Genomic DNA, 60,948 nt, shown 5'->3' with positions numbered 1-60,948 from the left:
CAGTTCCAAGAATTTTTTCTTAATTAAATTAAAAACGAAGGCTTGTCCATGGTAAAGGAACAAAAAGCACCCAGCCCCAACCAAGCGCTTCTTGGTGCCAGGCCCAGACATGAAGTGCCACCGTCAACACACACTAATCCTCTCCCATCCACCTCCAATGTACCTTCTGTCACAGATGTCTGAGCTCTAGACTCCCTTTTGCTCCAAACCAAAGCCATCGCTTGTGTGTGCTTCCGTAGGATGGGCCATAACTCATAGCACATAGTTCTTTTAACCTTGTGCTTTGTTCTTTTATCGGTGCGTCCTAGGGCTCTTCTCATGTCAACCCACAGGAGTTTTCCTCACTCTCTTTTATTGGTTTGTTTGCTTAGCTTTGGTGTGGGGGATGAAATCCAGGGCTTCATACAGGTTAAGTGCCTGTTCTACCACACAACTATGTTCCAAGCTCCTCCTCACTTTTAACTGCAGCACAGATTCAATTTGAGTAATGTTCATAAAAGTGCTTTACATATTGCCTGGCATATGGGGAATGGTCACGAAATGTTCTTTATTTCACCAAGGTTCTCAGCATCTCCAACATAATAAAATATCCCATAACACTGTGATTGTAAGCCCCAACACACACACACACACACACACACACAGCAGCTCTCGATGGTTTTAAATAGATCATAAATTTAATGTTACTGTCTCCAAATTATTTCTGTAGATTCTCTTTCCAGCTCCCTTCACACCCTCTTTTATTTTCTTTGAATGTACGCAGTTCTCCCACACACTCTGCTTGCTGGCTTTTGCCTGACAGGCCCTCTCCTGCCTCCTCCCACTGTCCTCTGGTGCATTTCCCTTTCCCAGACTTCCCCCGGGAAGCTTTTCTAAACTTCCCTCCCCCAGAGAAGCCCTCTAGCCCTGGGCCACACCCCTATCTGTTTTGCTCACTTATATCACATCACTTCTTGACAACTAGCTCAGTCTTTGGAAGGCAATGTGTCTTAGACTGCTTGGTGGGGGAAGAACCAGGTATGGTAGCACAGACCCAGCACTTGAGCAGTGAAGTTAACAGGATCAAGAGTTCAAGGCCAGCCTTGGCTAAAACTAGACCAGGTTCTTCAAAAGGGTGGTGATGGTGGTGGGACAGAATGATGTCTATTCTCTCCAGTAACAGACACTGCTGTAATAGGGGGGGGGGGGGGAAGATAAATCTCCTTTAAAAAAATTGGTAAATTGGTTTTGTGATACAAGGTTTCTCTATGTAGCCTTGGCTAGCCTGCCTCTATCTCTGAAGTGCTAACATTCAAAATATGAGCCATCAGGTCCAGCTTTTTTCCTGTGTGTGTGTGTGTGTGTGTGTGTTTGTGTGTGTGTGTGTGTGTGTGTGTGTGTGTGTGTGTACACCATCTACCTTACCTGTCATTTCTCAGGAGTTTGCTTTTTTTTTTGAAACAAAGTCTCTTCTTTTGAAAGAAAGCCACCTTGTTTTTTGAAACAAAGTCTTTTATTTTGAAACAAAGTTACTGTGTTTTTTGAAACAAAGTCCCTTATTGGGCTAGCGCTTGACAAGGAAGTTACTTGGTCAGCCAGTCTCCTCCTCCCCAGAGAGAATGAGAGAAAAGTCTTATTCTTACTAGCCACATGATGCATGTCATCTTTCTCAGACTGGATTCCTCCATCTGTGATCTCTAAAATGGGAATGATGATATCCATGATGAATGTGGAATGAAGACTGAAAGTGTTGTAGCAATGTAAAACACTGTTGTCTCTTCTCCAACTGTAACAACTCCTTCCCAGATTCAAACCACTCTGCCAGACTCTTCTCCCCTGCTGGTGCTGTATTTGTTTCTGGTGTAGTTGTTCCTTGCCTTCTGCTTTCCATCTGCCTTGGTGGGCACTCTCTTCCTAAAGTCCCTTCTCAGTGTCCACCTCACCTTTCTCCTCCCACTAGCAGCTCTTCACAGCTTTGTTGGAACCACCTCACAGACTTTTGTAAGCTCCATTTCCTCTGCTTCTCTGAAGTCCCTCCTTCATGCCTCTCATGCCCCCCTGGGACAGGGAGCAGCATGGGTGTGGCCCCAACTACCAAACCCAGGTTTCAAAGATGCTCACAAAAGTGTTCTGAGATGGTAGATAAAAGGGTGCCAGATGTTATCTCGGTGCCAGGAGGGGATCCAGGAGGGGAGTTGAGAGGCCTAGGCAGGTCCTGAGGCCAATGTTTACTTCCAGAGATGCAACTTAAGATTGGGCAGGGCTGGAGGGGTGAGTTGGGGGATCTCTGGAGGCTCGGTACTAGAGGAAGTCAAAGGGAGAGGCTCCTGCACTAATTGCCAGGCTGGCTGCCAACAGCATGCCTGTGATACTTTGGTGACAAGTCATCAGGGAAGTGGAAGGAAAGAGGGAGGGAGAGTTGGTTCTTTGGGCCAAGACCCAGAAGTACATAGATAGGCTTGCTCTCAGCTCAAGAGGCTTGTCTAGGTTACTCTCCGGGTTGCCAGCTCTTTCTCCAGCCAGCCTTCTCTGCTTCATGTTTCTTTCATGTTTCTGACTCACAGCCCAGGTCCCTGTTGTTTGAGTCATTATATCCCCGGGAGTCAGGAGTCAAGGTTTAACATTATGGGAGCAGTACTACTGTCTGCTGTGTCCCTAAGGTTGATGTTGACTCTGATCTTGTGCAAATGAGCTTCCTATTCTGCCTGACTTCCAGGTTTCTTACAATAAAGGATATGCTTAGACTCTTGTGAACCAGGTTGGAGAGCAGAAAAAATTTTTAAAACACCTGAAAATTATAAATGGCTAGTGTTAATAAGGACTATTTTGGTTTCACTACTACCCATAATGCCATGTGCTTAATGGTTTCTGTCTCAGCTTCTCAGTTATAATGACAGAGGTGTGTGCCATTATGTCTAGTTTAATCTTTTTTTTTTCTTTTTGGTTTTTTGGATTTGGTTTTTTCAAGACGTGGCTTCTCTGTGTAGCTCTGGCTGTCCTGGAACTCACTCTGTAGACCAGGCTGGCCTCAAACTCAGAAATCTGCCTACCTCTGCCTCCCAGAGTGCTGGGATTACAGGCCTACACCACCACCACCAGGCTCTAGTTTAATCTTTAACTCTTTTTTTAAAAAAACATTGATTGTTAAAGAATTTTATGTGTATATGTGCCTGCTAGTCTGTGTGTGTACCATGTTAGTTAAGGTGCCCATAGAGCTGTTGAATCTTCTGGAACTTGGCTTACAGGTAGTTGTGAGCCACCCATTCTGGGTTCTGGGAACTGAACCCCATTTTCTCAGCCTCTGAGACACCTCTTTAGCCCCTTAACATTTGACTCTTCATCTTCATTCACAGTCTTCCTCACCTAAGCTGCTGATAGCTACATCCTCTCTGATCCCAGGCCAACCCATTTCTTCTCAACTCCTCATCTGCTCTCACACCACATCCAATCCAATTGGCAATGGTGCCACTGCCACCAGTGCAGTTGGCTCCATCCCATCACCCCAACCCCATTAAAGAAAGTCCTTACAGTGGTGCCAAGGCCCTGCCTCAGGTCACCTCGTTAACATTCCCTCGGCTGTAGCCCTGTGATCTGTGTGCTGCATCCTAATGCCTCAGCACCTTCTTCTTCAGAGCTGTTCCCTCCATCCTGAAAAGCTTCCTACAGGTGAGCAATTAACTCCTCCCCCTGTCCTCATCCAAGCTTTGTTTATTACCTACTGAAATTGTAATTAAGGTGCCATGCCCAGTATTCCTTGTTCTCCTTCCCAGGAAGGAAGATACAGATTGGTCATTATCATTCCTAATTCAAAAAAATCTAAAATTGCAAACACTCTCAAATTTGAAACTGTCTGAGTGCTGATATAACTTGTCAAGCGCAAAAAAATTTATGTGATGGATTTGTAAAGCGAATGCTCAGGAACTGGAAGAGCAGAGCAGGTGAGGCCACAGTAAAGAATTTTCCACAGGAAGGACACAGTACTCACACACAGATGTCTGACAGAAACTGGAATTCCTACCACTTATCTCCTCTACATCCAGATAGCTAAAGTTCATGAAGAGCTTTCAGTCATAAGTGTTTCAGTCATAGCATTGGTGTGGATACAAACTTAAGAACTCATCTCTTTTGGAGTATGCCTTTAATTCCAGTACTCGAGAGGCAGAGACAGATCGATCTCTGTCTAGAACAATAACTATGTTCCAGGTAATATTTCCAGAACACCTATATTCACATCTTCATTATCCGGAACTCAAATTGAGCTAGACGCCTTATTTCTTATTTCCATACTTCAGTCCTTTTTTAGTTGAAGAAATTAAAATTACAACACTTCACTTCTCAGAAGTTCTTTGAGGCTAGAACTCCTGGATGTAAATTAAAGTTATCCCAAATATCTGAACTTGTATGAGTTTGAGAAGCAAAAGTACAGAAGAGGTCATTGTCCTTCAGAGGAAGATGGACACGTCCCAGTAGACATGAGAGGTTGGTGGCAGGGCAGGGGGGGACAGTGTGTTATGCTAGAGTACCTGAAAATTCTGACTGATGGGGATTGATCATGAAGTGTCCCTTAAGATGCTTAGGATCTAGTTGTGACTTCATGACTTTGAATCTTTCATACCTTTCAATGTTTTTATCATCATCTAGTTCCCTGAGGTAAATCTCTCACTCTTTAGAATGCCCACTGGGCTTCTGCTTCCTACCCTGAGCCTGACTTGATACAGCTCACATCACTGTGTACTTGATCTCATGTGTGATTGTTTAATAGCCAGTGCTTGTTTCTTCTTTTATGACTGTGGTTGAACCCAGAGCCTTATACATATTTGACAAGTAGCTGTGTCACTGGGCTACATCTCCAGCCCTGGTGAGGGTCCCTATTGCTGCTGGGGCATCAAGTCCAATGTCTCTGCGCATGGACTTCTTTGCTCCTTTTGTTTCCTGTGATTCCTGGATTCCAACACTGGGCATATCATATGTTATGAATATCTGAAACAGCTGCCAATGAGACAGAAAGAAACCTACTTCTTCACTCCCAAGGGATGAAAATTAGAAAGGTTTTCCCATTTATGTATCTGTTATCTTATGATCTCTAATGATCGGGAGCCAGATTAAATCAGCTACATGTGGTATATTTAGAGACCTTGGGCAGGTGCTAAATAAATAAATAAATAAATAAATAAATAAAACTTGTTTATTTGGAAGATGATGAGGTGAGTATGAAAGAGAGATGTCCACCTGTGTGTAAATGCCATGGAAAACCCAGGATTAGAAAAGAAACAAAGAGGCTAGAGAACGATGAACTTCTAGATACAGAAGACCTAGGTCAGATAATTTCTCCACTTAAGGCTCAGAACAAAGCAAAGTTCTTATCCTGACCCTAAGATACTGCTTCTGGTATCTTTCCTATCCCATGTTGAACCTTCTCAGTCAGTTACAAGGCTACTACCAAGGTGACTCTTCCCCAGATCTTCTCCCTATGGGTCCCTCTCATCAGTCAGAGCTCAGCTCAAATGTCAGCCGAGCTCCAACTATTATCCCATTAAAGCTACTTCGTGCCTCCTCCAGTTAATTCCTGGTATATTAGCCTCTTTATATTCCTCAAAGCAGTTATAATCTATAATTATCTTGCTAATTTACCTGTTTACTTGCTTATTATTAGTTTCTGCCAATACAATTTAAATTGCCCAAGGACAGGAAACCTGCTCTGACTTCTCCTTTGTACCCCCATCTCCTCCGACAGTGCTAGGAATACACTTTAAAAAGTGGTTCTTGAAAGATGCAGTGTGACGAGTGCATGAATTGTCAACTTTTTATGGAATACTGCTAAGAGGCTGTGAAAAATGGAAGGGCTGTAAAACACTGAAGAGAGAGGGGAATGGAGAGCAAATATTTAGAGGTTGGATAAAGGAGCATTCATGATACCAACAGGGAAGTTATTGGCAGGAAGGGAGTAAATGAGAATCCAGGATAATGAACACCCGACTCTCAGGGGAACTTCTCAAAAGAAGAAGGGAAGGTTTGTAAAGAGGGACAGAAAAGAAAGGAAAGGAGAGAGAGAATGTGCCCTTCAATGCACGCCCCTCAACCCTCCACCCTTCTGAAGCTACACATCAGTCAGGAGAGAGTCTACTCTGAGCCCTTACAACAGTTGCTCCAGAGAACTTCCAAGTATACAAAAGAATACTGAATGCTGCACATTCTTTTCTTTAAAATGAACAGTTACTGAGGTGTCATTGAAGGAAGAAAGACCACCATGAACAAGAGCTGAGAAAGGATTGTAGCACTGGCCTGTTTTGATTCTTTTTCTCATGGGTCTTCTTTTACCACCTTCAGTAGAGAAATTCTTTGCTCAGTTCCCCCCCCCCCCCCACACACACACACACTGTCCTCTCACATCAACTCAGCCCTTCTATTTACAGGTCATTTCCTCCAGGAGAATTTTCTGAAATCACTTCCTCCTGTCCTCTAATCTGTCTATGGAAAGAACTCTCAATCCACCCCTCATCCCAGTATACTTGGGGATGGAGACACTTTATCTGTCTTATTACACTCCCTAATTTAGTAATGATAGATTTGGGGTGGTCATGAATATACTTTACCTGCCTTATCTCACTTTCTAAGGGCAGGGACTATGACTGTTCTATGATCATTCTCCCAAACACCTCTTCATGCCTACCTCCCCTCCTTGAAGGCTTAAACACTTAGACATTTTTTTAAAAAGATGAGCTGTTACTGATACAGAGGAAAGACAGACTGAGGGATAAACAAAAGGGGTGAAGAAAAGAGCAGGAAGGAGAAAGAAAAAGAGAGGGCCTATCTGACTTGGAACACTCCTCAGTAGCAAGCAGAGGTACTGTGCTGTATCACGGCATCATAAGCAGGCATCCTGAAAGAGGTGGGAACAGTTGTGTAGGAGGCACCTGTTTTAAGGAGAGGTGGGATTCTGTTACAGTCAACTGGAGTAAGCCAAACCAAGCCAACACACACACACACACACACACACACACACACACACACACTCAACTCTCTGCTTATGGTCATAGAATGAACTCTGGGGAGGATCAGAGGATCTTTAATAAGGTAAACTCATTAGGGCATCTAGAGAGAGAGAGAGAAGGTCTTGAGAAGTAAAATGTTCCTGGCAGAGTCCAGGTCCAAATGCCTTTTCCTTTACCCATGTCCTAGAACCATCGGGTATGAACATTTGGAAACCAGGCTGTGAAGGTTGAGAAAGTCCGCACCACCTGGCTACAGTAGGAAAGTAACAGCTAGTTGTGTGTTTCTGCAACAGAATGAGCTCCAGTTCTTCTAGCACCCAAGCATTCTCCAGCACCATCCCTGGCACCTGGCATTGAGGAAGGATTAGTAATTGATAAGAGTGTCTTTGTCTGGCACTTAGATGGGATGAGAAGTCATTCAAAGGAGGATCTTCTCACTTTGCCCAATCAGCAATGAGTAATCCTCCAGGGGGTGACGCACGCCTTTAATCCCAGCACTTGGAAGGCAGAGGCAGGCCTTCCTCAGATTTCTGAGTTCGAGGCCAGCCTGGTTTACAGAGTGAGTTCCAGGACAGCCAGGGTTACACAGAGAAACCCTGTCTCAAAACAAAACAAAACAAACAAAAAAAAAACCCCAAAACAAACAAACAAAAAGATGAGTAATCCAACACTGAGCAGAGAGAGGCATTGAGATACTGTGCTGGGCATTGGGCCAAGTGTGTGTCAGACAGTTGTGAACATGAAGAATACATCCCTGCTCCTGTGGGACTTGCCATCTGTTGGATAGAAGTAAAAATGGGTAAATAGAGTATTGGAGACCAAGATAAAAATGATGAAGATGGGCTGGTGAGGTGGCTCAGCGGTTAAGAGCACTGACTGCCCTTCCGAAGGTCCCGAGTTCAAATCCCAGCAATCACATGGTGGCTCACAACCATCCTAACAAGATCTGATGCCCTCTTCTGGAGTGTCTGAAGACAGCTTCAGTGTACTTACATATAATAATAAATAAAATAAATAAATCTTTAAAAAAATAATGAAGATAAAAATTTAAAAAGATAATTAATTTCTTTGAGAAAAATGACTTGAAATATATGTGGTATTAAGGCTGGAGATACAGTTCAGTGGGTAAGAGAGCTTACTGCTCTTGTAACAGCTAAGGTTTGGTTCTCAGCATCCACACCAAGTGCCTATAACTCTAGATCCAGGGGATTGGACAGCCTCTGACTTCTGTACATCCATGATTATGTGCACATATATTCATGCAGGCACACACATCTACAGATTAATTTAAAAATAAATAAGTAAATGCTAATAGATAAAGCCTTCTCTGAGGCTGGAGATATAGCTCAATAATAAATTACTTACCTGCTGGGTGGTGATGTCGCACACCTTTAATCCCAGCACTTGGGAGGCAGAGGCAGGCGGATTTCTGAGTTCGAGGCCAGCCTGGTCTACAGAGAAAGTTCCAGGACAGTCAGGGCTACACAGAGAAACCCTGTCTCGAATAAACAAACAAACAAACAAACAAAATTACTTCCCCAGCAAGTGTGAGACCGTGGCATTCATCCCTAATACTGGAAAGCAAGATTCTTCTCCGACTATGTTGTCTTTGCATTGAGACCTGAATGAGAAGATGGGGAGGGATATTAGAAGCTTTCTCTAAAGTGAAGGAACAGTAAATGCTGAGACTGTTCATCTAGATCCGCCTTGGAACATTCAAGGAACAGGAAACTGAAAATCACTGCAACCAGAGCAGAAGAAACAAAACAGGAGGGATGGGTCTACTGCAGACTCCTGATGCAAGACCTCATGCAAGAGCTCGAACGCTGCTGACGTCTGTCACTCACTCACGTCCAGAGGTTTTGGTTCATTGGTTGGACGTGTCACCCAGGGAATCAGAAACTTAAGCTTCCTTGGTGTTTCAGTGTCCAAATAAAGCACTGTCAAGATAAGACCTTGAGAGCCACAGCAAGGCACTTGGACTGAAGGGACTCAGAGTGTTTCTCTGATACTCCAGGCCCACATCCAGAAAGACCTCTGTTAAGAGCTGTTGAAGGTAGAGTCAATATAATGAAATAATCCATCTGAACATAGTGTCACATGCCTTTAAAGTCCCATTTAGGAGGCAGCAGCAAGCTGGGTCTCTGTGAGTTCGAGGCCAGCTTGCTTTACATACTAAGTTCTGGGACAGCTAGACCCTGTTTTACAAAAAAAGAAAAAGAAGAGGAGGAGAGGAGGAGAGGAAGAGGGGGAAGAAGAGGACAAGGAGACAAAGGAGGACTAACAAGGCAGTGAAGAAAAGCAGAAAAATCCAGATATCAGAATAAAACAGATGTACATGGTGTAGTATGGTGTTACATACCTGTGATCCTAGCATTCAACTATGCTGTGGTAAGAAGATTTCAAGTTTGAGGCTAATATGGGCTACATAGCAAATTTAGGTCAGCCTGGGGCTACATAGAAAGACTATGTCTCAAACAAAATAAAGTTAACAATAACAAACACACAAATACAGACCCCAAAGGCAAGAGACAAGAAGAAGGGACTAGTGTGTATGTGTGTGTGTGTGTGTAAAATTTCTTATAGCTTCTGCAATAAACATACCACAATGTTTAGTGTTTTTTGACACACATGATTGTTTTGTTTGTTATTGCACTGCTGGGGATCTAACCCAGAGCCTTGTGCATTCACAGAAAGCCCTACACCATTGAGTCACATCCCTAGCTCATCTTTTTTAATTAAAATTGTGTGTGTGTGTGTGTAAATATATGCCACATGTGTGGGTGCCCAGAAGATCTTAAGTTACACCTGCTTGTGAGTCATCTGATGTGGGCTCTGGCCCTAATTCAGGTCCCTTGGAGGAGTAGCAGACACCTTTAACTGTGCAACCATCTTTCCAGCCCTCACATTTCTGTCTTTTAATTCTTTAGTCCATCAGTCTGTAAAGGGTCTCACTGGGATAAAATTAAGGTCTCAGCAGGACATGGCTCCTAATGGATCATTGAGTAGATAATCCCTTCTCTTAGTTGTTGCTGTTTCTTTGCATCATGGTGTCCTTCCTCAACTGTCAACGCCAGCAATGTAAGGGGGCTGGAGAGACGGTTTATGTGTCACTGTTAGGGTTACTACTGCTGTGGTGAAACACCGTGACCGAACTACATGAGGAGGAAAGGGTTTATTTGCCCATACTTCCATATAACAGTTTATCATCAAAAGCAGTGAGGACAAGAACTCAAGCAGGATAGGAACCTGGAGGCAAGAGCAGATGCAGAGGCTGCGGAGGAGTGCTGCTTCCTGGCTTGCGTCTCCAGCTTCTTTCACCTAATTTCCTATAGAACTCAGCACCACCAGCCCACCTCCCTCACATGGCCGCCTCCCCCTCATGGCCTCTAATCATGAAAATGCCCTACAGCTGAATCTTTTTTTTTTTTTTTTTTTTTTTTTGAGACAGGCTTTCTCTGTGTAGCCCTGGCTATCCTGGAACTCACTCTGTAGACCAGGCTGGCCTTGAACTCAGAAATCTGCCTGCCTCTGCCTCCCAAGTGCTGGGATTAAAGGTGTGCGCCATCACCACCACTGCCCGGTCCCCCTACAGCTGAATCTTATGCTGGCATTTTCTCAGCTGATGTTCCCTCTGCTCCAGCAATTTTAGCTTGTGTCAAGCTGACATAAAACTAGCCAGCACAGAGTACTTGCTGCAGAGGACCTGAGTTAGGTTCCCAGCACCCACACTGGGTGACTCACAACTGCTTTTGAGTCCAGCTTCAGGAGATATGATAACCTCTTCTGATGACCTTCCCCTGTATGCTTTCATACAGACACATCATATATATACCAGCAATGTCAGTCTGAGAACTTCTTGTGCTACTAGCTCTCTTGTTGCCTCCTCTGTTCTTACTCTCCTCTTTTAAGAATGCTTGCTTGTAATTACAGTGGATGATGCACCTAGGTACTCTGAACTAGTCTCCCTACTTTAAGCTCAACCGATTATCAAACATAGTACAATCTCAAATTAACTCTGTTTACAAGTAAGGCAACGTCTTCTTCAGTTTCTAGGATGAAATGTCTTGTGTGGCATGGTACCATTCTACCTGCATAGAAATGCATCTTTTTCCGAAACAGATTTAGATCTTTTTTTTTTTTTAAGCTGGAATTGTGAAAAAAAAAATTTTTTTTTGCACGAGAGAGTTTCATATGCAGCCCAAGTTGGTGTAGAACTCATGGCAATTCTTTGGCCTCATGCTCCTGAGTTCTGGGACAGCAAGCATGCACCATCATACCCAGCCTCATATTTTCCTGGTGCATTCTGATGTTGAACTGGGAGGTTTGTGTTTGTGGAGTACCTCTCTGGTAACTGTGGGGGAGGGGGAAGAAGGGTGCCTGGAGGGCCCAATAAAGTGCTGCTGCTCTGTAACGCCCCGATGCTTTGTTTTGTTATTATCATCAACAATAAAACAATGACAAGGTCTCTCTCTGGGTGTTTTGGTTGGATATGCTCATCTGTCCCTCAACCACCTCCTGATGTTCGATGTTATGAGAGTTCTAAGATATGTTTGAAATGCCGGTACTGTATGAGTGTATCCATCTATAGGCTTGTGCACACTGGAGTTGGACACCAATGATCATGATACATATGCAACACATGTGTGTGGTCACATGTGAGGACAAACAGGGCTTCTTCAGAAATTCCCAAATGTATCCAGGCAGAAAGGCTTGCAAAAGAGAAAGGGGAGCTAGGAAGAGGAGAGAACGGGAAGAAAGAGAGGAGAGAAGGAAGAGATGGCGATAGAGGTGAAAGAGAGGTATAAGGAAGATCAGGAATGAGGGCAGAAGGGAGCTCCCAGGATCTACCATTTAAATTTAAAATAAACAAACAGTTAAGTTGATTCCGGTGATGATCTGGGTCTCCGGGCTTCTGAGAACAGTTAAAATAAATAGGTAATCATCAGGTACAAAGAAAAGGGGAACAAGAAAGTTGAAAATAAGAACACAAAGGAAAAGCATAGAGAAAACGGAAACGAGAGAGAGAGAGAGAGAGAGAGAGAGAGAGAGAGAGAGAGAGAGAGAGAGAGAGAGAGAATGAGGATACAGAGCCTGAACTTGAGAGGCAAGAATGTGTAGGCGCCTGCTTCTAGCTCTTCTCCAGAAGCCTGCATGTCCCCAGACCTTAATAGGCAAGGGAGGAAGATGGAAGGCAGAGAGGCGCCAGGAGTGACAACCACACGCCAACACTCAGAGGCCTGCCAAAGCCACACAGTCCAGGACCCAAGCTTCCGGGCCCCCAACCCCCAGATGTAGGTGTGCCAGCCACCTGGGATGACTCATGCCCTGGCAATGTGGGCACGCATGCCAAGAGTGAGCCTGGGCATCCTGCCCACCAAAAGCACACCACAGGCCAAGGGGGGAGATTCGCGTTCTTCAGGGACTCACTCACGGGGGGGCTACCAAACCAAACAGTGCTACCTTGCCCACAGTGTGTGCCCTGGTGCTCACCTCCTAAGTTCTAGAACCTAGGTGTCTCAGTCTCCACACCCTGCTCCCCCAAACCCTACTAGGGAAGCGGGAGAACCAGATGAGGCATTACGCAAGGTCTGCTGTTTACCTCCTGCACAGGGCCTCCTCCCTCCCTATAAAACCTGACGTGGTGAGGAGACGCTCTGAGTCCAATCTGGGTAACCGAGGCAGCCTGAAAGAAGAGTAGATAGGAGGTGCGAATTGAATGAGGGAGGCGCAGCGAGGGGCGTCAAGTCAGTACGCAGCGGGCGTGGTCCGCCACTTGCGAGCTCGGGGGCGGTTGCGGACTAGGGTGCGTCGGGACCCCTGCTTTCCATGGAGGCTCCCGAGCTGGGCCCGGGGTTGGTGGAGCGTCTGGAGCAGCTGGCGACGTGTCCGCTGTGCGGGGGCCCCTTCGAGGACCCAGTCCTGCTGGCGTGCGAGCACAGCTTCTGCCGTGCGTGCTTGGCGCGCTGCTGGGGGGCCCCGGCGGCGCCAGGCTCGGAGGAGGCGCCCCCTTCCTGTCCGTGCTGTGGCCAGCCGTGCCCCAGACGCAGCCTGAGGTCCAACGTGCGACTGGCAGTGGAGGTGCGCATCAGCCGCGGGCTGCGTGAGAAACTGGCAGAGCCCGGGGCTCGGGCTGGGAGGCGACGCGGCGGCCGCATCCCTACCATGGGTTGCCTGGATCCCCACGGAGAGGTAAGGCCTTCTGGGGTTCTGGTTATTGGTGAATAAGAGGTTTGTGGGTGTCCTAGCAAAGGTGGGAGCCATGCTTTTCGCTCTGAAGCCCTAATGGAATAAGGTAGCAGACAGCTTGGCACCAAGAAAGCGGAGGCAGGAGGATTGCTCAAGTTCAGTTTGGTAGACATAATGAGTTCTAGTACAGAAATGGCTACATAGAAAAGAGAAAGGAATTTTAAATAAGAATTTTAAGAAGGGGAGGGCGAGAGAGGGGGAGGGAGAAAGACTGGCCAAGTCTTGAGTGAGCAGTTTTGGAAAGGGAGGTAGGACAGGCTGGAAGGAGTTGACACTCGGTCGGTCGGTCGGTCAGGGGAGGAGGCTGGATAGAGTCCTGTCAGAGCTGGAGGGAAGAGGTTGTAGATGCAGAAACTTGCTAGTGGCAGTCAGTTAGAAGGCTGAGCCCCCAAGAGATCTCAAAAGCTTCCTGCAAAGCTGGGGTGGGGACCAGAAAGGGGAGTTGGGTGCAGACAACCAGGTTAGGGAAAGGAGCAGCCCAGGGAGGGTGGAGATAGGACCGAATCACTGGAGCCAAGGTTGACACTGGGTGCAGAAAAGTGGAGGGGTGAGAAATTAGGAGACGTGTGTGTGTGTGTGTGTGTGTGTGTGTGTGTGTGTGTGTGTGAAATCCAAATGCCTCAAGTGAGGCAGGGGTTCCCCTAACAAGCCCTAACCAAATTGTGGGTTGTTATTGTTCTTAGCTCCTCCCAGATCCCCAGGCACGGGCGGAAACAGGTGGAGGCTAGGTCCGGGTGAACAGCTGGCAGGCCTCTCCACGTTGCAGCCATAGCTATAAAGTTTTCCACTAGGCCCTCCCTGAGACCCTTAGACATCAACCACTCCTATTCCTTTACAGTACTTCAAAACCATCCATCTGGGTTTCCCCCCTTAGCAGCCCTCCTGCTCTGGGTCTGGTTTCTGCCCTTTTGAAGGCTTCACAGACCTAAATTAGTCTAGGTGTAATTGCAGTCCTCTCTTCTTCCTGCCACACTGGCCTTCCTGGCCATCTTCTGTGGGCATCAGAAAAGAGGGGTGGAGGAAACCCAATGTTTGGAGGGGGGAGAACCCAGCGCCCTCTTCCGGCTGCCATGGCTCTCTGCGAGTTCAGGGGCCAGAGGGTACAGAGACAATAAAACAAAGAGCCCAGTAAACGCCACTGGGCCTTTGAGACAAGAAGGAAAGCAGCTTTATTGTTGGGCTTTTATATAACAACTCTTAGCTCAAGGAATATGGGTGTGTGTCCCCTTTTTGTGGTGATGGGATGAACATTTATCTGGAATACACTCCGGAAACTAAAGAAGGATAGCACTATTAAAAGAGAGCGTGGGCCCGGGGAGACTAAACAAGAGGTGAGAAGTAGTCATGTTGAGGCTGGGAAGGATGGAGAGGGCATATAACAGTCTGGATGAAGCTAGGAGCGTGAGGAGAAAGTGATTTTGGAGTAGGCAGAAGTAAAAGGTGCGAAAGAAGAGGGGAGAAATGGAGAGAAAAATGGAAGCCGGGCAGTGGTGGTGCATGCCTTTGATCCCAGCACTTGGAAGGCAGAGGCAGACGGATCTCTGAGTTTGAGGCCAGCCTGGTCTGCAGAGTGAGTTCCAGGACGGCCAGGGCTACACAGAGAAACCCTGTCTCAAAAAACCAAAAGAAAGAAAGAGAGAAAGAAAGAAAGAAAGAAAGAAAGAAAGAAAGAAAGAAAGAAAGAAGAAAATAAGAAAGAAAAAAGAAAGAAAAAAGAAAAAAGAAAGAAAAAAGAAAAAAGAAAGAAAAGAAAAATGGAGCAGAGCAGGCAGGGTGTTGCGGGGGCCAGAGTGGGGGAGGAGATGGGGGAGATAGTTTTAGGGAGCTCACCTGAGGTGGAGGGGAGGATGTCCCACAGTATGAACTCACATCCATGTTTTCTTCTGCCCATACCAGGATATGAGGAAGACATGGAGACGGTGAGTTCCATTTTTGTTTGTTTCTTCCATCCCACTACCTACAGTCAGTCATAGATAGCCATGACCTTCTCTCCAGGCCCGTATCTTTACCTCCAGTTAGCAACGGGCTTTCTGACGTATAGCCTCTCCTGTTTCTGTGAAAAGTGAGTGGGTTAGGAGTAGGGATCATCAGAAGCAGCATCAAAAGACAGAGATGCTAATAACATCCTGATCCTTCCTTCATCTCTCCAGATTCGATGTCCCAGCACCCAAGTCATCTAACTCAGAGGAGGATCTCCCTGAAGATTACCCGGTGGTAAAAAACATGCTTCACAGGCTGACAGGTGAGGAGGGGAGGGTGTGGATCATAATCTATGCTCTGTTTGCTTCCTCTCAGCTCTCGAAAATGCTCAAGTCCACTTTGGTATCAGTTTTGACTTCCTACGGCCGAAAAAATTAAGCGCCACAAATAGGTGACTTGAACAACCACCATCCACACTTCAAAATCTAGAGATAGAAGTCTGAGGGCTAAGGACTTAAAAATCTGGTCCATGCTCTCTCTTGGCTTCTGGAAGCCTCAGCACTTCTTGGTCCACAGATGGTCTTACCTGGGCTTCCTTCTAGGTACCAGTCTCTGTGTGCAAGTGTCTCCTCTCCCTTTTAAGGCAGAAGTCATACTGCATCAGGGCCCACTGTAATAATCTCATTTTTTTTTTTTACCTGATTACCTTTGTGAAAAATTGCCCCCCCCAATAAGGTAAAATCAGAAAATTGGGGAACAAAATTGACACCTCACCCCTTTTAAAAAGTGTCTTTCTATGTATCCCAGGCTGCCGTGGACCTCTAGTCCCTCTGTCTTTGCCTCTAATGTGTGAGGCTATGCATATGTAACTCCACGTCTGGACAGGAGGCACAGTGTACCCTGGAACAATATCCTTAATTCCTCAGATCTCAGCCACATCCCCTTATGCTTTTATGTACCTCTAGACAGTACAAGAGCACCCCCAGGAATCCCTGCTTCCACCCCTCCCACTCCTGGAAAGGGGGCAGTACCCCAGCATCTCCTCTACCCCTTCTGTATGCATTCCCAAGGTAGCTCTCCAGATGTTCCACCCCTTAGTTACCCCTTCATCTCACTTAATCCAAATTGCTTCAAGCTCCTAACCCTGAAGTATTTCCTTAAAGCACCCCATACCGACAAGGCCAGTGACTCTTTCTGGTCCCTTAGGCAATCTCTGTATCTCTTCTGACCACACCTCCTATAGAAATGGGCCTGTCCTGTGAAGGTGAAATGGCAGGTTTTACTGGATACCTTGGATTCCTCCCTTTGCCCTTCCTTTAGTCACTCTGCTCCCTATTAGGTATCAGTCTCACTCAGGATATCAGTCTCTCTATATAGTCTTGCTGACCTGGCTCCCATTCCCCACCCAGATCCTGAAGAAGATTCAAGGTCTTTTGTTTTGTGCTGTTAACACAGGGTCTTACTATGTAGTCCTGACTGGCCTGGAACTTGCTATACAGGCTGGCCTCGAACTCACAGAGTTCTGCCCTCTTTACCTTCCAAGTGCTGGGATTAAAGCCACCACAGTCGGCTTGCAGATTCAAGTATTAGTCCTCATTCTCCCTAGAAGTTCCATCAGCCACTCTTCCTCCACCAACACCACAAACCATCCTCCCCTCAGGTCTCCATGCTGGGTTCCTTATCCAGCATAGTCCTTGTCCAAGTCCAGTTCCACGAAGTGGCTCTGTGCCTTAGTGTCTTCCGATCCCGGTCGCCTTTTGAGCTGCGAAGGGATTCAAGCACCTTAGGGGTCTCCCAAGTTCCCTCAATACTTCTCCACCCTTCTCTCTCCAGACTTAAAAAACGTCTCATGTGATGTTCCCCCTGTCTCCTCTTCTGCAGCTGACCTGACGCTCGACCCTCGCACTGCACACCGTGATTTGCTCATCTCCTCTGACTACCGCGGTGTGAGTCTGGCTCCACCCGGAACGCCTGAGCCTCTGGACAGCCCAGCGCGCTTCGATCAGCTCCCGGCCGTGCTGGGTGCGCAGGGCTTCGCGTCAGGCCGCCACTGCTGGGAGGTGGAGACCGCGGAAAGCGCGTCCTTCAGAGACTCTACAGCGGTGGACGAGAACGCGGGAGAGAGCTGCTACGCCGTGGGCGCTGCGGGGGAGTCCGTGACGCGCAAAGGCCTCATCAAGCTGTGCCCATCGGAGGCTATATGGGCCGTGGAGGGCCGCGGCGGCCGCTTGTGGGCGCTCACCGCCCCGGAGCCCACTCTACTAGGTGGCGCCAGGCCCCCGCCGCAGCGCATTCGCGTGGACTTGGACTGGGAGCGGGGTCGTGTGGCCTTTTATGACGGCCGCTCATTGGACTTGCTCTTCGCCTTCCAGGCGCCTGGCCCGCTCGGGGAGCGTGTCTTCCCTCTGCTCTGTACTTGTGACCCCCGTGCCCCGCTGCGTATCTTGCCAGGAGAAGCCTGAGCCTCAGGTCTCTAGCTAGTAGTCCGGATGGCCTCGAGGCTACTTCTGTCCCGTGCAGAAATCCCTATTTCCGTGACCTTGTCTGTGCACCTATCGGAGCAGGAGTATTAATAAGTACCCTTTGCTCACTTTCTCTCAAAGCAAACCCTCAACTGGCTTATACATTTGTGCCTTTAAGCCAGTCTAGTCCTGAGTCTCCATGACCTAAGACCTTTTTCTTGAGTCCTCTTTCTGTACCATTCCAGGCCAGGCTAGAGAAAGAGGCTCTGTTTGTACCACCAGTGTTGGGCAAGTCCTAATTTACCTCCAATCCCAAAAGGCTCAGGGCATGATCCACAGCAGGAAGGCTGGAGCTTCCTGCGCCTGTCCACTCTGATTCATCTCAAAAGAAAAAAAGTTCCTAAAACAAGACATTTAACTCATAGCCTAAGCTGCTCAGCTCAGACCTGAAACCTAAAACAAATTTTGGGATATGTATGCAAGCCAGTCTATACCCTCTATTTATGACTGTTTCCTATGCTTGTGGCCTTTTCCCATTGAACACCCTCTTGGGAACTTTATCTTGTACATAAAAGAACTATGGTGCTACCTCCCTTCTCAACCCAGGAGCAACTCAGGCAACCCAAACATTCTGTATAGTCTCCATCCTTTCCTTGTGTATAAATGGGTCTGTATTTAACACGTTGTGCAATGTTGGGTTATTTATTTTGTGCATCTGTGGCAATAAATGAGATCTAAGTGGCGCCATGGGTTTTGCTGATCTCTGTACTGTGCACAGCTAGAGGCCTAGAGGTCAATACCCAGATCCCAGCACCAGTTGGGGAGGGCTGAGAGAGAGCAGGACACCTGGGCTGGCAGACACCAAAGCCTAGGAAGGAAAGGGTAGGCGTGGACTGCAGGGGCCTGCCCCTCGCCTCTTTGCTTTCTCCCTCTTTCCTTTTAGGGACCCAAGCCCCTAGGACACCAGTGCTGAAGCTCAAAGATCAAAGGCTGAGAAAATCATTGACTCTAAGTCAGTGGTCTCAGCCAGCTTTGTCAGAAACGTTATATTCAGGACATGACTATTTTTTGGTTCCACTTCCCATCAGAGGTGTGAATGACAAAGACCTCTCCTAACTCCTTTGGAGAGCCAAAGGGGTAAGAGGAGTGGAGGGGCCAGGGAGACCTATGGCCTCCACACCTTACATCCCACAGGCAAGAACTAAGATTTAGGAAAACTGCGTCAGTGGAAGAACCATAAGCCAGGATTAACTCGCAGAGCTGGGGTACAAGATTGCCTGGAATCTGATTGGGGCCCTGGCAGTGAAAGCTGGGACCGTTGAAAACCCAGCTGAAGTGCTTGGGACTCAAGCTGAGGGTGCAGGTGGCCAAGATAACTGGATCCCAGGACAGGTAGTTTGGCAGTGAGAACAAAAGGGACAGACTGGGACCGAGATGCCTGGATCCCAGGCATGGGGGCAAACTGTAGGGAAGAAGGGGCTGGGAGAACCCAGAAGCCTGGGTTCTGGAACAGCAGCAAGTCAGAATTCCAGGATTTGTATCCACCCTCCTCTTCCTCTTCTCTATCAGGCAGGAGAGGGAAGAAGGGAGCAGGAGAAGGGACCAGGCCATGGGTTGAGTCCCCATGTCAGATGGATACATTTGGGGCCAGGCAGACACATGAATGGTGAGAGGGATTTAGTGCTGCATAGGTCCTGGAGGGGGCTGAGAGGGATCAGGGGGCTGTGGAGGAGTGGTTGGGGTGGGTCCTGGGGTTGTAGGACGCCGTCCTTTGCGGTGACCCCGTACACAGTGTGTATGACCACAGCCTTCCTCTTCATCCTCATCACTCTCGGTGGAGCTCTCACCAAAGGCCCGGGGTTTCTCATAAATACAGCAGCCTGAACGGGGAGGGAGGACGCCGGGTAAGGATGAAGAGCACAGTGTTCAGTCAGTTTCATTTCCACCACATCTGCGTGAAAACCCTCTCTCCCACTTTCTGGAATCCAGCTGCCTGGGCCTCCTCCCCTGGGAACTCAGGTACCCATGCCTCTTGTCTCTTCAGAGTCAGAGGCACCTGCCTCCCATTCTGCCATGGCTTGCCCCCACTCCCACTCCTTGGTACCACATAATTTTGCCCACACCCATTTTCCTTTCCAACCAAGTACCCCAGAGAGCTGTAAAGCATCAGAGAGATAGAGGCCAGGGAGGCTGGACAGCCCACACTCACATTTCGAAGAGCGGCGCCCCATATGCTCATTGTCCACAGTGTCACTCGACCACTCCACCTTCTTCTCTGGCTTCCGTTTCCGAAGTTTAATGGTTAGGCTCCGATTCTCCTGTAAAGTTAAAGAGGTGTGGGCCCATCTGGCTCACTTCCTCTTGACTTTTCCTGTTTCCCATGGAACCTCCTCTTTTCTCTTCCCTGGCTGTCAGTAACACACACCATGCCCCTGGAGGGGCCAGGGTGCTGGAGGGGAAGGGGTCAACACAGGACACGATTTAGCCTGTTTGTGGATTCCCGTTGTTAACAAATAGTATGCAAAGAAGACACAACCCTCGCTATCACCCTTGGTGGTATTAATATAGGAAAGTTATTTTCTCCCTTTCCCGTAATTGATCTTTGACCTCCCTTTCTTCTCCACACCTCTTATTCATGTTCCCTCTGAAGAGACTGAGACACGTAATCTTAGCACTTAGGAGACTGAAACGGCCTCTGCAACATGGTAAAGTTATTTTCTTGGAAATAAATAAGTAAATAAAGCAGGGATGGGGAGACATCTCTGTTGGTTAAGCTCTTTTTGTGCAAGCATGAAGATCTGAGTTTGATCCCTCGAATCCAAGGGAACAAAACAAAGAGTCAGATGTGGTGGTGTTGGTGCATGCTTGTAATTCCAGTATCGGAGAGATGTAAAAAGGCAGATCTCCTGCTAGCCAGCCTAGTCTATTTGGCCAGCTCCAGGAAAAATGATTTTGTATCATAAATAAATACATAAATAAATAAATAAGCCAAGAGGTGGTGGCGCACGCCTTTAATCCCAGTACTTGGGAGGCAAAGGCAGGCAGATTTCTGAGTTCGAGACCAGCCTGGTCTACAGAGTGAGCTCCAGGAGAGCCAGGACTACACAGAGAAACCCTGTCTCGAAAAAAACAATAAATAAATAAATATAGATCATGCCTGAGAAACATCTGAAGTTGACTTACAGGTCTACACACACATCAAAATAAAACAAATATCCAAAACGCTCCTCCTACAAAGACAGCCTTCATTCTTTCCTCATCTTCAGGATGAGATTAGGCTCCCTAATCCTATCCACTTATTCTTTAATATTCTGGCACCTCCGGTAATAACTACTAAACTACTAAGCTCCTTTAACCCAGACATTATTAAACCCAACACATCTTTCTCCCTTTGAAAGCAATTTGTTTTTGCAAAAGTCGTTTGCTCATCTGCTTCTCTCCTCTCTGATCTGCCAAAACGCTACCTTCACCGTATTTTCTTGTTTCCTCATTCCCTCCGCTTTAACACGCACCCATTCCATGACTATCTTTTGTGGTAAGCACTATTGATTGGTAAGTACTCGTTCTGTACGTGTGCCTCCAAAACCATGTTTTCTCAAATGGCGTTTCACTTCCTCCCAGTACCTTCCTTGCTCCTTAACCCAGTTTCCGTTTATTACGTACACAGACCACCACCCCAAGCCGTAACACCTATACTCTAATTGTAACTGCGATTAAACAATCCTTGATCAGTCACTTGAACCATTTGAGCCGCTCCAAGCATTTCTATCTAGTTCCTTGCGATTTTCCCAATAAGAGTAAAGCCCACATGTCCCAGATCCCAAACCCACCAACTTTCCAAACCCCCTCCCCCTCCCAGACCCCTAAATAGCCCCCCTGCCCGCCTTTCTCACGGGCTCGGTTGTCACGGTAACCGTTGTCTCAGTGACGGTCTCACTCATCCCGGCCCCTGCCTCCGCCATGGCTAAAGCGAAAAGCTAGGAAGCGGGATGAGACACCCTTCCCTTTTTCTGCGCCTCTGAGATCTAAGAGAACCGGTACACGATTCGGAGTAGAGGCCAGGATGCTCTGGCTTCTTAATCTCCCCTACTCCTCCAGGGCCTCTGCTTCCCCACCCCAGGGGAAAACCTGTCCAACCCCACTTCCGGCCGTTCACTTCCGGGTGTGACGCATCCTGCAGAACACAGTTTCCCTTCCCCACCACCGCCTGGGCCAAAGCAGGCGTCGCCAGATTAGTTCCGCCGTAATGCAATAGTGCGCAGACTCCTAGGTGGGCAGAAGTGATGTCATTGTGGGGGTGGGGCCAGGCGGCAGGGCTTAGGTTCAGTGGCGGGTCAACTCGTGGTGGCTTGAGAGAATGAGGTCTGTGTGCCCAGGACTCTTACCCTGTCTGCTGTATCCTTAAGCCTGGGGTGAAAATATAGGTGGGACAGGGACCCTATCTCGTCCAAATTCCGTTTATCATTCTCTCGAGAAACGGTTTTCCAGGAGCAGAAAATGGGTTCTAGCCTCTCCCTGTTTGTTGATATCCCAGCGAGAGTACACTAACCCTGGAATTCTTTGACTGTAGTAGGCCCTAAGATTAGGGTAAAACACCTAGACTGCCATTTAGCTTCCAGTTTGAGGAATGAAAAGGATAGATACAGGGCTCAGAGTAACAAAATCAAATGCATCTGGTTAAATTTTGTTGAATCTCCACTATCCATCCTAAAATACCAGTTTTTGTTTCCTTACAATGAGAAACTAGATTTAGATAAGATATGTAATATGTAAAAGTGCTTTTTTTTGTATTGGCCTTGTGTACATTTAGGCTTACCATGCTTGAGAGACCAAACTGGGGGGGGGGGGGGGAAATCTCTAATTTGTAAGCTCCTAGCTTGTACAAGCTGTATCCTGGCAGCCCAGCTACCCTTTTTTACTTGACATTGAAAACTTTTTTTTTTCTTTCCAAACATGGTTTCTTTGTGTAGTCCTGACCCTTTTGGAACTCTCTTTGTAGACCACACTGGCCTCAAACTCAGAAATTCACCTGCTTTGCCTCCCAGAGTGCTGGGATTAAGGGCCACTACCACCAACAAAGAATTATTTTATTGCCAGGCAAAGGCGGCGCACGCCTTTAATCCCAGCACTTGGGAGGCAGAGGCAGGTGGATTTCTGAGTTGGAGGCCAGCCTGGTCTACAGAGTGAGTTCCGGGACAGCCAGGGCTACACAGAGAAGCCTAGTATCGAAAAACAACAACAACAAAACCAACAAAAAAAGAATTATTTTATTATTATTTAATTTTTTTTATTCACTTTATATCCCGTTCACTGCCACCCTCCCAGTATTCCGTCCCACAATCCTTCTCCCATCCCCTCTCCCCTTCTCCTCTGAGCTGGTGGGGTCCCCCTGGGTATCCCCACACCCTGACATTTCAAGTCTGTGATAGGATGCTAGGTGCTTCCTCTCCCACTGAGGCTAGACAAGGCAGCCCAGCTAGAAGAACCTATTCCATATACATACAACAGCTTTTGGGATTGCCCCTGCTGCAGTTGTTTGGGACCTGCATGATGACCAAGTTGAACATCTGCTACATATGTGGGGGAGGCCTAGGCCCAACCCATGTATTCATTGCTTGGCGGTTCAGATTCCGAGAGCCTGAAGGGTTCAGGTTGAGTCAGTTGGTCTTCCTGTGGACTTCCTATTCCTTTCAGGGCTCAAGATCCTTCCTCCTTAAAAGTCCCCAAGATCCATCAGTTCTTCGGTTATGGGTGTCTGTATCTGAGTCATGCATGGATGTATATTCACTTATAAGTGAATGAGTCACAAAATACAGGTACCGTGCTACACTCCACAGACCCAAAGAAGCTAAACAAGAAGTCCCAAGTGAGGAATCTTGAATCTCACTTAGAAGGGAGACTAGTCATGAAGATGGAGGGAGGGAACTGGGAAGGTAGAGGAATGGGGAACAGAATGGGGTGGACTCAGGACCCAGTGCGGGGTAGGACAGGAAATATGGTCAGATGGCCATGGAAATCTGCAACTAACAGGGATGAGGAAGGTGTGTGGGTGTGTGTTGGGGGGGGGGGGCTCTCCAGGCAGGGAGGATAAGGGAGGCACCCAAGAATCAATGGAGGTGATCTTAGCTGTGATTCACACTACACTGGAGATATGGAATCTGAAGAGCCCACCTCTTGTAGCCAGGCTGGAACCCCAGTGGAGCAATAGAAATACCAATCCACCCACAAAACTTTCAACCCTAAATGTATCCTGTCTATAAGAAATGCAGGCCAGTGGATGGAGCAGAGACTGAGGGAATGGCTAATCGATAACCTTGTCCAACTTGAGGCCCATCCCATGGGGGAGCACCAGTCCCCGAACCGATTAATGATACTCTGTTATATTTGCAGAAAATAAAATCTTGATTGATCTTGTCAAATTTGCTGTTCTAGCAAGATAATAGGCCATAAGACTGCTATTTCTGCTTTTGTAATCAAATTTACCTATTCTGCTCAATGGCTAAGACAACTGCAAGACATATGCTAAAATTAAACTCTGCTTACATGTAGACAGAATATATGTAATCTGGTGGTTTTTAACTTCATAAGTTTTGATGCTGCATCTTGGGAACACTCTCAATTGAAATCCTGGTGCCATGAGTATTTAATAAAGCCTCTTATTAAAATTTATTTATGGTCATGGGAATCTCTTAAACCCATAAAAGCCTCATTCCAGACTCCATTATTTTATTATAGTTTTTCTTTATAGCTATATCTCTACTTCACCTAAATTTCCTTTGGAATAAGACCAATTATTGTTTTTTTAATTTTAGCCATCTTATTAGATAGCTCAGGCTAGCTCTAAATTCCTTATGTAGTTCATCTATCTGTGAAGTGCTGGGATTATGGGGTATATATCACCAGCCTGACCAGAATAAGAGATTAAGAGTAACACACATAACATCAAGGCTTCATAGAAAAATAACTTTAGTAAATTCAACAAGGGAAAGGAGTATTCTGGGTCGATGATCTTATTCTGAGAACACAGCATGGTAACCGGAGGAGACCAAGAAGGCATAAAAAACCTTTATCTTCACTTCCAAGAGGAGGAAAGGATTGTTGCTGAGTTGCCAGAAAAAAGGGTCAAGAATCTTCCTTTTCCTGAAATCTATGGAGGAAGAAGACTCACGTTACATTTAGCCAAAAAAAAAATTTAATAACCAATATCTAATTATTACTTTGAAGTATACAAAGATTTCCCAGGACAGAAAGTCACTTGTCAAGAAAAAGAAAAGGCTAAACTGTACTTAATAAAAATTAAAAAAAAAAATTTGTAGGTGGACATAGTGGCACAGATCTTTCTCAACGTACTGTAAATACATGCTGGGAATGCTGTGTTCACCAAAACTGTAAGAAACCTGGAGTTCAAGTTCTAAAAAAACTAGCACACAGTCAAAAATTACAAAGCAAAATGATACCATGAAAAGATCAGCAGAAACAAGACAGTATCAGATCCACAGAAACGGTGGCTATCAGAATCACTACAGACACATATAAACATTTTTAATATACTTAACATACATTTAAACAAAAGGAGCAATTTTAAATGATTAATGGGAGTTGAAGAGTTGGCTCACTGGTTAAGAGTACTTGTTGCTGTTACAGAGAATCCAGGTTTGATCCTTAGCACCCACATGGTGGTTCACAACCATCTTTAACTCCAGTCCAAGGGACTCTGACATCTTTTTCTAACCTCTCTGGATACTTACCTACATATAAATAAAACACTCATACACATAAAATAAGTGTTAAACTAAATGATTGAAACATTTAAAATGACTAATGAGATAACTGGCTGGATGATTCATGAGGTTTGAAAAAAGTAAATAAAGGAGGGGCTGGGGAGATGGCTCAGCTGGGTTAAAACTTGAGTTTGGATTCCTGGGATCCATTTAAAAGTAAAGAAAATGCTGGGTGTTGTGGTCCATATGTACATAACAGCTGTACTAGATCTAGGAAGCATGGCAGAATGAATGTCCAAAACACACTGGGTAACCAGCCTCATCTGACCCTAGGCTCAGAGACTGCCTCGAAAGGTAATATGGAGAACTGGACGTGACGGCACACTTTGGTAATTCCAGCACTTTGGAGACAGAGGCGGATTGGTATCTGGGAGTTTGAAGCCAATCTCAGCTACAGTTCTAGGCTAGCCAAGAATATAGTGAAACTCTGTCTCAAAACAGAAAGAAAGGAAGGGAGGAAGGGAGAAAGGAAGAAAGAAGAAAAGACACTTAATGAAGCTACCTAATGTCTAACTCTACCCACCATATGTACACTTGCACAAATATATGCATATATTCACATGAACAAAAATATACCACACATAAAACACTCTCACCACCATAAACACATACAAATTGAAGACAAAATTAATGAGCTGTAAGATCTGGGGAAGCCAGGCAATGGTGGCGCACACCTGTAATCCCAGCACTCTGGGAGGCAGAGGCAGGCGAATTTCTGAGTTCGAGGCCAGCCTGGTCTACAGAGTAAGTTCCAGGGCAGCCAGGGCTATACAGAGAAACCCTGTCTTGAAAAACCCAAATCCAAAAAGAAAAGAAAGAAAGAAAGAAAGGAAGGAAGGAAGGAAGGAAGGAAGGAAGGAAGGAAGGAAGAAAGAAAGAAAGGAAGAAAGGAAGGAAGAAAGAAAGAAAGAAAGGGAGAAAGGAAGAAAGAAAGGAAGAAAGGAAGAAAGGAAGGAAGGAAGGAAAAAAGGAAGGAAGGAAGGAAGGAAGAAAGAAAGAAAGGAAGAAAGGAAGGAAAAGAAAGAAAGAAAGAAAGAAAGAAAGAAAGAAAAGAAAAAGAAAGGAAAGAAAGAAAGAAAGAAAGAAAGAAAAAGAAAGAAAGGAAAGAAGGAAAGGAAAGGAAAGGAAAGGAAAGGAAAGGAAAGAAAGAAAGAAAGAAAGAAAGAAAGAAAGAAAGAAAGAAAGAAAGAAAGAAAGAAAGAAAGAAAGAAAGATAGATAGATAGATAGATCTGGAGAAATCACCCAGAAGACAATATAAACAGAAATGAGATGGAAAATACAGAAAATGAGAGATGTGAACATCTAGAAAGAAATTTGAGGACATGGGGAACAAGCACTATTGGAATGGGATAATGGCTGATACATTTCCAGGCTGGCAAAAGGACAGCCAATTCTCAGCTTGGGACACCTAAGGGGCTGGTATGTGGTTGAGTTGGCCAGAGTGCTTATGTCGTTTCCAAAGCTCAGAGTTGGATCTTCAGGACCATGAACAGCTATGGTGGCACACGCCTGTAATCCTCGCATCTGAGAGGTGGAAGCAGGATATAAGAAGAGCAAGAAGAAAAAACACGTTTAATTACAATTCTAAAGAAAACAAATATAAGAGAGCTTGGGGTCCAGCTGAGCACAGAGCACTTCTTTCAAATACCTGAAGCGGTGAATTAAAGCTGGCGGTACCCCAGGAAGAAGGAAAGCAAAAAGCAAAAGCAGAAATACAGAGAGTCACACGACAATGTGGTACTGCACGACCACCACGATAGAGTGCTCCGAACTATTCAGACCACGTTCTCTGAATCATGCAAGATTATGTTAAGTCACTCCTTCTCAGTGTGAATTTTCAGCATGTAGTGCCACTATGCAAAGCAATGCCTACTTCCTGTGTTTTACATTTTCCTAGTGGTCTCTGTAGCTCAGGCTGGCCTCAAAAGCATGATCATCCTCCTTTTGAGGCACATGCCACCACATCCACCTAGCTTTCCTTTCACACATCTTAAAAGGTTTAGATCACTGGTTATAGAGAGTAAGGGTGAGCTGCCCTTAAGGGATCCTCTACCTTTAAGAGCTCATTCTGTGGAGGATCCAAGTTCAGTTCTCAGCACCCACATCCAATGGCTCAGAACTACCAGTAACTCCAGCTCCAGAGATCCAAGGTCCCTGGTCTTGGTGGGCACCTGCACAATCAAACACCTACACATGACTTTAAAAAATAAACATCTTTTTTGTTTTGTTTTGTTTTGTTTTTGTTTTTTAAGACAGGGTTTCTCTGTATAGCCCTGGCTGCCCTGGAACTCACTCTGTAGACAAGGCTGGCCTTGAACCCAGAAATTGGTCTGCCCCTGCCTCTGCCTCCCAAGTGCTGGGATTACAGGCGTGTGCCACCACCGCCCGGCTAATAAACATCTTTTTAACAAGTAAGATGCAGTGGCAAATGTTTGAATCTCATCACTTGGGAAACAGAGGCAAGAAACTGCTTCAAATCTGAGGTTAACCTGGGCTGTATGGTTGAGAGTTCAAAGCTACCCTGGGTATATAGTCTTGAAAAACACCAAGTAAATAATAAAAATCAAAAAGGGCTGGGGCTGGAGAGATGGCTCAGTGGGTTAAGAGCACTGATTGTTTTTCCAAAAGTCCTGAGTTCAAATCCCAGTAACCACATGGTGGCTTACAACCATCCATAATGAGATCTGATGTGTCTCTTCTGGTGTCTGGTGTGTCTGAAGACAGCTACAGTGTACTTAATATAATAAATAAATAAATCTTTTTTAAGGGTTACAAACCCCCCTATAATGGACTGAACCAAATGAAATAATACAAGTCTGTCATTGACTGTGTTGTTTTGCAAGCACTGAAAGGGGCAGAGGGAGGGGAAATAGTCTCACTTGCAGTTGATACAGGTATAGAAGACAGTCTGTCCTTCATCAGCAGAACGCATCTGTCTGGTGTGGTATGCCATTCCCTCGTGACCACATCGAGGGCAGTGCCTGTCAACCTAGCAAGAGACAGAAGGGTTATGGAGACCTAGTCACAATATGTCTCTGCTTCCATACAGAAATCAGACTATTGCACTCCTTAGACATTCGCCTGGAATGGAGCAAAACCAGGTTTCCAGAATCACCTTTCCATTGCTCTTTTAGAGCCTGTCCTTATCAACTTACCACTGGTCCCTGGGCTTCAGGCCCCTCGTCCACAGACATAGGTATGGTAGTCCCCAGTTTGTTGAACACTACTGAGGTCTTCACAACCTTCCCTTCAAAATCTGCACAGGGAGAAAAAAAAAAAAAAACAGTAGAAATAGCAAAAGAGGCAACGGGTCCCAGCATCACTCTGTCAGGTGAGTCACAAAGGTTTCTTCCCTCGGTCAATGTCTCGCTGACAGATTCCTGTTCTGGGTCTCACCTCCCGAAGTCCAACCAGTGCTGACTTCACCCCCACTGTGGACCCTTCCACCTGTACCCTTGGCTGAGTAGCTAGCATACCAGCCCCTCACCTTGCACATCGATGGAGAAGCCACAGCGAGGACATAGGACAGTGTCCTGAGCTCCAGGCAGCGGCAGAACTGAGCCACAATCTGGGCAGAAATCCAAGTCCGACTGAAAGTTGGAGCAGGGGCGGGCCAACTCCATGGCGGATGAGAGCTGGGAAAGAGGAGTTTATTATTGAGGGGCAGAAGTCTTGAAGGTTTTCCATCGCTTCCCGAGAGGGAATTACCTGAATCCTCCCCTCCCACTGGGTCCTCAGACGGCTGAGTTTGGAGTGCTAGATAGGCGTCCGGAACCTCAGCTGCGGAGGAACCTTGTGTCGCCTGATGTAGGTGGAAAGCCGATAGAGTCCGGATCCCTGACGCGGGCTAGAGCGCCCGATCCCAAGGCGCTGGGCAACGAGTGCGCTCGGCGGGCTAGAGCGTCTTCGGGTCCTGGTGGCCGTTGGGTCGTGACGTCATAATTAATGGCGCACGTACTCGAGGTAGTGTAAGGGAGGGAGCCGCACCTCTGGCGGGAGGGAATTTACGGCGGCACGAAGTCTGGAACTATGACGTCGACTAAGCTAAGGCGAGTAGCCAGTGTTAGGCCTCCCACTACTTTCCCGCTCTGCACTAATCCTGGACTATTGTTTGCTTTTGTAGGGACTCCTACACATAGCAGAAGAAGGGGGCGGGAACGTCCCCCTAAAACTATAATAATTTTTTTTCCAGAGCAACTGATTTACTTGAATCGAGAGAACCGCAACTCTTGCCGTTTCCCGAGACTGTATTCTTTTTTGTTTTTGTTTGATTTTTGGTTTTACTTTATTTTTTTTTTTCTTTTGCGGCTTCTCAAAAGCGAAGCTGGCCAAAAGCAAAGCTAAGTATTCTTGCGCACATCCTTTGGGGCTCTCCTGGCCGTTTGTCCCTCGACCGCACCTGCTTCCTCGCGTCGGCTTTGGGCAGTTCTGAGCACTTGAGTGAGTCCGCTTCGTAAGGAGTGTGGAATGGTGAGGGTGAAGGAGAAGACACATGAGACATTTGAGAGGGAGTTTAGGGATTTGAAGGTGGTGCATCTGGCGAGACGAGGGCTCTTCTCCCCCTAGGCACTTGCCAGGTGAGGGAGGTTAGTTATTAGTCAAAAGCGCTTCTTTGGATTTACTAGGGATTAGGCTTGGCTTTCACTTGCAGACTATCTTCCACTCCCCTAAGCTCCCTTTCACTCGTGTTTAAATGCCTGCCATCCAGTAAGTGAACAATAGGGTAAATATAAAATCGTGTCGTTTCACTCACCTGAAGCCTACAAAGTAAGGAAAATGTGTGCTGAAGAAGGACCAGCTTGAAGATGGTATCCCCAGCCCTCCAGCAGCTAACCTGATTACCATGCTAAGTCTGGTCACATAACCACTTGCTGAAGGACATAAACTGTATACTTTCATAGAAGAGACCTTCATCTGTCTTTCTGTGCACTTAGTGTGAGATTAAACCATGGAAAAGTAGTTAAAAACCCTCAGCAAGATGCAAAAGAGGACAGATCCTCTTGTTTGTGAGATTTGACAGATTGTGCTTGTTTAGCAAAGCTCTGCTGCTGAGACCATGATGGTTGGACTCTCTAACGTTTACCTGTCTGCTTTCAAAGAAGTTGAAATTAGCCCCACTTTCCCTTTAAAGTTTGACATCCTTCAGACATCCACTATGGTTTGACTGCTGCCTTTATTGCACAAGCAGTATGAGGCATGATGTTCCATCGAAAGCTCTGCCTATTCAATACATATTTAGTGCCTGTGCAAGGGTTAGAAGCTGAGACCAGACTGCATAGTGGAAATCTGTGTTCTCTCTTTAATACAGATGAATAGTTAGAATGTGGAGAAAGTGTGCTGGTTGAGCCAGGGATATAAACTCTACAGGATATATCTCTAGTCTTCATGGAGGACAGGTACATGCTTTAATAAAAAGATGCAGCATGTCTGCATGGTAGAACATGCCTTTATCCTAGCACTAGGGAAGCTGAGGCAGGAGGGTTGTGAGTTTGAAGCCATCTTGGGCTACAGAGCAAGGTCTAAGCTAGCCTCAATATGTAGCAAACTTATGTTTATAAAACAAATATGTCCATTTGTGTGTGTGTGTGTGTACATGTGTGTGCATGCATGCCTGCTGAGATGTACGCTGTTCTCAGGACCCTGGTTCATTTTCCAGCATCCACGACACCTGGGTGCTCACAACCATCTTTAACTCTAGTTCTGGAAGATCATACCTCCACAGTGGTACACAAACATGCATACAAGCAAAACACTCATATACATAAAAATATATATTTTATAAAGGTCATTATTAATTTTTGGAGGCAGTGTCTTATAGCCCAGGTTGACCTAGAACTCACAGTACTACTGCCTAGTCCCGAAAGTGTGGTTACAGGTATAAAATGTCCACGTCGAGCTCTAGGATAGAATTTTTTCAATCTCAAACAATAAGCAAATAATATCTAAGAAGGGGCCAGGCAGTGGTGGCACATGCCTTTGATCCCAGCACTTGGGAGGCAGAGGCAGGTGAATTTCTGAGTTCAAGGCCGGCCTGATCTACAGAGTGAGTTCCAGGACAGCCAGGGATACACAGAGAAACCCTGTCTCAGAAAAAAACAAAAAAAAAAAAAAAAAAAAAAAGAAAAAAAAAGAAAAAAGAAAAGAAAAACAAACATACAAAAAAAAATCTAAGAAGGGCTTGAGAGATGGCCAAGTAGTTAAGAGCACTTGTTTCTCTTCTAGGGAACCCAGGTTCAATTCCCACTGGCAGCTTTAGCCAGCTATGACCACTAACAATTGTAACTCCAGTCCCAGAGAATCTGGTTTCTGAGTGACTATATGCATGTGGTGTACAGACACACGCAGACAAAACAGAAGTACACATTAAACATAGGAATAAATCTTAAAAGAGTGTCTAAGTCAGTGTGACAAAATATTACATATTAGAGCCTCTGTTATATGAAGTTTATCACTTGGAGATATATAATTCACACACTTCTAAATTTCAATATCAAAAAATATGACTGTAGATATAGATAATTCATAATCTTTACAGATATTCTTAGGATTACTTCTTTGAGTGTTTTGCCTGACTGTATATGTGTATACCACGTGCATGCATGCCTTGTGCCCATGGAGATCAGAAGGTGGTACTGATCCCCTGTTACAGATGGCCATGAGCTGTTATGTGGGTGCTGAGACTTGAATGTAGGTCCTCTGAAGGAGTAGCCAGTGCTCCTAAACACTGAGCCATCTCTCTACCCTAATAGTGATTGATTCCTAAAAAATAAAATAAATCTATTCTTGTCTCATATGATACATTCCAACTGCTATTTCCTCTCCCTCCTTTCTTCCCAGAAAAAGGTTGGCCTCCCAGGGATGTAAACCAAACATGACATATCGTTTAAAATAAGACTAGGCAACATCCCCTTATATTAAGTTATTATGGCTGTATGGGGCAACCCAGTAAGAGAAAAAGAGTCCCAAAATCAGGAAAAAAAAAAAAATAGAGATACCTTCCACTCCATACACACACACACACACACACACACACACACACACACACACACACAGACACACTGTTAGGTGACTCGAGACAACACCAAGCTATATATCCATAACATTTGCTGAGGACCTAGGTCAGACCCATACAGGACCCCTGATTGTTGGTTCAGTCTTTGTGAGCCCCTATGAGCCCTGGGTAGTTGATTCTGTGGGCCATTTTCTTGTGTTCTTGACCCCTCCTCTTCCATAGGAATCCCTGAGCTCTGCCTAATATTTAGCTGTGGGTCTCTGTATCTGCTCCCATCAGTAGCTGGATGAATGCTCTCTGATGATTATGCTAGGCTCTAGTTTAAAAGTATATCAGAGTACCATTAGGAATCATTTCATTGACTTATTTTATTTATTTATTTTCTGAGCGGTCTCTTCTGTGTAGCATTGGCTGTTTGGGAACTCACTTTATAGAGCAGAGTTGGCCTTCAACTCAGAGATGCCTCTGCCTCCAATGTGCTGTAATTAAAGGCATGTACCATCACCACCCAGTGATTTTTTAAATTCTTTTTTTTTTTTTCAATAGTATTTGGTTCTATCCTAGGTCTTTGGGCTATCCAGCCTCTGGTCTCTTGCCCTCCAGGCAGTGTCAGGCATGGGCTTTCTCTCCCATGGTATGGTTTAAGATTTATGTATATGGGTGTTTTGACTTCATGTACATCTATACACCAGAAGAGGGTATTGGATACCCTGGGACTACAGTTATAGACAGTTGTGAGCTGCTGTGTGGATTCTGGGAATTGAACTCAGGGATTTCAGAAGTTCAGCCTTCTGCACTGAACCATCTCTCTAGCCCCCAATAGTGATTGATTTTTAAGTGAGTTGTAAAAATGAAAACTCCACAGAAAAAGGAATCACTATGATGAAGTGTACTAAGAAGACTTAATAGAGACCAAGACCCGTAAAGGGCAGGTAGCTAACATTTACTGAGAATTTGCTATGTAATCTGTTTATACTTAAGCCATATTTGTTCTTTATGACCCTGAGAGGCAAGCCCTTTATATCAGCCTTTTATAAATAGGAAACTGACATGGAAGGTAGTTGGCTTTCCCTCACCATACACTGAGGAAATAGTAGAATTATGGTTCAGTTTTATTCCTGCCAGTCCTCAAAGCCTCTGCTTTTGACTATAGTTTGAGGGTTCCCAACCTGTGTGCTAGACAGCTTCAGTGGCTTAAATGCGACCTCACAGTAAACTGAGCTTTGAGCAGGAATGACTCATAAAAACTTGTGGTGCCATCAGCCTGATAAACAAACCCAGAGGGCCACAAAGCTCTGCCTGCAGAGTTTCAACAGGGAATAGTCTCAAAATGGATTCAGGGTGAAGGATGATTAACAGCCTTAGTCAGTCAAGCAGAGGGCCAGATGATCAAACAGGAATAGAATTTCAGTACACAACAAAGTAAAGATGCTATATGTGCTGATAGAAGCACAGAAGGTCTGGCTGGACAAAGTGCAGAAAGACAATGAACTGGCCAAACGAGAGACTAGAATTATCTCAGAAGACAAAAAAGGCTTTGAAACTCAACAATCTGGTCTGGCTGTCCTTAGGCCATCCCTCACCAAAGAACCTATTTCTTCCCTCTGTCCGTGCCAAATAAATGATTCTGAGTGGTTTGCATTGAGTCCACAGGAGAGGTATGCTTTTAGTTCATATATAAGAAATGATTGTTGGTTTTTTGTGCCATGGGAAATACAGTGTTTTCTCAGTGGTCCTTGTTCTTGTCTAAAACATTGAGATCTTTGACTGGGATGATAGGTGAGCAAGCATGGTATCTCCCATACACCAATCTACCTTTGCTTTTTTTTATCTTTTAGATTGGCCTGGGCAAAAGAATCCAGAGACCCTAGGATTTCAGAAGGTCAACGGTCTCCACTGGAGAAAAAGATCCTGGTAAATAATCTGTATACTCTACAGTTTGGAACTACTTAGAAAATGGACCTGAGGTTTAAAACCCTTCTGCACAGGTGACCCTTTGAAGCATTACTTAGATTCCACTCTTGTAAATTATTCCAGATGCATATACTTTAAAAACTAGTTATTTATTGGTGATGGGTACTATATACTTTGAGAATACCCAGGCTTGCCTGGGAACATGGGTGTAAAATTTAAACTGTTACTCTAAAGTAAATAAAAGGAGTGGGTGGATGTGTGTTCACCTGCTTTTGACTTCAGAGTTTTGGGATTAAGATTCATGCTACCACTCCTGCCCCAAGACTCCTTCCTTATAATAGTACTGGGGAAGGCAAACTTCTTTTAAATGTGTTTAAAGGAAAAATTACAAAATTCTGAAACTCACTTTGACAGAGTTTTGGTGGTGTGCATACAACAGCAGCAAGACACTTGGTAACTCAGAAATGCCAAGAGGAGAGCAAAGCACTCTGCAAAGAGCAAGCTCTTTCTCTTGACTACTGGCTTGCAAAAGCAGAGTCGTATTATAATAAAAGAATAGTGGACATGATGAAAAAAGACACAGGTGGTGAAACAAAGACAAAAGTGGAAGAGGAACCACCACCACCACGCACAGAGAGACAGAAACAACATTATTGGGTGCCTGAGAGAGAGAAGAAGCAAATAGAAAGGCACATTCATAGAACAGGCCAGGCCAGAGAATTTAAGGACAAACCCTGGAGACAGCCACAACTCTTCAGTGAAACAACACTACCCAAAATTGTGCTAGAGAAGGAAATCATCCCGAAAGCACAGAAAAGAAGGCAGGCACATGAGAGAGAACTGCTCCAAATTAAAGATCACCGGGAGCGCATGATTCGAGGGAGGGAACTTCTACAGCAAAGGCTCAAAGAAAGAATCTTGAGAAAAAGCCTGAGCCAGATCCCGCTTCCTGAGAAGCGCCATCGCGTGAAGAAACAGAGAAAAGAGTTTGAGAGGGTAGTTGCATATCCACTTTTTCAGCCATCCTGTACCAGTCGGATTAAAGTAGATGTTCTTATGGAAAAATCTCAGGAGGAAGAGGACTTGAGCACAATCATAAAACCTTTCGGAAGGAAATTCTTAGCTGTACCACCCTTTTTGAGAACTCAAATAGGAAAAATAAAGGATCTGTAAAGTTTCAGAGCTTTGCTGATAGAACCATGTTTTTTTGTCTTTCTTTCTTTTTGGGTGTGTGTGTGTGTGTGGTGGTGGTGATGGTGGAGTATTGACTGTCCTGGAACTCTCTGACCTCAAATTCAGCCTGCCTTTATCTCCCAAAGCCTGGGATTAAAAGTGTGCACCCCTACCACCTGACTAAAAACATGTAAACATGTTTCTTATATGAATCTATCTTTTGTGTTCTGGTTGTCTGGGGTTTGTGTTTGTTTTTTTGCTTTTGTTTTAAAGGCTTATTTATTTAATATATATGAGTAGTCTATCTGCAAGTACACTTGCATGTCAGAAGAAGGCATCAGGTCACATTAGAGATGGTTGTAAGCCACCATGTGGTTGCTAGGAATTGAACTCAGGACCTCTGAAAGAACAGCATGTACTCTTTACCACTGAGCCATCTCTCCTGCCCTGAGTGGTATGATTGCTATTGCACACATACATCATTAGCAAATAGTTTGGGCTTGAAAGTTTGCCTAGCTATTTTCTAATTTGTATTTGTTCAAATTATCCTTTCAAAAGTATTTGTATTTATTTGTTGTGTATATGTGCACTGCATGTGTTCATATGTGCATGTGTCCATGTGTGCATGCGGGTGCATGTCTGTGTGTGTGTGTGTGTGTGTGTGTGTGTATGAGTCAATGTGGAGGTTAGAGGTGGTCCTCACCTTCTATCATGTACCCACATCCTGGGGATTCAACTTAGGTCATCAGCCTTGGCAGCAAGAGCCTTTACATACTGAATCATTTTGCCAGTCCTGTTTGTCCTGTTAAACATTGCTTTCATATTTATAAACTGAGAACAGCTTCTTAAGAGATTTATGGAGAATGAAGACCATTGTAGGACATTATTATGTACTGTTGCTTCAGATGTCAGCTCTCCCAGTTGGGAAAACCTAGTTGTTCAATAATGGTGAAGAAGGAATTTTCCTCATTTGCCCAGGTGTATTGGCTGGTTTAGTGTGTCAATTTGACACAATCTGGTGTTACCACAGAGAAAGGAGCCTCCCTTGAGGAAATGCCTCCATGAGATGCAGCTGTAAGGCATTTTCTAAATTAGTGATCAAGGGGGCAGGGCCCCTTGTGGGTGGTACCATCCCTGGGCTGGTAGTCTTGGGTTCTATAAGAGAGCAGGCTGAGCAAGCCAGGGGAAACAAGCCAGTAAGTAACATCCCTCCATGGTCTCTGCATCAGCTCCTGCTTCCTGACCTGCTTGAGTTCCAGTCCTGACTTACTTTGGTGATGAACAGCAGTGTGGAAGTATAAGCTGAATAAACCCTTTCTTCCCCAACTTGCTTCTTGGTCATGATGTTTTGTGCAGGAATAGAAACCCTGACTAATACACCCAGGTTTTTGGTTCCTCCTGCTTCCAACTTTCAAAGTTATCTTAATAATGTTACTAGAGTTAAATATAATCTTGTACTTTGGTGGGTATTTTGCTACCTTCACTAGAGAAATACCAACCAGGCCCTAAAATTCTGACTTGCAACATATAACTAATTAATTAATATAAAAAGTTTAATTTTGAGACTCTTCCTATGTGCTATCCATGTGTTCATTGCTGGAGTTGAGGGGACTTATGTGATATGTTTCCTGAGGAGACGTGAATAAATGCCTACTCACCCCAGATGAGGTACCAATAAAAGACCAAAGAAACATTTCAACAAAAGTCCAACTTGGTAAACTAGTTAGTTATTGGCGTGACTTACATGACCATGGGTGATCAAAGAGCTCTGTATCACCAAAAAAAATCTATTACCAGTGATGACTTGTGAAAGCTGCAATCCTAGAGCCCCCTGCAGGGCTTGCAGATACCAGGCATTTCAGAGAGTGTCCTCTCTCCAGTTGTCATTGCTTAGGGAGGGTTCTTGTGAATCTCCTAAATCAGGAACTTTCAGGATGCTGGGAGCCTGCCCAAGCCCCAAATAGCATTTACCTGTTTTGACTCTGTTATTCTGAGGACAGGACAGGAGCAACAGATCTCTGGTGATCAATACCCATTTGTTAAACAGTAGAGAATTAAGTAAACAAGTCCTTTGTCCCTCCTCCCCCAGGTTCTTTGCAGCCCCACCCTGAAGCTGGGAGTTCACTAACTCTTTGCCAGCCAAAGAAAATCACAGAAAGAAACAAACACTTTGAAAAGAGATTCTAATCTTTATTTCTAAGGGAAGCAAAAGGGGGAACTAATTTCTATTGATCTTAAGAATACCAGACTCTGATAAAATAACCTGTCTGCTCTCTCTGCTCTGTTCTTCTCTACTTCTATTCTGCTTCTCTATTGCTTCTCTTCTGCTTCTGCTCTTATTGTCACTGTTCTAGTTCTTGTATGTTTTCAGGATTCATGGTCACATGCTATTCAAAGCATCTTTTTTCAAATGTTCACAAGTTCAAACATAAATTCGAATCATAAATTAAATAAGTAACAGGTGTTTACATGTATTTCCATTAAGATTAGTTATCTAACTAAACATGTTTTTTTCTGCCATTTTCTCCACAGGTTCATTAAAAGTTTAAGACAATTTTTATGTCTGTTAGCAAGGTTTTCCCAAAAGTCAAATCATCTACCTAGAGTCTCGATAGTTTTGTTTAGATCCAGTCAGTATTTTATCTTCTGTCCTTGTACCTACAATAAATTGTCCATTCCCCTTTACAACCTTTAGTTATCAGATAATAGTTTCACATGGCCTAAAAGAAATGTTTCCCTGATCATAAATCCATTTCAACCCTGCTTTCTATCTTAGCACAATTAGCTCATGACACATGAAGGTTTACAGAGCCCTAATTGCACCTTTCATATTATGGAGGGGTCAAAATTACTTGTATAATCATGGGGATTCTATAGAATCATTATTAGGGATTATGAAATCATCAGTTTGTCTACATAGCATTACTGTAAAAGAGTACATTTTTGTTGATCTGCAGAATATCTGCCCAATAGGGTGGGCTAATCTCCAGGAATTGTTATATTAATAATGACAGGAAAGACAAAATCCTGAGGCGAGATTTCTTAAAGCCTCGCAATTCAAAATTATCCATCGCAGACCAAGCAAAATGATGCATCATCTCTAGAATGTTGCTTATGTGCTGTTAGCCTTAGCTAGATAGCTCCTGATACCTGGACTCAGTTGTGTACTTCTTAAGTCTTAATGAACCTCCCTCTAGAATTGAATGTTTTAATTCAGTAGAAACTTATACCCAGTCCTGAAGAGAAGTCCTTGCCCTCGAGTAGTGAAAAACTCATGGTGTGACTTCACCCTGTAAGACCCCCAAAAACCGAGGGCGCCTCAGCACCCCATGCCTCGGAAGGCGACACCCAAATCACTTGCAAGAAATGGTCTAGATGCAATAACATGAGGATTTCTTTATTCCAGAATTCTGGGTTCCACAGCTGTACACCACGCAGGGGTAGAGGACTATGGACCCCCGAGTGCCAAATTGCGACAGCTTTTATAAGTTTACAACAAAACCCGCGAATCACAAACCAATCATTTCTTAGCATGGAGAGCCCGCGAAATTCAAGCCAATCGATTTGTACCACTCCATAGATTTTAGGCCAATCAGTTTAAATTATCAGAGCCCGAGCTCAGTGAACCTATTAGTTTCCTATTTTCTGGAATGTCTATAGCTGTGTGAACTCCTGGATAGGGGTAATGGCATAAGCAGTTTACAGAAGCAAGATAAGCTTAGCTCATTTCCAGTTAAATTGTGGGGCCAGGATCACCTATTCAAGGTCTTTCTGCCTAGCTCTGAACAAAGGGCGGGCTCTGGAATGTGACCTTTTACCTAGTTTCGAACAAAGAGCACAAAGAGTCGGCTCTGGAATATGAAGTGTTTGGGGCTCCTTAGAAGGCTGGAGTTAGGCTGTATTTTCTATTCTTTCAACCCCACCACTGGGTAGCATGTTATGAGAGTTATGTATAGATATTATACAAAGAAAGGACCCCTGCCTAAGGGAGCAAGGAGGAAGAGGAGAAAGGAGATTAGAGAAGGGTATCTAGTAGACATTGTATTTTATCACTTCCTATCATCTACTTAAGGAGCACATTCTAGATTCCTCCAGGTTTAAACAAACCAAGCCTTTCACAGAACATCTTCAGAGCTCATTGAAAATCCTCAAGCGAAGTTATAAATTTAGTGAGGATTTATCTCTAAGGTGACTTGCAACCGATTATTTTCCCATTCTATTCCTGTTCTCTTCTCTTTCTTTTCTTTCCTCCTTCCTTCCTTCATTTTTTTCTTTTTTTCTTTTTTCTTTTTTTGTTTTTGGAGACAGGGATCTATTATGTAACCTTGGCTGTCCTGGAACTCACTATGGCCTCTAACTTTTAGTGCTGGGATTAAAAGTGTGTGTCGGGGCTGGAGAGGCTCAGAGGTTAAGAGCACTGTTTGCTCTTCTGGAGGTCCTGAGTTCAATTCCCAGCAACTGCATGGTAGCTTACAACCATCTGTAATGGGGTATGGTTCCCTCTTCTAGTGTGTCTGAAGACAGCTACAGTGTACTTACATATAATACTAAATAACTCTTTAAAAAAAAAGTGTCACTACACCTTACTTCATTTTCTTTTTTAAAAGAGAAATGTATTTATTTTATGCATATGGGTGTTTTGTGTGTATATATAGGTATGTGCATCACTTACATGCTTGGTATCTAGGGAGGTGAGAAAAAAGGATCAGATCCTTTGTAACTGGAGTTACACACAGTTGTGAGCTGGCCCATACAGGTGCTGGGAATTGAACTTGGGTCCTCTGGAAGAGTAGCCAATGCTCTGTAACCACTCAGCCATCTCCACAGCCCCATCAATCCATCCTCTTTATTATTACATGTATTTATTTTGTGAGTGTGGGTGTGTGTGTGTGTGGGGGGGTCTGTACATGTTAGAGGACAGCATGTGGGAGATACTTCTCTCTTTTTACCATGAGTTCCAGAGATTAAAATCTCGAAGTCCCCAAACTTGGCAGGAAATGTCTTTTAACTGCTAACCCAGCTCACCAGTTTATTTTTTAATACCAAAAGGTTGAGAAAGTAGAAATTCATAGTTGCTGAATAGAGACCAGAGAAATAAAACCTGGGTGTCCTAAAGTTGTACACTCAGTCTGTGACACTTCTGATTCCCAGGGTCTGCACTGCCTGAGTATCACTGGCTCTGTCCTGTCTAATAGACTTGCAGTAATACAAATGTCTTGTATCTGTGTTCTTCAGAAGAATAACCACTTCCTTTATGTGGCCATTGGCCATTTAAGGTGTGGCCAGTGTATCCAAGAACTGAATGTTTAATTTGTTTTTTTGGTAGCCTCCCTAATTTGGTTGGGTGCCTGCCTTCTGGAAACCTGCCCCACGTCAGCTTCTGTATTTGACACTATCTTCTGGCATAAGAAGTTCCTGCTTAGTCTAGTGTCCTTTGCGGTTCTGAGGTTCACTAATCTCTTAAAGAGTGCTGTAGGCAACTTCTTTTGCTGACTTTGTCAAAGCAGTGATATAGAGTCTCCAAAAGAAAAAAAAAAAAATCCCAGGACCATATTGACTCATTGCTGAATTCTTCCAGACATTTACAGACTAAGACTAATGATCCTCAAATTATTCCATAAAATAGAGAAGGAATACCACCAAACTCATTTTGTGAAACTAGCCAAACTGAATAACAGTAAAATTTATAGCCCAACTTCTCTAGTAAACATGGATGAAAAAATCCTTAAAAATACCTATAAAGCAAGTTTAACACATATTTCTAAAAATCATATACCATAGTCAAGTTTTCCTCATGGTCAAGGATGGTTCAGCAAAAGTAACACATCAGGCAAACAGACTCGGAGAAGTCACATGGTTATCTCAAACTTAGAAAACCTCTTAATAGGGTTCAACCCGTCTCAGACCAAGGCAACACAGTCAGTCAACGGGGTCTGGAGGAAGGGAGTGAGGATTAAAGAAAGAAAGACAGGGCTGGAGAGATGGTGTGATGGTTTGTATATGCTCATCCCAGGGAGTTTCACTATTAGAAGGTGTGGCCTTGTTGGAGGAAGTATGTCACTGTGGGGATAGGCTTGGAGATCTTCCTCCTAGATACCAGAGGATACCCAGTCTGTTCCTGGCTTCCTTCAGATGAAGACGTAGAACTCTGAGTTCTAAACAAAGTAGTCAAGGAACAAACAAGGCATAAACAAAATAATTAAAGCATAAGCAAAGGTCCCAGGATTACTGTATACAGGGTCTTAACAAGATACAAAGAACACATTCCTCAGCTGTATTCATCTGGAGCCTACTTCCTTGTCCTAGCCCAATGTCAATTTCCTGCCAAATACCTAGAGGGAAGCACCAAGAGCTCTCCTCAGTCTCCACTAGCCTAGGGGGGAAAAAGAATATATCTAAAAGTGGCTTTATATGACAGAACTGTAGCCACCATTCATATTAAGTGATGAACACTTAAAGCATTCAAAGCATTTCCTGTAAACCAGAATGAGACAAAGACAAACACTCTCTCTACTGGTACTCAACATAGTAATTGAAATGTTTGCTAGAGCAATAAGGCAAAAGAAGGAAGGGTACAATTAGGTAGAAGTGAACTTATTCTGATTTTCAGATGATACAAGAGCCTTATACTTAAAAGACCCTTAAGATTCCACCAAAACACTGTTAGATCTTAGAATTTTTTCAACAAAGCATTATATAAAATGAATATAACAAAACACTAGCAGGTTTTCTATATAAATAAAGCAACATGCTGAGAAAGAAAATGTTAAATAATGTCTTAGGATTTCCATTGCTGAGAAGAGACACCATGACCAAGGCAACTCTTGTAAATAAAAACATTTAATTGGGGCTGGCTTACAGTTTTGGAGGTTCAGTCCCTTATCATCATGGCAGGAAGCATGGCAGTGTACAGGTAAACATGGTACTGGAGACGGAGCTGAGAGCTCTACATCTTGATCTGAAGGCAGCCAGGAGTAGACTATCTTTTCACTGGGTGGAGCTTAAGCATAGAACCTCAAAGCACACTGCACAGTGAAGTACTTCCTCCAACAAGACCACAGGCCCTGATAGTGTCCCTTCCCATGGGCCAAACATATTCAAACCACCACAAATAAACTAATGAAAGTAAGAGGATCAGGAGTGGCAGCACCCTACAATCTCAGAATCCAGGTGGATGATGAGTCAAGATCACTGTTGGCTAGATAATGAATTTAAGGCTAATTTAAGGTTAGCCTGAGATAGAAGGTCTATCTTTTTGTTATTGTTATTTTGTTTTTTGAGACAGGATTTCCCTGTATAGCCCTGACTGTCCAGGAACTCACTGTGTAGACCAGGCTGGCCTCAAAATCAGAAATCTGCCTGCCTTTGCCTCCCAAGCGCTGGGATTAAAGGCATGTGCCACCACCACCACCTGGCTAGAAGACCTATCTTAAAAAGCAAAAACATGGGGCTGGAGAGATGGCTCAGCCGTTAAGAGTGCTGACTGCTCTTCTAGAGGTCCTGAGTTCAATTCCCAGCAACCACATTGTGAGTCACAACCATCTGTAATGGGATCCGATGCCCTCTTCTGGTGTGTTTGAAGACAGTGATGGTATACTAATGTATAAAATAAACAAATGAATTTATATTCATATATATATATATATATATATATATATAAAGTCAAAACATGATGGTGCATTCCTTTACCCCAGCACTTGGAAGACAGAGATAGACAGTCTTTAATGAGACACCACTAATTTTTTTTTTAAGCCATAATGAAAGAGAAAAAGATCATTTGGGCAGCCCTGCTGAGAAATAAATAAATCTGTTTGGTGAGGGACAGCCAAGGCAGTGAGGAAAGCACTGGGAAATCTGTCCAGTTTTCTAGGTTAGAGAGGTTGGTTGCTTCTCCCTAGGATGTATAAAAAAAAGTAGCAAAAATACGATTGTGTTTTTTATTTATTTTAAATATGGACACTAGAACATTCTTACTGGATTAAATTGAGTACAAGGACAAAGAAGTCAAAAAAATATGAGGAGGAAGAGAAGGAAGGAGAGAAGGAGGAAGAGAACAACAGCAAAGAAAGATTCCAAAACAATGAAGATTGTATCCATTAAAGATAAAACTGCTTCCAGGACAGCCAGGGCTATACAGAGAAACCTTGTCTCAAAAAACAAACAAACAAACAAACAAAAAAGAAAAAAGAATATAGAAAACAAACAAACAAAAGATAAAATTGCTGTTAGCAGAGGTGGGAAAATGCAAATGAAGTAGTGGGGTTAGCAGCTCAGTAGATGAATTAGGAGATATTCAGGAGATAAGTTGTGCTAAAGAAAAATATTTAGGCTATGATAGCAAATGATTATTTATTTATTTATTTATTTATTGGTTTTTAGGGTTAGGGTTAGGTGTTAGGGTTAGGGTCACACATGATATTTAAAACCTTGAAAATGATGATAAAAATAAATGCCTTTTTTAAAAAAGAGAACTAACAAAGATCAACCCCTGCCAGGGTGTGCTGAAGCGAACTACACAGTTCTGGGGCTAGGTCTATAAAGACTATATCAAACAGCCTCAGCTTTGCTATGCACACAAGTGCCTCGAAAGACTCAAGGCCCACGAAGTCATGTGTAAAGTTAGGGTTCTATATATAGCTTGGACTGAGGCTACTCATGTACAGATCACACATCAGCAAGAATGTAGACCAGGAGCCTCTAGGATTCATGTGTCAGCCCCACAGCTTGTTTCCTAGGAGAGTCCCTTGGCCAGCTGTGGTCATTCACATTTGTAATCCCAGGCAGAGGCAGGAGGTTTGCCAAGAGCTCAAGGTCAATGCTGACTTTTGTTGACTTCTCTCATTGCTCTTGACAAAACACATGACTGAAGCAAGGTGAGGGGAGAGGGACTTATTTAACTCATGATTTAGGGCAGCAGAGTCCATCACAGTGAGGAAAGCACGGTGGTGTTCATGACTGCAAGAGCACATGGCTGGCACTCTTTGCATCTTGCTGTGTAAGGAAGAGTAGGAAATGCTGGTACTCACGTGGCTTTCTCCTTTCTCCTCACTAATTCAGTCTGGGCCCCCCAGAGCATGGAATGGTGAAACCCAAATCTAAGGTGAGCCTTCCCTTCTAGTTAATTCTCTTTCGGAAGCACCCTCACGGATATTCATTCTAAGGACGCATCTGCTAGGAGATTCTAAATTTGGTCAGGTTTTCAGTGAAGATTAGCCATCACTGCTACACTGAATTCTAAGCCAGCCTGGCATACAGTGTGAAACCTTGCTTTAAACATATTCAGCAATCTAAATGGTGGGTCTTAGAAAAGGTACGAATGAAATTTGAGGCCAATGATATCAGTGATCAGAACAGCACACATGTTAGAGATGACTTTCAAATGGGTATTTGATTTTTTCCAAGAAATAAATAAAAGGGAGGTGGACATGTACTGATATGTCATGTTAAGAGATATATCTTGTTTCCCCACCGATAGAGTAGATAATTTATAAAACAGTTCATATAACAAATGTCTGTGAATGCTTGATAACCGAAAATTCCTTAGAATGATTTCTTTATCTACAAATAGTTAGAACATAAGTTCTTATTTAAATATAAAGAGATTCTATATGTGAAATTTGAGCTTGAGAACATTATGAACAAAACCCACAAGTGCATCAACATCAGGTCCCATACAGAATTCTGGGCATAAAAGCCACTGGCCACCCTGGAGCTTGTCACAGTGGATGAGATAGCATCTATGCAGTCCCTGGAAACTCAGTGTAGCAATGGTAAGTGCATTCTATGCAATTCCTGCTTTTCTTTATCAGCTTGGATTGGGTGCTGGGTCCAAGATCCAGCACGTGGTCATTTAGCTGGTGGAGCTAAGAACTCATGCTGTGCCCAGCTGAAGCATCATTTGGGAAATGATGGAGGAACATATTCTCTAGTGCGTAAATAGAATTCAAATGCTAGTGAAGACATCTGGTACTTGATGTCAGGAGGGCATGGAATAGTGAGAATCGATTCCTGGGAAAATGATCTTAGTGTCATGTAACGGTTATTAATAAAAAGGTACCACCCCACCAGGCCTCAGTTCCAGATGGTCTTTCTCTCTCCTGCCCAGCACCCACTCCTTCCAAGTATCCAGTAAAGCATGACTTTTTATTTATTTATTTATTTATTTATTTTGTTTTTTGGGTTTGGTTTTTTTCGAGACAGGGTTTCTCTGTGTAACCCTGGCTGTCCTGGAACTCACTCTGTAGACCAGGCTAGCCTTGAACTCAGAAATCCGTCTGCCTCTGCCTCCCAAGTGCTGGGATTAAAGGCATGCACCACCACTGCCTGGCTAAGTCAGGGTTTCTATTCCTGCGCAAACATCATGACCAAGAAACATGTTGGGGGAAGAAAGGGTTTATTCAGCTTATACTTCCACACTGCTGTTCATCACCAAAGGAAGTCAGGACTGGAACTCAAGCAGGTCAGGAAGCAGGAGCTGATGCAGAGGCCATGGGGGGATGTTCCTTACTGGCTTGCTTCCCCTGGCTTGCTCAGCCTGCTCTCTTATAGAACCCAAGAATACCAGCCCAGGGATGGTACCACCACAAGGGGCTCTCCTCACTTGATTACTAATTGAGAAACCGCCCCACAGTTGGATCTCATGGAGGCACTTCTCCAACTGAAGCTCCTTTCTCTGTGATAACTCCAGCCTGTGTCAAGTTGACACACATAACCAGCTAGTACAGTGGGTAAAGTTTGGTAACGGGTCAGGCTAAAAAGTGGAACATTCTACACCCCAGGAGCCCAGTGTGCTCTCCCCACTTCTCCTCACCTCTAGAGGCAACTCCTTAGGTTTTATGGCAATTGCTACCTAGTCTTGACAGATTTTGTCATCCAAGAACATATTTCTAAGTGATATTATTGTTTACAGTTTATCACAATAAAATTTTACTAATGATTGACCTCTTTTTTTTTCATATTTTAACTCATCCCTGAAGGTGTGTAGAACTATAATTAATATGCTGCAAACTAATTACCTGGTCTGTTTGCATTGTTTGCATTATTAATACCTTTAATTTATTTTAATTTTATGTATATGAGCATTTTGCCTGCATGTATGTCTGCATACCATGTGTGCCTGGTATCAGAAAGGGCTAGAAGAAGTCACCAAATCTCCTGGAACTAGAGTTGCAGATGGTCAGGAACCACCATATGGTGCTGGGAATTGAACCAAGACATTCTACAAGAACAGTCAATACTCTTAACTGCTGAACCATCTCTCCATCCCCTGTATCTTTTTTCTTAAAGTTGTATGTAGGAAGTGTTAGGAATCAGGTTCGCACTCAGCCTGCTTTAGCTACTCATTGCCAGCAACCATGCATCCCCAGCCTCCAAAAGTGACACATTCCTACTGTTGAGAGGAACCCTTTATAAAAGTATAATGTGTATGTAAGGCATGAGGATATAAATACTTAAGTTGTGAGGGTATAAAAAATGTTTTAAGATATGTAAATGCAAGTCTAAGGTCTAAGAAAGTGTCTTAAAGTATGTAAATGCAATTGTAAAGGTATAATGGTAGATACCATGCAGGAGCAGCTATAGTGGGCAAATGAGCATCCTGGAGATGGCCCCTATCTTTGCACAGCTGCGATGGATGTATCCTGGAAAGGCATGGCCTGTGGGCTTCGTCCCAGGATTGCTGCTTTCTGCTGCTGTGCCTTCTCATGTTTGTCATTGCTGTACTCATCGGTTTTCTGGCATAGCATGACTGGGCAAAGAAAGATCCTTTCTGTCTAAAGTCTGTTATATGGATTCCTGGGTATTTGCCCACTCTGTTGGGCAAATTTCCTACAGATCAACATGAAGATGAACTTTCACGAATTAATGCTGTTTAGGTGAATTACTGATTTTACAGAATTCCTGATTTGATTCAAATTTTTGTTTGTTTTTGTTTTTTCAAGACAGGGTTTCTCTGTGTAGCCCTGGCTGTCCTGGAACTCACTCTATAGACCAGGCTGGCCTCGAACTCAGAAATCCACCCACTTCTGCTTCCCGAGTGCTGGGATTGAAGGCGCGCACCACCATCGCCCAGCTGATTCAAATGCTTTTAAGGAGTTAAGAAGCTAAGACAGTTGAAAGTTTGAAGTTAGAAAGTCAAAAGTAGCATGTGCCTCCTCTTTGAGAGCTGCATAGGTTAGAAAGTTCAGTGAGTGTTCATCTGTCACAAGCATATAAGTTGCCCTTATGTGAATGAGAAAATGAGTGATCAAGAAAATTAGTGACCTTCATTCTAGTTCAGGTCCAGGGATAAGGTCACAGGTGTGCACCTTGATAATGTAAGGAGTGGGTAATTCTATTACAGAAAGAAAAAGTCACTGCTTTGAACTTAGAATGAGCTTATGGAGTAAAAGACAAGACTACTGCTTTGAACTTTTAATCAACAATCCTGCTGTAACTCTCTTGTATTCTAATGCTAAACATTGGCTCTCAGAATCTGGTTGCCCCCAGCAAACAGATCCTCACATACGGTGAGTGATATATATAACCAATTATATATATATATATATAATTGGTTAAATGGTTAGAGCTAAAGTAATTTAGGCAAAGGAAATTGGTTCCTTTTCCCTAAGATGGGAGCAGAAAAAAGGAATGCATTGAATTTGGGGTTCATTTAAGACATGTACATTACAATATTCTTACTGGACTAAATCTGAACTACAAAATAAGTAAAGATGATACCAGAAGTTTAGGATTGCACAAGTAGCAGACTAGATTTGCTGTTTGCAGACAGGAAAATGCACACAAAGTAACTAGGTTGATAACTGAGACAGATAAGTCTGGTGAGGTTTGGCAGCTTTGTTTGGGCTAGAGAAATTTATTTAGGTGGTGATGTTAAATGGTATTTAACATTGTGAAGAAGTATAAAATCACCAAACAAATGATTAATTGCAGACAGGAAAGAGAACAAGACTGCACCCCAGGCTCTTCCTGTGCTCAGTGATCTCATCAGAGCACACACCTGGAACAGATCACGAAGCTCAGGGGATGTGTCTAGAAGGCCTGTAGACCAGGGATCCCCACACTCTCCTGTGCACAGGAGTCCCCTAAACATCTCAACAAGATTCCAAAAGAAGCCAGACTTGGTGACACAGGCCTTTAATCCCAGTACTCATAACAGATATAGGTACCTCCTATAATAAGACCTCTCTGAGTTCAAGACCAACCTGATTGTACTTCCAGTTCCAGGTTGTCACTGATGTACAGTGAGACTCTGTTCTAAACAAAAACAAAAACAAAAAAACAAACAAAGCCAAAAGATTTAGGAAGTCTGGTGAAGAGTCAAGATTCTCTGTATAACCAAGTGGATGCAGAGGCTGCTGGTGTTCAGATCACACAGCTGCAAGGATGAAGACAAAGATGTCCTAGGCTATGCATCAGCCTCACTTACAGCATGTTACATAAGTGATTCCGGCTGCCAGGTATGGAGGCTCATATTCATCTTCCTGGTGCTCCAGAATAGGGAAAGGGGGGCTGCAGAGACTCCAAGGCCCATATGGATTTGTGTGACTACTTTCATTGTTGTGACAAAATACCCAAATGAGCAAATTAAAGGAAGAAGTTTATTCTGATTTGTGGTTTAAGAGGGTACAGTCCATCTCAGCACAAGGCATGGTGGAGCTCATGGCCGCAGGAGCATGTAGCTGGGATTCCTCAGACTTCAGTGGTTCAGGAGGTAGAGAGTAGAGATCCTCTTATCTGCCTTTCTCTTGTTCTTTTATCCTTGGGCCCCAACCCAAGGGATGATGTCACCCACATTTGGGGTAGGTCTTCCATCCTCAACTGATCTCTGGAAACACTCTTACAATGTGACCAGAATTGCATCTCCCAGGAGAGTCTAAATCCAGTCAAGTTGACAATGAAGGTTCATCATTTCAGCTACATAGTGAGTTCCAAGCCAGCCCGGGGTACACTGTGGGATGCTATTAACAAACAAACAGAAAAAGGCAGAGTGAGTCCTGGGCTACATATCAAACAGTCTAAATGGGAGATCTGGAGAGAGTCTTTGGTATTTTGGGACAAGATTGTGGCCACTGGTGTTAGTGGTAAGAACAGTGTCTGTGATGGAAACAGGTTTTATATGGGTATAACATTTTGGCAGCAGTAGTGGGGGGCAGGGGTAGGGGGACAGCTGAGAATGAAAAGGGAGGGAGTTGTCATGTTGACAGATACTTGTCTTCTCTCCCATGAGGTGTAGCATTTACATAAAGAAAGTCTCTGACTGGTTGCTATCTGAAAGATCCCCAGGCTGATGTCTTACTTTGAGGTACAAATAATAGAATCAAAATTCTTGTCATTTTAAAAAAATAAAGGAATCCAATATATGATATTGAAGTGCTGGTGTCCAAGGATAAAAAGAAGAGCAGGAGAAAGCCAGAACAGAACTGACAAGCCCATCAACATCAGGTCTCACGCAGGATCCATGGGCCACAGGGCTCACTGATCACCTCACTGACACCCTGGTACTGGCCTCTATGGCTGGGATGCCTTCCATGGAAACTGTTTCAATGTCACCCTCCCCAAATCCATTCTCTGCAGCTCCAGCTTTTTCTTATCACCACTGGCTGGGTCAAGGTCTGGCATGTGGTCATTCAGCTGGTGAAGCTGAGAACTCACATGGTACCCAGCTGTAGAAATGTTTGGGAAAGCAACAAAGCTCTCTGTTTCCTCTCTATAGTCTTACCAGGTGATTCTTTAGTGTGGAAAGAGAGTCAAGAGCTAGGTCAAGAAGGTACAAGGAAGAAATAGAATGATGAAAGCAGATTCCTGGGAAAACTATCTGAGCAACTTCACATAGGGCAAGAGATTGACTGATAGGGACACAGGATGCTGATGTCCTAGAGGAACACCCCTCCCCAGAGATGGACTTTACAAAAGGGCTAGTGCAGCCAGGCATGGTGGCACACACCTTTAATCCCAGTACTCAGGAGGCAAAGGCAGGTGGATCTCAGAGTTTGAGGGCAACCTGGTCTACATAGTCAGCTCCAGGATAGCCAAGGGTTATATATAGAGATCCTGTCTCAAAAACAACAACAACGGAAGGTGCTATACAGAACCCTATGTTGGGTAAGCACTCAAACATAGATGTGTCTCAATGTAATAAAAGGGGCAATGAACACATTTCCATGTACGGCTTCAAATCTATGATACCCTCAGACACAATCCCTTACCCACCTGCTCTCTTCTTCCTCATCATCACAATGGCAATCAGAGCTCCAGTGATGACAATTCCAAGGAGAACTACACCAACAGTTATTCCAACCACAGGCCAAGGAGGTGGTGGTTCTAGGAAGAGAGAATGGGGAAGAGAGGGAAGAGTTCAAGGGCTCTAACTCCCAGCACCTATCACAGACCCTACTCAGAAGTCTCCTTGATAACAGGCTCTGTGCTTAAACTTCTCCTTACTCCATCTCAGGCTGAGGGGCTCAGGCAGCCCCTCATGGTACACATGGCATGTGTATTTCTGCTCCTCCCCAGAAGGCACCACCACAGCTGCCCACTTCTGGAAGGTTCCGTCCCCTGCAGGCCTGGTCTCCACAAGCTCCATGTCCTGGGTCAGCTCCTCCCCATTCAACTGCCAGGTCATGGTGATGTCAGCAGGGTAGAAGCCCAGGGCCCAGCACCTCAGGGTGACATCACCTTCAGGTCTGGGGTGACGGGTCACATGTGCCTTTGGGGGATCTGAAGAAAAGATTTGGAAAATTCAAGCATCATGTATTGTTTCAGGGATTTAAGTAGTATTTGTGAACCTGTCCTCACAATGGACAGGAGAATCAAGGTGAGAAGGGATGCAAACCCCAAACAAGTAGTCTACACTCAGGCATCAGTATACTCTATTCCTTAGAAAATTCTAATAATATAGTAAGGCAATCCAAAGTAGAAAACTCCCAGGTTTTCAACCATGAAAAGATATCTGGGTGGAGGGCATAGAGACTCAGCACCCTTTAAGTCAGACCTCCAAAGATATTGGGTGTGAGCAGAGGACCTAGCATATGCGAGGCCATAGTTCACAACTGGCTGCAGGTTGAAGGAAGTGGCTATTGGTTATTTCAGGAATCCTCTATCTTATCCTCCTGAGAAAAACTGAATTGTCCTGAAAGAAGGGTGAGCTCTGGGACAGTCACTGTCTAGTATTGGGTCAGGAAAACCAGGAGCTCTCTTCCAACTCTGGAAGCAAAAAGAGAGTGGTAGCATTTCTACCGGTCCCATTTTCCTCCCTCCTTGGAAGTATGCTCCCTACTCTGAGTGCAGATAGAGGAGTTACTTTTTAGGCCCTGATACCTGAGCGCAGTAGAGTCTCCTTCCCTATCTCCAAGTGATTCAGTAGCCACTGAACACAAGAGACTTCCAAGAAGTGGCTGAAGACCTCTGCTACACCATCTTCTTCCCACCGTCGCTTGGTGATCTGAGCCGTCCTGTCTGCCACAGTCCATGTTCTCAGGTCTGAGTTCAGGCTGATGTAATAGCGGCCATCAAAAGCATGACTATAGTGCCCACGGAGAAGGTGTCGGTCTGGCCCCATGTCACAACCGATTGAACACTGGAAGGTGTGAGAGACTGCCACGAGCCACAAAGTCAGCCCTGCCCACCCATGGAATTTTCACCTACACTGGAAACCAGCCCACAGTCCACTATTCTCTTGGGTTCCGGGTCTCTACAGATACCTCAGTCTCTGGTGAAACTTAGGATCTGGGACCCTGAGTGACTCAGATCAACCTGTAAAGATGTGAAGCGGTTACTCACCATTATCACTCTGGTTATAGACCTGGATTGCAAATCGCAGGTTTTCTCGGGCCCTGTGTGAATACCTCTCCGCATTCATTCTCTCCATCTCCAAATACCCAGGCCCCATCTGCTTCACCCAGGGCCCTCACGCCTGGATCCTCGGAGTAGTTCCATCACTGTCAAAGCGCATAAACTGCATATAGTCCACATAGCCAACAATGAAAACATGGGAATCTCGAAGACCAGGTTGAGAAGCGGTCGTGGTTACCAAATACCGCATAGAGTGTGAACCTGCAGACAGAGCACGGTGAGACCCTGACCCCTCCAGGGATGATCTGTGGGTCCGCGGGCCGAGAGGGGTTCAAGGCACCGGACTCCGAATGTAGGATGGGGAAGGGAGTTGGAGAGTCTGGCTGGGCGATGAGGAGGAGCAGCTTCCTGGCTGCTGTCCGGAGCTCCTGGTGCCCATTGCTCTTGCTCCTCTAGACAGAGGCTTTTTCCCCTCCAGACCCATACTCAACAGCAAAGCTTTGGTTCTTGGTCTGAGCCAGAGCCAGGAATGCTGAGAGCAGCAGGAGCATGGCACGCAGCGCTGTAGACCCCATCCTTGATGTGCGGAAAGTCTGGAGGGACTAAGATTTTGTTCTTCTCTGTGGAATTTATAGTGCTGTGGGTGGTGGGGAGATAACCACAGTGATTGTGAGTAGTTCTCCAAAATTCCTACATGCACCGGGAGTGAGAACATGGGTCCAGATGGAAGGACAGCACAACTGACAGTTTGTAAGCTACCCAGAAGGAATTTAGGGGGGTCATGGGACTTCCCAACCCATGGCTTCCCCACCACAGACACCTTGAAGACAAAACCTCAGACTGGAGACTTATGAAAACCAGCTTCCTCCTATACTTGGGGCTGTTTGACACATCGGCTCTCTCTGAGTCCTATAAGGAGCTTTGTCCTATGAGATTCTGGATGTTTGAAATTCAGGATTTCCTGTTTGTGGTTACACATGATCAAGGACCTCAAATTTTTACATAGGTTTTAACTAACAACATTTACTGTGTTAAAAACTGACAGGGCTGGAGAGATGGCTAGGTGGTTAAGAACACTGGCTGCTTTTCCAGAGGTCCTGAGTTCAATTCCCAGCAACTACATGGTGACTCTCAACCATCTGTAATGAGATCTGATGCCCTCTTCTGGTGTGTCTGAAGAGAGCAATGGTGCATTCATATACATAAAATAAATAAGTAAATCTTAAAACAAACAAACTGACAGTTAAGCAGTTCCTGGTGACCAGCATCTGTAATCCCAGCATTTAGGAGGCTGTGCTCTACAGCAAGAGATTGGACATGAGTTTGAGGCCAGCTTAAACTACACGACACTGACATTTTTTAAAGATGTGTGTGTGTGTGTGTGTGTGTGTGTGTGTGTGTGATTTTCTCTCTTTTTCTTTCTCACCCCCCCTAAGAGTTTCTTGCCTGGGGCAGGGGCTTCAGGGTCGAGCAACCAACTATTGCTCCCAACACCAACCCCAATCACGGACTTTACACTTTCTTCTTCCTCCCTCAGTTTACCCTGCAGTGCTGAAGCTGCCCTTGGATAGTATAAGAATGTGATTAAAGAGATATGTAAATACATGGGCTGGACATAGGTAGGTTTGCAGCTTGGTGGGATTTGTTCTCCTAACTGCATTGTCCTGTCTGGCCTCAGTGGGAGAGGATGCTCCTAGCCCTGCAGAGATGTGATTTAGCGGGTGGCAGGAGGGGGGTGGGGTGGGGACTCTCTCAGAGAAGAGAAGAGGGGATGGGGGAGGGATTGTGGGAGGGGGTGCTGGAAGGGGGCAATGAGCAGGATATAAAGAGAATAAGAGCATTGACTGCTCTTCTAGAGGTCCTGGGGCTAACTGCTATAAATAAATAAAAAAGAGATATAAAGAAAAAAGGGATAAGTAAGTAAAAATGAAAAATATTTCAGATTTCTTTCCTTTTCTATACTATTGTTGTACTAAGATTTCAAGAGTTCAGATTTTAAATTTCCTTTGGTTGTTGGTTGGGTTTTTTTTTTTTTTTTGGTTCCCCCACCTCCCCCACCCCCCACCCCCCTAGCTCCAGATGGTCCTGCAGAGCCTGGTCAACAAGTGAAACATCCTGCTTTTCCAGAACTTAGCATCCCATCTTTATTGGGTCCACAAAGATATCCATGCCCCAAGACAGCCGGAAGCAGTCTAAAGAGCACAACCCTGACTCTGCCTCCCAGAGTGCTGGGATTACAGGTGTGTGCCACCATGCCTGGCTCCTCACTTTTTTTTTTTAATAAACAAAAGGGAGGAACTCTAGAAACCAAGTCCACCCCCAGCCCACCTTCAGTAACTCAGAAATGTATTTCCATTTTTGGCATGAATTTCATACCCTTCATAAAAGCCCATTCCACCCCCTCACCACACCCCTCTTTCTTGCACCTGTCTAGAGGTGGCCTCCCCAAAACCCCAATGAATCTCCTGCATGAGGCCTGCTGTGTGGTGTGTTCTCTGTGGCATTCCTTGGCCCTGGTCTGACAAGGTACTCCTCCACTGAGAAAGCCTAACAGCACAATAGAGTAGGCTCTGAAGGAACCAGGATTGTCAATCACAAGAGAGCCAGCCTCCATCTGAATCCTCCCAATATCCTGTTTGATATAGAGACAGAGTGTGTAGCCAGAAAGATTCTGTAACCCTGGCTGTCCTGAAACTCACTCTGTAGACCAGAGATCTCTGGCCTCAAACTCAGAGATTCCCCTGCTTCTGCCTCCGGCATGTGCAATCATCATCTGGTTCTTAAAATTAACCTTTTAAAAGAAAAAAAAAAAAAGAACCAGTAAACAATTCATGCGGTTTTAGGTTATGTGTGTAGGATTTTCTCATTGCTCATCCACACAACCTACTCCTATAGTTTTATTCCACTTTCATTCTATTGTAGGTTTATACCCACAAAGAAGAAGGCTGGGCATAGTGACAAACACCTATATACTCAGCAGGCAAAGAAGATTGCTGGAAGTTCAATGTCAAGTCCAGCCTGGGATTACATAGTTCTAAGTCCAGACTAGACTAGATAGACTCATGTATGTGTGTGGTGGTTTGAATAGGTTTGGCCCCCATACATCCTGTGTCTGAATGCTTGGCCATAGGCAGTTGCACTATTAGGAGATATGGTCTTGTTGGAGGTGTGGCCTTGTTAGAGGAAGTTTCATGGTGAGGGTGGGCTTTGAGGTCTCCTAAACTCAAGCTCTGCCCAGTGTGGGGTCAGAGTCTCCTCCTGGCTGCCTTTGGACCGAGGGTGTAGATCTCTTGGTTTCTCCAGCATCATATCTGCCTGAACACTGCAATGTGCACTGCACACTTCTCACCATGATAGTGGACTAAACCTTTGACTGGAAGCCAGCCCCAATTAAATGTTGTCCTTTATAAGCTTTGCCTGGGTTATATTGTCTCTTCATAGCAATAAAACAATATGGAACATTAAGTCAGATATTACCAAAATTCAGAGTATCATCGAGTAACACTCTCAAACTTTATATTCAACTGGAAAAATCCAAAAAGAAATGGAGAATTTTCTACACATGTGTTCCATGAATACTAAACTAAGAGTAAATAAGCAACATAAACAGCCATTTTAGGAGCAGTGTTTTGGAAACAATAATGTAAACTCCAAAATCATGTGTGCGTGTGTGTGTGTGTGCGTGCGTGTGTGTGTGTGTGTGTGTGTGTGTGTGTGTGTAAAAGAACATATGGACTCATTGTTGAACTCTACATCTAAAGATAAATTAACACCAGGGTGTCCCAAATCATCCCATAAACTAGAAAGGGAAACAGTACTACCAAAAACACTTTATAAGACCAACATATCAAAACAGTAAATACACAAAACAAAATTATAGGCCAATTTTGATGATGAACATGCATGTGAATACTTTCAATATAATATCTGCAAACAAAAGTCAGCAGAACATTAGAATGTTATATACCATGACCAAATTCTCATCATCAAAAGATACAAGGATGACTCAACATATGCCGGTCAATAAATGTGATATGGCACATAAACAGATGCAAAGACAGTAATAACAGGGCCCCATTAATAAATGCAGAAGACTAGGGTAGAATGAAACATCTTTTACAACAAACCTTGCAGAAACTAGCTATAAAAGTGTACTTCAATGTAATAATGCTGTATGTAAGAAAACACTAGTCAGCATTACACTAAGTGTCTAGAAGGACTGTAGACCAGGGAGTCCCAGACTCTTTTGTGCACAGGAGTCTCCTAAATGTCTCAATAAGATTCAGAAAGAAGCCAGGCTTGGTGACACAGGCCTTAATCCAAGTACTCAGGCCAGAGATAGGTATAAGACCTCTCTGAGTTCAAGGCCAGCCTGACTCTACTTCTAGTTCCAGGTTTTCAAGGATGTATAGTGAGATTCTGTTTCAAACTAAAACAAAAACAAAAACCACAAATGTAATCAAAAGATTTAGGAAGTCTGGTGAAGAGTCAAGCTTCTCTGTATAACCAAGTGGATGCAGAGGCTGCTGGTGTTCAGATCACACAGCTGCAAGGATGAAGACAAAGATGTCCTAGGCTATGCATCAGCCTCAGGCATGTTACATAAGTGATTCCGGCTGCCAGGTATGGAGGCTCATATGCATCTTCCTGGTGCTCCAGAATAGGGAAAGGGGGGCTGCAGAGACTCCAAGGCCCACATGGATTTGTGTGACTACTTTCATTGTTGACAAAATACCCAAATGAGCAAATTAAAGGAAGAAGTTTATTCTCTTTCGTGGTTTAAGAGGGTACATTTTAGGAGGCATTCAGGGCTCTGGATCTGGGATGGAGAAGGGGCAGAGAGTCTAACTGGGTCATCACCCAGAGAGAACTGGCTTCTGGCTGTGCCCATCCCCTTGTCTTCTCCAGACAGAGGCTGTTTCCTGCAATGATCTGGGTCTCAGTATGGATCAGAGACAGGAATGCTGAGAGCAGCATGTAGGCCCCATCCTTTGTGTGGGGAAAATCTGGAGGGAATGTGACTCTGTTCCTCTCTGTGCAGTTTATAGTGCTGTGGGTTGTGGGAAGATACCACAGTGACTGTGAGTGGTTTTCTCCAGAATTTCGACATGCGGTAGGAGTGGAAATTTGTGTTCAGATGAAAGGACCAGACAGCTGGTTAGTGAGGAGGAATCCCCAATACAAGCCTTTCCCCTACCTCAGACACCTTGAAGACAAACCTCAAACCAGGGACTTAGGAAGACCACTTCCCCCGTAGTTGGTGTTTTAACATCAGTTCTCTGAATCCTGTTTTCTGAATGATTTGGATTCAGGATTTCTGGTTTGTGCTTAGATATCATTGAGGACTTCCAATGGTTTTTTTTTAATGTATATTATATTTAATGACATTTACCATGTTAAAAACTGAAACTGAAGCCAGGGAGTGCTGGCACACTCCTTTTAGTCACAGCTCTTGAAAGTCAGGAGCAGGTAGATCTGGGTTTGAGGATCCCTGGTCTACGAAGTGAGTTCCAGGACAGCCAGGAGTACACAGAAAAAGCATGTCTCAAAAACCAAAAAGCAAAACCACCTAACCTGAAACCACACACACACACACACACACACACAGACACACATGATAAAACAACAATCCCTCCACACCCCCCCACTCTAGATCTTAAGTGGTTGGTGATGGCTGATCCTGTACACCCAGCACTTAGGAGGCTATGCTGAGGCAGAAAGTTGGACTTGTAAGGCCAGTGTGGACTACATGAGAATGAAGTTTTAAAATTTATTTTTATTTATGTGTATATGTGTGAATTTGTGTGAGTGTATACCAAGAACACAAGGATGTCTGTGGGAGCCAGAAGAGGGGGTCAGATTCCCTGAAAGTAGAGTTACAAGAAATTGTGAACTGAGAGTCCTGGGTGCTGGGAACCAGTTCTGGGGTTGTCTATGAGATTCAAAAGCACTCTTAACCACCTCTCCAGCACCTGGGGACTCTGTCTTAAAATTTAAAAAGACACGGGGCAGTGGTGGCACACACCTTTATTCCCAGCACTTGGGAGGCAGGCAATTTCTGAGTTCGAGTCCAGCCTGGTCTACAGAGTGAGTTCCAGGACAGCTGGAGCTACACAGAGAAATCTCCTGACTTGAAAAACCAATATATATATATATATATATATATATATATATATATATATATATATATATAGGCATTTTACGAGTGTGACTTCCTCTTACTCTGCAAGTAGGAGTGGTGATGAAGAATGTAATATCTCCTAACTAGTTTTGTTTCAAAGCCTTGATTCACACTAAGGCTACCAACAGGCTAGCTCACTATCAAGAACAGTACAGTAAATACAACAAGTGAATTCTAGAACCTTTTTATTTTAGCTCTATGAATCCCAGGAACGTAAGTAACTTACTTCATGGTTTTGTTGAGCATCAAGAACTACTGCCTTTGGTTGGACTTAGTGACACATGACTTTATTTTCACCTCTTTAAGAGGCTGAGGCAGAGGGGTTTGCTTAGACTTAAAGAATAGCATGAGCTATACAAAAACTTCTATAGCCCTTTCTAGGTAGGAGAAGAATGCAAAACGTCAGGGGATAGTCTGTGATTTTTCAAGAAGGCCAATGAAGAACATCAATGTCCTATTGGGTCCAGAAAACAGGCTGGTTTGTAAACTGTTAAAAAGTTACTCTCTTCAGAACAATGAATGCATCTGAAGTAGATGATGATGGTTTTGTGGCAAAAGTTCATCCAGGATGCTGACAGGCTTCCCTCCATGAGAGTCACTTAACAAAGGGTAAGTGTTTTCTGTTTTGGTGGGTCAGAATATAACTCTGGTTAGTTTATAGCAGAGTAAAGCTTTTGCTACAAAATTCCCTTACTCAAAATAATGGTCATGCCAGAAACCCATATTTTGAAGTGGCAGCTCCTAGGCTCTGTAAACTTCCCCTATCTGAAGTTCTTTTAGAAGTTTCACATAGAAGTTGGTAGCTGAGGAAAGGAAAATCAAACCAGTAATCAAATGGCAATACATTTTCAGAGAGAGAAAAGGACATACGTTAGTATAGGACTAAACAAAAAAGAATGAATCTAAACACATTTCCCCAAACCCCATTAAACCAACATTCCATTCCTAATTTAGTCACAAATGATTTAGCCTTATGTGTATGATGAATATATATCTTGTCTTTTAAGAAATTCAGATAAAATCTAAGCCTAGAGGCACATACCTGAAATCCAAGCACTTGGATGGTGAAGTTAGCCTGGTTGGTATACTTGTGCGTACCTGTGCATGTGTGCATGTTTTGTGTGTGTGTGTGTGTGTGTGTGTGTGTGTGTGATTAGTGGGGTTAGGGAATCAATGAATGACTCACAAAGACAAAAGTACTTAAAAGCCTTCTTTTAGGAGAACTCCGTGGAGAAGGAAGTAGAAGGACCCTGATCCATGATGTTGGAAAATGGCTGTCTACCTCTTGGTGCTGCCGGCTTGGGAATTGACCTGAGCAGTTGATGATCACCCGTGGGGCCGGTGCTCCAATTGTCCCGCTCTCATTTTCCTGGAGGAACAGTTGGGACAAAATCAACTCTGAGCACTTTAAAGTGAGCTTTGGAGTGCCCCCAGGTATCCCATGTTCTATGTTATGGCAGGATTTGCACATTGATGTTTAGATTTAGAATCTTCATGGCTTCACTCAGTAAGAGTTTTCCAAACTATGAGAGTCTCTAAGGATACCCTGTTCATTTTGTTACATAACAAGATTATCAATGTAATGTGCATGACTGGAGCCCTGGGTAAAGGCTATAGAATCCAAATGATAGTTAAGTATTTATGAAATTCACATATACTTGGGGTGTCCAACCCCAGGTTAATTTTCTCACTTTACAAATCAAAGAGAATTAATCCCTACACTTGGGAGGCAGAGGCAGGCAGATTTCTGAGTTCAAGGCCAGCCTGGTCTACAAAGTGAGTTCCAGGACAGCCAGGGCTATACAGAGAAACCCTGTCTCAAAAAAACAAAAAACAAAAGCAAAAACAAACAAAAAAAAATTAAAGAGAAATGGCAAGCCAAGGCATAATGGCATAAGGGAATCTAAAAGAAAGACAATAGGGGATGATCATTGAGAACTAGGCTAGTCAACATGAGGGGATAAAAGAATCATGGTGGGCTAGAGAGATGGCTCAGTGGTTAAGAGCACCCACTGCTCTTCCAGAGGTCCTGAGTTCAATTTCCAGCAACCACATGGTGGCTCACAACCATCTGTAATGGGATCTGATGCCCTCTTCTGGTGTGTCTGAAGAGAGCAATGGTGTACTCATATACATAAAATAAATATTTTTTAAAAAGAATCATGACATTTCACTATGTTTCTAATTAGTGGATTTGATGTGTGGGCCCATTTTTCATCTTCCTTGGTTTGAAATGATTGGGGTGAGAAATGAGGAAATGCAATTAGACAACCCATTGAAAGGGAAATTCTCTGTGTCTGATAAGAAGTGGTGGTGGGTTCCTTTCCTAGACAGCACCCATGGGCCTGTGACCAGTGACAATTGCACCTCATGTGTGAATCCCACACTGAATTAAACTTCTTGTAAGATGTCATTCTCTCTGGAGGGTTTTTGTTTGTTTGTTTTGTTGTTTGTTGTTTGTTTGTTTGTTTGTTTGTTTTTTTGTTTTTTTT

General features: G+C 44.2%; 4 protein-coding genes and 1 pseudogene across 5 annotated transcripts; 2 read left to right on the top strand and 3 right to left on the bottom strand.

Annotated features, from left to right (window-relative positions):
• Nucleotides 1–12,615: 12,615 nt before the first annotated feature.
• Nucleotides 12,616–18,578, top strand: Rnf39 (ring finger protein 39). Its single transcript, XM_052163968.1, has 4 exons — nucleotides 12,616–13,163; nucleotides 15,117–15,139; nucleotides 15,371–15,462; nucleotides 17,022–18,578. Exons 1-4 carry the CDS (start codon nucleotides 12,801–12,803, stop codon nucleotides 17,600–17,602), a joined length of 1,059 nt encoding a protein of 352 aa, XP_052019928.1. The 5' UTR covers nucleotides 12,616–12,800; the 3' UTR covers nucleotides 17,603–18,578.
• A 44-nt stretch (nucleotides 18,579–18,622) lies between these two features.
• On the bottom strand, nucleotides 18,623–21,761 carry Ppp1r11 (protein phosphatase 1 regulatory inhibitor subunit 11). The gene is made up of 3 exons (XM_052164009.1): nucleotides 21,496–21,761; nucleotides 19,812–19,920; nucleotides 18,623–19,482 (listed from the first exon to the last, which is right to left on the bottom strand). Exons 1-3 carry the CDS (start codon nucleotides 21,562–21,564, stop codon nucleotides 19,280–19,282), a joined length of 381 nt encoding a protein of 126 aa, XP_052019969.1. The 5' UTR covers nucleotides 21,565–21,761; the 3' UTR covers nucleotides 18,623–19,279.
• Nucleotides 21,762–24,551: 2,790 nt separating this feature from the next.
• Nucleotides 24,552–29,243, bottom strand: Polr1h (RNA polymerase I subunit H). Its single transcript, XM_052164010.1, has 5 exons — nucleotides 29,094–29,243; nucleotides 28,873–29,020; nucleotides 28,541–28,641; nucleotides 28,265–28,374; nucleotides 24,552–24,749 (listed from the first exon to the last, which is right to left on the bottom strand). The coding sequence occupies exons 2-5, from the start codon at nucleotides 29,006–29,008 to the stop codon at nucleotides 24,725–24,727; spliced, it is 372 nt and encodes a 123-aa protein (XP_052019970.1). The 5' UTR covers nucleotides 29,009–29,020; nucleotides 29,094–29,243; the 3' UTR covers nucleotides 24,552–24,724.
• A 68-nt stretch (nucleotides 29,244–29,311) lies between these two features.
• Nucleotides 29,312–35,508, top strand: LOC127669784 (putative uncharacterized protein ZNRD1-AS1). Of its 2 annotated transcripts, none has more exons than XM_052163994.1 (3): nucleotides 29,312–29,434; nucleotides 34,236–34,311; nucleotides 34,726–35,508. In XM_052163994.1, the coding sequence occupies exons 1-3, from the start codon at nucleotides 29,415–29,417 to the stop codon at nucleotides 35,482–35,484; spliced, it is 855 nt and encodes a 284-aa protein (XP_052019954.1). In that variant the 5' UTR covers nucleotides 29,312–29,414; the 3' UTR covers nucleotides 35,485–35,508. The 2 variants fall into 2 exon arrangements, with proteins under 2 accessions (XP_052019954.1, XP_052019955.1); XM_052163995.1 differs by lacking the exon at nucleotides 29,312–29,434 and adding an exon at nucleotides 32,428–34,055.
• A 15,119-nt stretch (nucleotides 35,509–50,627) lies between these two features.
• LOC127669795 (H-2 class I histocompatibility antigen, Q10 alpha chain-like) lies at nucleotides 50,628–52,850 on the bottom strand (annotated as a pseudogene).
• Nucleotides 52,851–60,948: the final 8,098 nt, after the last annotated feature.

Source organism: Apodemus sylvaticus, chromosome 19 (assembly GCF_947179515.1).
Source record: "Apodemus sylvaticus chromosome 19, mApoSyl1.1, whole genome shotgun sequence".
Taxonomy (NCBI): Eukaryota; Metazoa; Chordata; class Mammalia; order Rodentia; family Muridae; genus Apodemus; species Apodemus sylvaticus.
The sequence above is the reverse complement of the archived record's forward strand: the minus strand, read 5'-3'. Positions and strand labels throughout refer to the sequence as shown.

What these genes read in the sequence shown, in the direction of transcription:
- Rnf39 (XM_052163968.1), top strand. Translation starts at nt 12,801, where the DNA reads ATGGAGGCTCCCGAGCTGGGCCCGGGGTTGGTGGAGCGTCTGGAGCAG. An exon ending in ATGAGGAAGACATGGAGACG is followed by an intron (nt 15,140 to 15,370) that starts GTGAGTTCCATT and finishes TCATCTCTCCAG; the next exon opens with ATTCGATGTCCCAGCACCCA. An exon ending in CATGCTTCACAGGCTGACAG is followed by an intron (nt 15,463 to 17,021) that starts GTGAGGAGGGGA and finishes CCTCTTCTGCAG; the next exon opens with CTGACCTGACGCTCGACCCT.
- Ppp1r11 (XM_052164009.1), bottom strand. Translation starts at nt 21,564, where the DNA reads ATGGCGGAGGCAGGGGCCGGGATGAGTGAGACCGTCACTGAGACAACG. An exon ending in TTACCGTGACAACCGAGCCC is followed by an intron (nt 19,921 to 21,495) that starts GTGAGAAAGGCG and finishes TTAACTTTACAG; the next exon opens with GAGAATCGGAGCCTAACCAT. An exon ending in GGGGCGCCGCTCTTCGAAAT is followed by an intron (nt 19,483 to 19,811) that starts GTGAGTGTGGGC and finishes CTCCCCGTTCAG; the next exon opens with GCTGCTGTATTTATGAGAAA.
- Polr1h (XM_052164010.1), bottom strand. Translation starts at nt 29,008, where the DNA reads ATGGAGTTGGCCCGCCCCTGCTCCAACTTTCAGTCGGACTTGGATTTC. An exon ending in CTTCTCCATCGATGTGCAAG is followed by an intron (nt 28,642 to 28,872) that starts GTGAGGGGCTGG and finishes CTCCCTGTGCAG; the next exon opens with ATTTTGAAGGGAAGGTTGTG. An exon ending in TATACCTGTATCAACTGCAA is followed by an intron (nt 24,750 to 28,264) that starts GTGAGACTATTT and finishes CTTCCTCCATAG; the next exon opens with ATTTCAGGAAAAGGAAGATT.
- LOC127669784 (XM_052163995.1), top strand. Translation starts at nt 33,826, where the DNA reads ATGCTATATGTGCTGATAGAAGCACAGAAGGTCTGGCTGGACAAAGTG. An exon ending in GCATTGAGTCCACAGGAGAG is followed by an intron (nt 34,056 to 34,235) that starts GTATGCTTTTAG and finishes TTTATCTTTTAG; the next exon opens with ATTGGCCTGGGCAAAAGAAT. An exon ending in CACTGGAGAAAAAGATCCTG is followed by an intron (nt 34,312 to 34,725) that starts GTAAATAATCTG and finishes TCACTTTGACAG; the next exon opens with AGTTTTGGTGGTGTGCATAC.